This window comes from Rattus norvegicus, chromosome 4 (assembly GCF_021556685.1).
Source record: "Rattus norvegicus strain SHRSP/BbbUtx chromosome 4, alternate assembly SHRSP_T2T, whole genome shotgun sequence".
In the NCBI taxonomy this organism is placed as follows: Eukaryota; Metazoa; Chordata; class Mammalia; order Rodentia; family Muridae; genus Rattus; species Rattus norvegicus.
Genome location: NC_141537.1, coordinates 117,964,996 through 118,037,084, shown reverse-complemented (window position 1 = coordinate 118,037,084; position 72,089 = coordinate 117,964,996). Strand labels below are relative to the sequence as shown.

General features: G+C 47.4%; 1 long non-coding RNA gene across 1 annotated transcript; it reads right to left on the bottom strand.

Annotated features, from left to right (window-relative positions):
- Positions 1-13,232: 13,232 nt before the first annotated feature.
- Positions 13,233-71,859, bottom strand: LOC147994933 (uncharacterized). Its single transcript, XR_015687246.1, has 5 exons — positions 71,651-71,859; positions 47,885-47,972; positions 35,122-35,206; positions 17,122-17,182; positions 13,233-13,883 (listed from the first exon to the last, which is right to left on the bottom strand). It is a non-coding gene; the product is annotated as an uncharacterized LOC147994933 (long non-coding RNA).
- Between the last annotated feature and the right edge of the window lie 230 nt (positions 71,860-72,089).

The following is a 72,089-nucleotide window of genomic DNA, read 5'->3' as shown; positions in this document are numbered from 1 at the left end:
CTACGATCCCCTCTAATCTCATCAAGATTAGATCTCACAGTTTATAAGTGGCATAGCAGATCTGTTCCATTGCTTGTCAGGTCACCAAACCAAGAACTGTGGGAGGATACAGTCACACAATACTGCTCTTGTGCCTAACTCGTTTCTTCTCATTTCAGTGTGGCCACCTGTAAGACCAAAGTCCTATCACTGTGGGGCTAAGTAGAGAATGAATGCTCTGATATGTTGCCTGAGGGGGTGTAAAATGTGACAACTGCTTTGAAAAAGTATTTGAATTTGTTCAAGAGTTCAGTATAGCCATCCTGTGCTACTCCTGTGTAGCAGGACTTGATGAAGACTTGGGCTTGAATGTGAATGGGCAGAAAGGAAGAGGGGATCATGCAAGACCAGGAAGGACTGGAGGAAGAGGACCACAGAAGGCTTCAGCATTTGTCAATATGCCTTCTCTATTAAAACCTGAGGCTCTTGGGGGCTCCAGGCCACAGTCTATAGGAAAGACGCCCTGTGGAGATCTGGATACCCTTACAGGGTCTTCAAGAAACCACACTCCAGTCTAACTTTTCCACTGAGCAAAAGTAGGAAGGACAGAAATAGGAACTGCCCAAGAAGAAGCAGAGTAGCACAGGAGGCAGCTGAGGCAGGCAGTAACTGAGGCTAGCTAAGAACAGGAGAGCAAGAAGCATGCAGTGGGCACCGGGCTAAGGGCTGCAGCGAGGTCACCCCACAAACCTACCCTGCGTACACCAGCTGCTGACTAAGAACTCAAGGGCATTCTAGGGACCAGGATGGTAAGGTTTGCCCTATGCACAGGCAAGATCGAGCTTGTAGGCAAAGGGGCTCGTGAAGCAGCTACTATGTGGAGCCAGGTTCTCTCAGCCGTTGCTAGCACCCGACCAACATTGAGCCTGGCCTGGCCCACTAGGATTCCACTCCAGCTGCCCTTACCCCTCCTTGTAGTTGTCAGTATGCATGGCCAGGCCATTTAGAATCCAAGAAAATAGTGTCCTTTAGTTGACACACAAGCTTGTGCATACTCACACACAAGCACACACACACACACATGCACACACACACATGCACACACACACACACACAGGCACACACACACACAGGCACACACACACACACACACACACACACACACATGCACACAGGGCTTTTTGTTTTGTTTTAACCTTTGTTGGTTTTTTTTCTTATCTGATATATTTTTTCTTCCTATGTCTATCACGACTTCTGACCTAGACACAGATCCTAACCTTGAAGTGAACCCATGTCCCCAGGCCATCCCCAAAGTTCCATTTCTATCTAGGCATCTTGTTACCTATTATGTAGGAGTCATCAGAGTTATGGGCAAAATGAGTTCATTTTGGAGTAGATGTATAAACTAAATCATGCAAGCTGAGCATGGAGACACAGGTCCTCCTTCTAGTACTCAGGAGGCTGAGGCAGGGGGATCTCAAATTCTAGACCAGCCTGGGCTACATAGTAAGATCCTGTTGGGAAAGGGAGCGTGTGCCTCAGAAGTAGGATTGCCTGGTTGCCAAGGCCTTCCAAAGTCAGGTCATTATACTTATCTTACTGGTCAAGATTCTTGTGACCACACTGTCATAAAGATGCCAACAGAAGGCATATGCTGTTCAGCAAACTAGACTTTACAGGTTGACTCAGAGAAGCTCGCCCAGCTGCCTAACCTTGGTTTTTCTCTTCAGGTCTGCACTTTATCCTCAGACCCACAGGTGACCTTCCCCTCCAGGAAGCAGAGCAGATCACTCTCTGGAAACCTTCACCCAGGGCATTCTCCACCCAAACATCCCCCTACAATCATGTTCACGTGCACAGCTGAACTCGATCTTAAAATGCATCAAATGTCTCCAGAAGTTCATCTGCTCTGACTGGGGTCAGGTGTTTCTGACTCAATCACAGATGCTAGGAGACTAAGGTTCTCTCATGGGTTCAAGGTAGGTCATGGACTCCACCTTGGAGCATTGGGTTGAAGAGGCACAAATACTGAAGAACAATGGATGGCCAGGCAGCTGTTGCCTGTGTCTGTGTGGGTGAGAGTGTATCTTCTGTTGTTACCACAGGCTACTGTGGAGAGGGTAGTCTACTGAGGTTTACTTTGTGAGCTCTGGGGTCTGCGAGGTTGGAGAGCATGACAGTGCTGCTTCGTTCGTGGTCTTCATGCCTTGTAACACAGCAGAATGCATCCTACACAGCCTGAGTTCATACAAGTGTGCTGAGACAGCTGCCTCTAAAACCAGTCATCGTTTGAAACTGACCAATCCACTAACCTAGTAATGGATTTATCTACAGATGTAGACAGTTTTGTAACCCAATAATCTCCTGAAGGCTCCCCTCATGGGTACCATGGACATGGGACTTTGGGGACTACATTTTTAATAATGTGAATTCTAGAGGGCACGGCACACTATTTGAGAAGTGCTTCAAACCAACTAGCTGGTCACCTTGTAAGGCTGACTCTGATATCCTCCCATACCACTGGTGGTTGGAAAGAGAAAATCTTAGCTCTCAAAATTGCAAATCTCATGCTCTCCCAACCCTGCCAGTGGGGTTGCACTAACTCCAGCTGGTCCCAAATTCACAGAGCAGTGGAGGATGACTTTGAACTTCTGATCCTCCTGCCTCTCCTTCCTAAGTGTTGGGATTATAGGCATGCACCAGCACACAGTTTATGAAGCACTAGGCCTCAACCCCTGTTCTTTGTGCCTGCTAGAGAAGTACCTACTGACCAAGCTACAGCTCTAGAAAATTCTGCACAACTCGGTTCTAGAGAGATTGTTCAGTGAATAAGAGCGCTTGTTCTTGTGGCGGACTTGTGTTTAGTTTCAGCATCTACGTGGTGGCTTACAACCATCCATCACAGGGGACCCGATGGCCTCTTCTGAACTCTGAGAGCATCAGGCAGACACATGGTGCATATACACACATGCAAGCAAAACACTTATACCCATAAAATGAAAAGTGAAAAATCTCTCAAATTTTCAAAAGAATTTATAGATCTTGTCTCTCTATGGGACAAACTTGCCCGAGGTGGTGAGGCAGCAGAGTGGTAGACACGGGGCATACGTTGTGCTAACTATTGCCAGAGTTCCCTCTGGGAACCTGGGAGAATTTGGAATATGGGAGAATGGTGGGGATGGGGAGGGTACTTAAGAACCAACCTTCTAAACACTAAATAGACATAGCCACTAAGGAAAGACCACATGTAAAAGGAATTGCTGACACAGAAGTCAACTTTGCCTGAGCCAGACACCATCCAGCCTGGCTCTGGGAGGCTGATTGCCACCTACAGTCCCATGGCCAAGGTACACCCAGAAGGAAGTGGAGCTGGGACTTTTGCACCTGTTACACCAAGAAAGATGAAGGGAGAGCCCACAACTTGGCTCTGGCAGTTGAAGGAGCAGAGTGAGGCGGGTGGGGAAGTGTCTGGGCTTCACAAATCATCCGGTTCTAATGTAAAGGCTGCTTTTCCTGAGTCAGCAGCCCGATGACTAAAGCCCAAGATGAATGGCTTTGTTTTGCCTATTTAGAGGTATTCTGTAGCCCTCCCCTTTGTTCTGTGGAATGGACTCACCAGAACCCTCCCCACAGCAGCCCTGGAGCTTTGGATGAAATCTGGTGTCCAGGGCCACCCATGAGGGCTGGGACCACTCTATGTAGCAAGAGTCTGGAGCCTGGCAGACCCGGGAGCTGAAGAGATTCAAACTCTTGAGGCAGAGACTACAGAGGAATCTGGGCTGCATATGTCCTGAGTGATTTTGCCATCTGCTCTTAGCAGAAGACTACAGAGGTATGGAGAGTGAGCTTGGAGCTATCCAGCTAAACCATAGCTGGGGTTGGAAGAAGATGGAGGACCTTAGAGGGGCTTGGGATAAGAAAGAGAAAATGGTAAAATAGGGCCAGGACTTTGTCTACCAACTTGCCTATATGACTATTTCTAAGGTGGCTTTTTGCCAGTGAGGGCAGGCCTTGGCCAAACACATGCACTATGGACTCAGAGACAGTAACCTTTGGCACATATCAGCCGTGCCACTTTAAATGATATATTGAAGACACTGAGGCTAAGAACAACTAAGCAATATATTCAAAGTCACATATTTAGTGATCAGCAGAACTCATACAGAAACAGAAGCATCTCCAAAGCCAGTAAGTATTTGGACCAGGAGAACAAGTCTCTCTAAGTGCCACTAACCTCTGACCACCCACTCCAAATAGCAGAAGCGTGTGCTTGCCAAACTGGCCCACATACCTCAAGTTGTCTATGTCAGGCCTTCTACTGAGCATGTCTTCTGTTCCATGAGACTGTGTCATCTCCAGATGGGAGTGTTTCACTGTCAGTGACAATGACTCCCACCACAGCACCCAACCATGCTCCAAAGAGATTGCTCCATCCACCTGGATCCCATGTAAGGATGATGTTGAGCAGGCCTCCAGCCAGCCAGCATGGACGTGGAGCATAGGGAAGAAAGAAATCTTCATTGGTCTATGCCACAGAGATTTGAGATTTGTTACTGCAGCATAACGTATCCCCATCCTGACTGACTCAACTCCATTGCTGGGAGAAGAAACAAATAAACTCTGAATGTTCACTATGGCATTCGCCCAAGAGAAAGGACTAGAAGTCAGTTTATGCCAATCAGGCCATCTTGTTTCAGAGACGTGGAACTAAGTAGAAAGAACCAGGCTTGAGGGAGATAAGGATTTCCTGGCTCTGGCTGGGCAAGAGAGAGTTGCAGACAGCAGGGGGCTCATTTGGCCCATCTGAGGCTTAGAGAGCAGACTGAGCTGGGAGTGCCCATGCCTCTTGGAGGAGGAGTTAGGGTTTGAGAAAGGCTAGATTTCCCCTCCCCAGTGGCCAAGCATCTGCAGCCCTTCTCCAAGCATTTGCAGATGGGCAACATGGAGGGTAGGCTGGGAGCACTGGAGCTCAGACACTCAGTGTATAGTTAGAATCCTTCCAAACAAACTCTGTGGACAGTGTTTAGGATCCCCAGGAAGCAGGAGGTCTCAGGACAGAGCTCCCTATCATGGTTTGAGCTGCAGGAGGGTGAGAAGAACCTCCTGTAAGTGGCCCTGAGTCTTATGGGAAAGCAGGTAACATAAAACATGTCCTGGGTTGGGGAGATGGTCCTTGAACTTAAAGCCCCAGAGGTCACATAAAGCCATATGCGCTCATACACATCTGTTATACAAGCCCTCCTACAGAGAGATGGAAGGCAGCGGCAGGAGAACCTCTGAAAGTTCAGGGCCAACTAGGCTGTCACGCACAGTAGCCAACAACAAACGGAAGACCCTGCCTCAACCATGGTGGACATCAAACTACACCTAACCTTTCCCCTTTCAGCTTCCCTGCACCCTAGTTCCCCAGAAGCTCAGAATGTTGTGATCAGCCTTTCACCACAGTGTGATGAGCTTCTTCCAGAAGCTTCTGGGTGGGCTGGGTCATTGCTGGAAGAAGCAGTTAGGTCTTCTCAGACACCCTGCCCCTGGCAACATTAGCAAGTTTCAAGTTCAGTCAGGAAGCAAGTGCTTGCCTTTTCTTTGACTTGGGTTGTTATTGGTCAGCGCAAGACTATGAAGAAAAAGTCCAGCCTTCAAGATCAGTTAATGGAACAACGAGATGCTCGAGGGTAATGGCACTTTCTGCCAAGCCTAAGGACCCAAGTTCAATCTCCAGGACCCACAAGGTGGAAGGAGAGTTGTTCTCTGACCATGACAACAAGTCAAGTGACATGCTTCTCCAAATAATTAATTAATTAATGTAATAAAATACTTTTAAAGATCAGATGACTCTAGGTCTGATTTTTAACTCTGGCATATATCTGGTGAGTGAACTTGGCCAAGGGATTTAAATTATGCTTCTCAGATAGTGAAACACTTGCTTTATCCATGTGACGTTTGATTCCCCAGAATCCACGTAGGGTTGTTTTGTTTTGTTGAGACAAGGTACCTCTATTACAATTCCCTGGTTGTCCTGGAACTATGTAGATCATGGTGGTCTTGAACTCTCAGAGATCTGTTTGCCTCTGACTAAAGGCACATGCCATCGTGCCCTGGCAGGAATCCACATTTTTAAGTGAGGATGGGTGTAACAGGGTATACTTGTCATCCCAGCACTAGGGAGAAAGAGACAGGCTGATACCTGGTTCTCCCTGTCCAGCCAGCTCTGTCTACCAGAGAAGCCTCGTGCCAGTGAGAGACACTGTCTGAAAAGACAAGGTGGACAGCTCCTAGGGAGGTTTTCCTCTGGACATGCACACAGGAGCAACAAGCACTCTTACACACAAAGGGAGTGAAGGTCAGAGTCTGTCTGACAAGGGTATGTGTACAAATGCATAGTGTGTGGATTTAATGTACACTTTGTGGGTAAGAGGCAGGAAGACTGTTAGGAGTGGAAACAGTCTGGTTGGCTCAAAAGGTAAGGGAAGGATGGGGAGCCAAGTGGGATGAAGTCTGCAAGACCCCAAGCCCTCACAGCCAGCAGTTCTGAACCAGCACAACAGCACTTCATTAGGACATATCTACTCATTGTCCAGAGCAGAGTGTAAAGCAGCCTGGGGAAGTCTCTCTCTCTCTCTCTCTCTCTCTCTCTCTCTCTCTCTCTCTCTCTCTCTCTCTCTCTCTCCTTGTCTCCATCCATCTCTGTCAGCACCTTTGTTTCTGGAGTTGTACTGTGTGTTGCCTTCACTGACCCTCAAGCATGCTGTGCTTCAGAAGTCATTGGGCCATCCAGGCCCCTGTTCCCAGGAAGCTGGGGGCTGTGGAATAGCCAGGTCCAGGTCAAGAGTCCCAAGGGCTCAGGATGAACTAAAAGGGGACTTAAGAGCTCCTGGAAAGAGGAGGTCCCTCCTCCCCATGGAAGACAGCTGCCTCAAACCTGTCACATCCTGGTTGTTCCAGCTTAGGTCAGCCATTTGGCTCAAGAAAGTTGATATGTGGACAGCATGACTTTCATGTCAAGGAGGCAGCAAGGGCATGTTCCAGAACCTTCTCTCCCCTCCCCCACCAACACCTAGAATTGATATTTTTGTTTATTGACTTAGAATATATGCGTATGACTACGTTAAGAGAATAAATTCAGGACAGTGTCTACAAATGAATATATGGACAGGAAGTCAGTGGGAACTGGAAACCCAGGGTATTTATTGTAGAGAAGGCTGCTATGTCAAGATTGGGTTCCCTGGCCTAGGTTATGGCTCAGAAAAGACCATATTGCCCAAGGCCCTGAGTTTGATTCCCAGAACCAAATTCAAAATGTATGTGTACACACACACACACAGACACACACACACACACACACACACAGACACACACACAGTAGCACACCAGGGAGTTGTGCCCACCACTTAGCCTGCCCACTGGTAGGTGGAGCATGGAAGGCCACTGTACCCACCTACCTAGCCGTGTGTCTGGAATCATGTTCCTTGACCTTGTCCATAAAGAGTATGTATGAGAAGTTCAGAACACCCAACACATAGGCATTTACCTGTCTCACAGCTCTGAACCCCATTATCTGCCTGCCAGGGAAGGCACCTGGGAAGACACTCCAGAATGAGCTGTGCAGTCAGATCATCTACCAAGAGAATGAGAACCAAATGATAACTTCCAAGGGTGGTGAGGAAAGTCAGAGAACAAGAATGCAGGAGGAAAAAAGAGCAAAGAAGGGGTTGGAGGAAGAGCTCAGCTCCGGAGAAATGGCTGTTCTTCCAGGTGAGCTCAGATCCCACTTGGCAGCTCACAATCATATGTGGCTCCATTTCCAATGGCTCTAGCACCCTCTTCTGGCCTTCTTTAGTGCCATGCAAGCACATATTACACATACATACATGTAGACAAAACACTCACACATAAAATAAGGTGAGAGAGAGAGAGAGAGAGAGAGAGAGAGAGAGAGAGAGAGAGTAAAGAAATGAGTTCAACACACCAAAATTCATAGCAAGTGGTGGCTAGGTTATCTTTTATTTAAAGACAGAATTCCACAATGTCTTTCTCCCATTAGCTCACCCATAAGCTATTTATAAAAGGAATATCTGTGAGGGAGAAATAAAGTTCTTTAAAAATGCACATATCAAATGCTATCCAAGGGGATATTGGTGAAATACTTTAGAATGGAGCACAGAACCACCCCCTTCAAGTGGACGCAGCTAACGTGGCAGATGCAATGGTGTCGTGCACCAAGTTTTGGAGAAACTGTCAGAGCTGGTGACTTTCTGGAATAATAGGAGCATGCAGTCAGCCAGAACTGAGACTGCAAAATACCAGAGCAATGAAATTATAGGAGCTTTGATAAACGGAACCAGGTAGTACTTTGTATCTCTAAATACGAAGCACACACTCCTTTCGAGTAGCCATGATCGCTGTTATTTGACATAAATTTCGAGTCACAGAAGTGGGAGTATGATCCAGACCACATGTTCTGGCTTTCCATGGAGTAAACGACTCAAAGTAAATCGTTCCATTACCCTGTGCCCTAAAAATACCGTTTCATGTATTTAGAAAAAAAGGAGAAGAAAAAAATCAGGGCCACCCCTAAACAAGGTAGGGGCTGACAAGGAAATTATAATCAATGCATGGATACTCTAGCGCTGAGAATGGCAAGGGGTGAGCTCAACCATTCCACCTAGACAGACATGTCTAGACCTAAATTTGTTGATTAGAAATCAAGGAATATTTTAAGTCAGTGGACTGAGGATTCGGCTCAGGAAGTTAAAAATAAAACATCCAGAAGGAAGAAGAAAAGGAGAATAATGAGCATGAAAGCCAAAAATAATCAAATAAAAGAAACAAAACTGAAAGGGGAATAATGAAATAAAATGTGGCTGTTTAAAAAACAAAGGCTAATGAAGTGTCTGGATCCAGGCTGGGAAGAAAGCGCCAGTCAGCGCACTGTAACGAAAACATTTTCTTCAGTATTTTCTTAGTCTCAGAAATGGCCAGGCAGACATGACCCTAGATGCAGAGTTATTTGGGGTCTTGTGGGAACTCTTAGAAATCACCATACCTTTCTGTTTTCTGGCTTTAGAGTTTGACACTTGCTTCCTGCTGACCCCGGGCACCCTGTCTCTTCCAGGAACAGCACCTAGAGGGATGAGAGCTTGCTTGCAAGCAAGCCTCCCGTTTGTAAACCAGCCCTTGTGGACCCTGTATCCTAGCCCTCTACCTGTATCCTATCTCAAGGTCTGGGCCACACCCACCCAAATTACCCCAGACCCATTTTCTGGGTAACTGGGAACTCTGTGATTTAAAGCAGCTTGTTTAGTCCTGAGCCTGCCCACCCTGCCTCACCTATTCCTTCCTGCAGAAACCACAAAAAAAGCTCTTGTCTAGGGTCCCCTGCTCCCTCTCCTCTTGACTGGCCCTAGGGATCCCATCGGCTCCCTTTCACAGCTCCCTGGTACAGTATGGTTTCTCCTCTCTGGAATTGTAATAATATGTCCTTCCCAATGACAGCCAGATGGGTAACTGTTGGCTCGCTGCTTCCAGTGCACCCCAATATAAATAAAAGCTACACCTTAAAATTTAAGGTTTTAAGGGGGTTAGGGTTAGGGGTTAGGGTTAGGGTTAGGGTTAGGGTTAAGGTTAGGGTTAGATGTTAACATCTTCCTCATCATCTAACAGAAAAGTAAAAGACCCTCAGGCACAAAACTGGGATCCATTTGTATCAGAAATGGAAAGATATTTTTCAAACATTCAGGCATCCATAGACAGCACAGATTGGCTTCCAGTGGCCAAAGAGCATTGCGTCTGATAGTATCTTAATGCTGCAAAGGAGCCTTACAATCTCATAAGATTGATAAGGGACCTGTGTGTGCACCTGTATGTGCATGTCTATATGTGTCGGTGCGTGTATGTATATATGGGTGCCTATATGTATTTTGTGTCTGTATGACTTTGTGTGACTGTATATGTGTCTATATGTATGCATGCTATGTGTTATGTATGTTTATGTATCTGTGTGTTTATATGTGTGTATTGTGCATATGTGCTTACTTGTATGTTTATGTATATATATATATATATATATATATATATATATATATGTCTTTGTGTCTGTGTGTCTTCCAATTGTATCTATGTATACGTGTGTGCTAATATGTTGGTGGGTATTTTCAAAGGAGCCAGAAGTAGTACTAAAAAGAGAAAATATAGTTACACACACACACACACACACACACACACATTATTGATAGGAAAGGCATGACAGAAAGTCATTCTTCATTGTAGTGGTGGGAGCCTGGGACAGATTGGGACAGCTTGATCACATGTGGGCAGGTCTGGAGGCAAGAGAGAGCAGACAGGAAGCAACGCTGCCTATTACATCTGCTCTGCTCCCAACCTCCACCACCTCCCGAAACAGCAGCACCAGCTGGAGCCCAGTGTGCACCCATGAGCCTATGGGGTCGGTTCACATTGAAATCACGACTTCCTCTACCTGCTTCCCAGTCTTCCTGTAGGAAGACGGTTGGATCCGGGCTGCATGACTGCAGTCAAGCAGAAAGCTGCAAGCTCCAGCATCCTCAATTCCAAACACTAGGGAGGATGCTGTCTCCAATGATTTGCACGGAGAAAACAACACTATGACCACAGTGCCAAGTCTCACAGCAAAGACAGGAGGAGAAGGCTGACCTACACTGGTAAACCACACAAAACTAAATCAGAGAACTGTGAATCTGTGTGCACTGAATATATACTACCCCACCTCACTCCCCACACACATGCATGCACATACAAACACACACTCACACATGCAAACACACACACAAGCACACACATGCACACAGGCACACATGGACACACACACACACGCACACAGGCACACACACACACACACACACACACACACACACAGGCACACACAAAGGGCTAAGGTAAAAGAAATTTATCAGGATCACAGCCTTGAAAGAAGGTTGAAAGTGTTGTCCTATTACTCCTGAAGTACCAGGTGACACATGAAGAACACAGAAGAGTCAAAGACACCTAACAGGGTTTTTTTTATTTAATGGAGTTGTTTCAAAGTGAGATCACTAGAACCAAAGAGCACGGATTGGTTTCCGATGGCCAAAGAGCATTGCATCTGATGATATCTTAGTGCTGCTGTAAGGGAGTCCTCATTAAACTCCACTGAGGAGAACCAGCATGGTGTATGAATTTTAACCACAGAGAACAACAGAAGGAAAACTGAAGAAGAAGCCACTGTAGAGGGGAGATGGTTTTAATCGCCTCAGAGCCAAGGAGGAGATCAAAACTGTAATTGGTGATTGTTTGAGGAACAATGGATCGCTGGGACATGACTGTAAAAGGCTGACTACATATAGTTTGTGTTTTTCATTAAACAGAGAAAAAATTAAATTAACTAAGTGCTCTCCTCAAAAAGCAAGCCGGAGCCCCCAAAGTAAACATTTAAACAGCTAGGGGAAAGATCTGAAGATAATGAATTAGATGGCCATGAATTAAAAACAATAAGCCTGCAGTGTGGACATAAGGAATCCAAGAATCGGGTCTTTGTAAAGAACAGCAACTGCTTGTGGGACATTCCATTTATCCACTGAATATCTAGAGAAGCACAAGAAAATAGGGAGACAGATGGGGAGAAGGAGGGGGACTTGGACAGAGAGAGGGGAGAGGAAAGATGGGGAAAAGGGGAGATAGAAGAGGGAGGGAGGGAGGGAGGGAGGGAGGGAGAGAGAGAGAGAGAGAGAGAGAGAGAGAGAGAGAGAGAGAGAGAGAGAGAGAGAGTTTTCTCACATGATGTTGGAGACTGAAAATCCATGGTACTTCATGAACGTCCGATGTCCTCTGCCCCGTCCTCCTAGCTCGAGAGAGGGCATATCGGCACACAAGGTATGGAGACAGATAGACCTAAAATACACTTAGCTCTCAGGTTTGAATATCAAATGAGTGTCTCACTCAGAAATGTAGGGAAGGGAAGGTGGAAGGGGGTGGGGCTATGGGAATTGGCCGAGGTGAATTAAAACAGGTGCAGCTTAGTAAGCTCTACCCTGTGCTCAGTTCTCACCCATGGGTTTGTTTGCCTGATAGAGTTCAGATCATTGGCTTCTCTATTATTGCCTTCCTACTCTCTTTTTAAGCAGCAATGGTTTCAAATTTAAAGTTTTGTAAGGACAATACAAAGAGCTTTTGCCCTAAACCAATTGAGGGTAATTTGCCAATGGGATGTCCCTTGACCACCCCTAGACTTTAGTGTCTTTCCTTTAAATAGGATGTCACAATAGGATCATGGGGACCAGAAAAACAACACCCACTGCATTACCGCCATTAAATCCAAAGGCAGCTGTTCTATGAGACCAGCTGTTGTGTCCTGTTTAGCTATGTCTCCTTGCTTCTCTTTAAGGGCTTCACCCCTTTCTCTACTCTCTTAACCTGGCAGCTCTTGAAGATGTAGGCCACTAATATTCACATATATCTTCCATTTTGGTTGGTCTGGTGTTCCCTCAACATCAAAGTGAGTCCACACCTTTTGACCACTGGGGAGAAAATACGATTTCAGTTAATTAAGAGAAGGTCTGTCCCGGTCAAAGAACACTTCCTCCTATGTGGTCAGTCAGGATTTTGTAGGAGGCTGGAGACTGGAGACTCTGTCTCTAACTACAGTTCTCACATTAAAGATACTCTGTGGCTAGGTCACTCACTGCTATGATGGTTTGTGATTTTGTTGCTGTTGTTCTTTGATTGGTTAATTAATGTGAAAGAATCTCAAGTTTCTCAGCCTGACCGCTTCAAGTCAAGAAACCTGTGTTTAGTATGTCAACTTGTGATCCATTGTGCAGGTCTTGTTTAGGGGACCATGTTGTTGACACTTCATAGATGTAGTTTCCCTGTCATGTACAGAAGACACTATCTGAAGACAAACACCCTGGCCCTCTGGCTCTTAGAAGCTCTGTGCACCCTTTTCTGAGATGTTGCAGAGGCTTGGGTGTAGAGGTCATGTCATGGATGCATCAGTTAGAGGTAGGCACCCCCATTGTCTCTGCATTTTGAACTGTTGTCTCCATCTGCAATGTCTTTGATGGTCTCCATCTGCGATGGTCTCTGTCTATGATGGTCTGTGATGGTCTCTGTCTATGATGGTCTGTGATGGTCTCTATCAGATGCCCCAATGACACTTGTTAAAATTTCATCTTTCCCCCTTCCTGGCATTCTACTTTTAAAGCTATCTCTTTTCCCATTTAAAAGTCACTTACTTGTTTATACCAGTATGAATACATGGATTCCTGCTTTATTTAACTATTAAAAAAGCATTATGCTCTAGTTTGCTTCCTGTTGCATTAAAAAACACAACACAACACACACACACACACACACACACACACACACACACACAGGAACTTAAGAATGAAAGTATTCCTTTCATCTTATACTTCTAGGTCACAGCCTATGGCTGAAAGAAGTCAAGATAAGAATTGAAGCAGGAACTAATGCAGAAGCCAGGAGCTCCATCACTCAGGCCCATGTTAGCCAGCTTTCTCATACAGCCCAGGTTCTGAGTAGGGATGGTGCCACCCACGGTGTTCTAGCCCTCCCACATCAATCATCAGTCAAGACAATCTCTCACAGACATGACCAGAGGCCAAGCTGATGGAGGCCATTCCTCAGTTGAGGTTCTCTCTTCCTGGAGGTGGTCTACTGTGTTATGTTGTCCCAGGCTCAGCTCCTGGCAGCCACTTACATCTAGCCTTTATTTCCTTCTGAACTGGAAATCTCTGAGCACTTGTTTGTGGCACAAAACATGTTCCAAGTCCATGGTGTGCTTTTTGCACACAAGTCTTGCCGCCTGCCACTTCTTCAAAGGCTGTGATTCTCTTTGCAGTGAAGATCTTCAAGACCAAAACTGGAAGACATAGCTGACAGGATGAATCAGGAAGTCAAAAGCCTGTCAATCATTTAGGCGATCTAAGTATTGTCCCCAGTGTTCCCACTTCCTGAAATTCTAGTTCATAGAGAATCTCCTCTTCACAGCTATGAACCAGATCTTAACAGAACACAACATTGGGGAAGGAAGGTCACTTTCAAGGTTAGATTACAAAAGGACTATGATGTCCAACCTCATGCCACTGATCTTTTCAGATTATAATTGTATCACTTCTCCCTTCCCTATTCCCCCTTCATATATCAATATACCTGAATACCTATCCTTTTCTCTTTCAAATTGATGGCCACTTCTTCACTAATTCTTGTTACATGCATATATATGTAATAATACATATTACATATATGTGAGATATATATATCCCTAATATAAACCACTCAGTCTGTATAATGTTATTTGTATGAATGTTTTCAGAGTTGACCATTTGGTATTGGATAATAAATTCCATCCGTTTATTTACAGCAAAATACATTTTGCAAATTTGGAGATTTAAAAAATTTTAATTCTTGAGATTATAACGTAATTATTTTCAAGAATTATTATTTTAATTTTTATCTATGTGCACAGGAGTGTAGGTGCCCTTAGAGGCCAGGAGTAGTAGAGCTCCCTAGAACTAAAGTTACACGTGGTCACAGTGAGTGGGAATCAAACTCAGGATTTCTGGAAGAACAGCAAGTGTTCTTAACCACGAAGTCTTCTCTGTACCTTGACCCCACTGTTGAGTCTCAAAGAAGCCCAAGACAAAGGACTAAGAGGTGCCTGTTTAATATATCAAACCAGGCCCTTCCAGCAGTTCCCCAGTCATCCTGCTGGCATAGCATACTTCCTACCTGAAACCTGTCCAGCCCCTGGCTTCACATCCCTTTCCCCAGCCATCTTGACTAGAAGCCCTCTTGGCTCTTGGTTCCTTGATTCCCAAGTGTTCTCTTTGTTCCCCCTCTCTCCTCTTCCTCTCTCACTGCCTACCCCCTCATGGCTGGGTTCAGTCTGGACTCCTGCAGATGCCTGCGTCTGTTCTCTCCCTTCTCATGAGGATCAGCCCTATCGGACATTTCTCATTCGCCCACCCGTTTATAAGCAGGGCCACCCATCTTCACTCACTGCTCTGCGGATTGAACACTTAAAAAAAAAAAGCTGGACAAATTAAAACAACCTGGTATTAAAGACGGACTCAGTGGAAGAGCTTAGCAGGAAAAGCACATGTATGTAGCTCACTTTTAAGATGAAAATTAGATTTATTCTTTTCTTATACTTTGTTTCTCCCATGATTTATGGCAAATGGTGTGAGGGCAAATTTTTATTGCTTTTTTTTTCCCAAAGAAAGAGGCTATTGAATGTATTTATCAGCTCCATTGGTTTTTTTGTTTTCTTTTGTTTTGTTTTGTTGGATTCATTGTTTTCTTTATTAGCTTTTTCTTCCTTTTTTTTTCCTTTGGTGCATTTGGTTTTGCAGTTTCTTCAATTGAGTGCTTAATTTTTTTATTTAATAATAAAGTATTTCTTGCCCATTTATTTTTCCAAAAGAACTTGGTATTCTCTTCAAGTTCAGAAAAAAAAATCCTATGGGGACATTTATCAGAATTTTATTAAAGATATAAATTAATTTGTGGTGAAATGACATTTTCACATATTGAATCTTCACCACATCATGTACCCTCATTTATCCAAGTCTTGTTTTATGTCTTTGGGTAAAACTATAAAGGTTTTATTCCTGAGGGTCACACATTGTTCTCAATAGTACAAGCTGAGATTTTCTTTCTAACTGTTGCTGTTTTACAGATACTAAAAACATACTTGATTTTTGTTAACTGGATTCATAGCCTCTTCCTTTATGAGCAGTCTTCCCTGGAAGTTTCCAAGTTAAAAAATTATTACATCCAATCTCACTCATTTCATTTCCTGCTTCTGAGCTCCCTTTGTGTGTTAAATAATGGCATTGTAGGAGCTCTAGTCCTGTTCCTGACTCTAAGTGTTCTTATGAGAATCTATGAAGAGGTTTCGTGTGCTCTTTGCCCAACTTCCCACAAAGCTGCATCACCGCCAGGGAGTGAGAAAACACCGGCTTTCTAATCCTGTGACGATTTCCCCAACCTAGCCATGCTCCTGGTCTGTGTGTATTTTAATTCTACGGCATTTTCCCATCTGTGTAGGTTGTTCCATCCACGACTACAATGGAGCCATGAGCAAAATCCATCCTCTCAAAACACCTCACAGAGGTCTTGTATAGCGACACATTCCCTGTGTCCTGTACCCCCCCAACTGCCCACTCCTAACCACTTGTTCTCCATGGCTATAATTTTGTTGTTTCAAAGAGTTTTTAGATGGGATGATACACTATGTAATACTCCATGGATTGGTTCTTTGTAGTCACTAAGATTCCCTGGCGGTTTGATGCTTGGCATCGACAGAGGTTTGTGGCATGTACCACGGTGTGTGTCGCCATTTATCTTGAAGCACATCTGATTAGAATGTAGATGCTAGTGCTGCTGAGAAGCCTTTCCCTCTGCCTGTGTACGTCACCTGTACACCCACTCTATGTAAAATGCCCTCATAACTTCCTTGTTTTATAATTGGATTTTTTATTGTTGGGCTTCGAGGGTTTTTGCATATTCACAATGGTAATCATTCCCAACTGTGATTTCTAAGTATTTTTTCCTAGTCCTTGGTTTGTCTCTCCCTTCTCTTCACCTGAGCTGCTCGCTTTGAAAAGGTTTGAGTTGATGTATTATTTTTATCTCATCACTCGTGGGTTAGCATCAGACATAAGAGTTCTTTGCCTGGCCACAGATCTCAAGATCTGTCCTTCTAAAAGTCTTGTAGTTCTGTGTTTGCATTCTGGCCAGAAGTGGAGATTTGATAAAGTCCACACCCCACTATTGGCAAAGATTCTCAGAGATTACAGACAGGGGGAGTACCTTAACTTGATAAAGAGTTCTTATTTTTAAAACTATATAGCTAATCTATTCTTTTTAAGACTTATTTTATTAGCATATTAGTATGTTCAGCTATCTCTATGTGGGCCTGTGAATATTTATGTCTACATAAAAATACGTGTTGTGGCCACTGGGGCCAGAAGAGGATGTCAGATCCCTTGAAGCTGAAGTTACATGCAGTTGTGAAAAACCTTATATAAGTGCTAGGAGCTGAACTCAGGGTCTTCTGGAACATCATCAAGTGCTCTTAACCACTGAGCAGTCTCTCCAGCCCCTCACCTCATCCTCAGGTCAACCCAGGAAATGTATCCTTTTGCTTTCACCAGCACCGTGCTCACTCCTGAAATGAAGCAAGAAAAAAAAAAAGAGGTAAAAGGCACACAACTTAGAACAAAACCATCCCTACTCACAGCAACATGGATGTCTATACAGAAAACTGTGCATTCTGTAAAAGCCTTGGAGGTTCATGAAATACAGGAAGGTTACAGGACAAAAGGTCAACTCAAAAAATAATAATAAATAAAGCCATGCCTGTATGTCACCGATGATAACTGTAGCCCTAAGAAAATGAAAGAGTTGGGTTTGTATTTCCTGTTTGTATGGCTAGAAATCATAGATACATAATTAGGAATCTGCATGATAAAATTTTATGATGTTGATTTAATCAAAGAAAACCCAAGAGCACACTGTACTCGTGGACTAGATGGTACTACATAATAGAGAGGCCAGTTACTTCCCAATTCACTCATCAGTCTAGTGCAATTGCTATCAGAATCCTAACAAATTCATTGGTAAACACACAACTCATTCTGAAGTGTGAACAGAAAGTCTAATCCCTAAAGCCAACGTGCACAAAAATTCTTTAAAAAAACAAAATTCAAGCATAATAATCACATTTTTTGTTCTGTTCTAAACTCTTATGTTATTCAGGGTTCTCTAGAGTCACAGAATTTATGGAATTAATCTATCTCTCTATATAGAATATATGTCCTATAATCTATATATAGGACATATATGTGGGATATGTATATGGGATTTATTGGAATGACTTACAAGCTGCAGTGCAACTGATCTAACATTGGCTAGCTATGAACAGAAAGTCCAAGAATGCAGTGGTTGCTCAGTGCACAAGGCTGGATGTCTTAGCTGGTCTTGCGTTAATGCTGGAATCCTGAGGAAGTAGGCTCCATTGCTAGTGAAGGAATGGATATGCAAGCAAGGCAAGTAGGCAAAGAGCAAGAGCTTCCTCCTTCTGTGTCCTTAAATAGAATTCCAGCAGAAGGTGTGGCCTATGCTAAAGGTGTGTCTTCCTTCCTCAAGAAAAGGCCTATATCTTCCAGCCTCAAGATCTGAACTAAAGGTGTGTGTGTGTCTTCCTGCCTCCTTAGAAGTGGATCCCCTCCATTTCTGGATTGTAATTCATTCCAGATATAGTCAGATCAGCACCAAGAATAGCCACCACAACCTTCAAATACTTTCACTCCCACGGCTGGAAAATGGAAATACTGATTTATCTTGGCATTTTTCTATAAACTATCATTATTTCTTGATTTCGATGGAATATTTTTATCTTATTAAATGTAACTAGGCTACGGAGATGACTCAGTTGAGAAGAGTGGTTGCTGCTCAAGTATGAGGATCTGAGTTTAGACTCCAGCACCCACAAACCAATCAGGGCATGACTACACACACAAACACACACACACACACACACACACACACACACACACACACACACACACACTGTAAACCCAGCAGAAGGATTGCTGGTCTAGCACCATAGTCAATGAGAGATGCTGTCTTAGTTACAGTTCTATTGTTATGAGGAGACGCCATGACCAAGGTAACTTACTGGGGGTTTTCTTACAGTTTCAAAGGGCTATTCCATTATTACCATGGAGGGGAGTGTTGTATGCACGCAGGCACGATGTTAGAGAAGTGGCTGAGAGCTTACATCTGATCTGCAAGTTGCAGGCCAAGAGAGAGCAAAAGTGAGCATAGAATGAGGTTTCAATGCCCACTCCCAGTGACACACCTCCTTCATCAAGGCCATACCTCTTAACCCATCCTTAATAGTCCATCAACTGGGAACCAAATACTCAAACATATGATCCTATGGGAGCTACCCTCATTCAAAGCACCACAGACCTGACCTGTGGAGTGTGATAGAGCAACACACCCAATGTCCTCTGCTGACTCTAGGAGTTTGTACACTCAGGTGTGCACAGTACGTTTCCCTACTCCCATTATCCACACATACACACACAGATACACACGCACTCAAATGGAAATATCATGGTCTGTCTAGGTGGAATCGCTTTTATGACCTTGCTTAGAACACAGTAAAAACATATCTGGATACACACTTAGATTCTCCTTTTGAGTAAAAGAGGGATGAGTCATTCTACAGAAACTCAGGGTGTGACAGCCGATGGAGGTCATATGTTGGTCTCCTGGTAGCCTGGGAGAATGGCCTTCTGGCTTGCTCAGATTTCTCTGTGTCAGGCTATTTCTGTCACAACGATGCCTAGCACAAGGAATTCCACAAGCAGAAAGGGGGTTGCATGGGGGCCTTGTTCCTCTGCTTGTACACTCAGTCAATATTTCAACACTATTGGTCCATGTGCATGGAAGGACTGCTTGTACGTACCCATCCTATCGCTCATGTAATCTCCCAGTGCTAACCTCTGTCTCACCTCCTTTGAGTATGAATTTTTAAGTCCCTTCCCCATCTGTCCTTGAACCTTTAGTTTTCAGGTGGGACTCAACACAAAGATGTCTGCCAACCAGTTCTCCTGAAACTACCTGTCATGAGTTTCCTGTCAAGGTGGAGTGGGTCTCCTCCCCTCAACTCAGCTGACTCTGTGACTTGATTGAACCAATAAGACGCAACTAGGCAGATGTCAGTGGACATCACATTCTCGGTCTTCAGAGGTCTGTAGATTCTCCTTGCACACTCAGATTCTAGAGCTCCTGTGCTTGGGATATTAACAACGGATGTTGGCATCTGCATCCCTGGTGTTATAACACTGGGGAGCTCAACCCTGTTGTCATTCGACATAAAAACTTCCCTACAACAACCTGAAATATTTCTAACATCTTCATCCTCACTCTAACTAGAAAGCCTTTCCCACTCCGCCTCTCCCTTAACACTTTGGGCATCCAGATTCCCTACAGAGACCAAACTATAGTAGGGGTGGGTAGTAACTCTCTACCCACCAGGAGCCAGGTGGCAAAGGGGAGCCAACTTCAAAAGAGCTCCTTGGCAGCCATCTTTGCTTGGAACAAAATGTTCCAAGGATAGGAAAGGAACAAGTTAACATCCATGTACGGGGAGGTGAGGAACAGGGGTGGCACTGTGGAAAATCAGAATTCCAGCTCCCAGCTGGGTGCTACCACCTCTTAGAGCAGACCCCATCCAAACTGGAAGAACTGCCCAGTTAAGCCTGCCATAATCCTTTCTATAGAGCTGTGAGCAAAGGGCAGCTCGTGTGTCCTGACGGCCACTGGCACATTCCCCACTCGCCAGCTTCCCTTTCTCTCACTTTGTCCTCTCATCTCTTGCTTCATCTTGATCCTGTTCCTCCATGTCCTATTCAGTTATTCATGAAAACCACATTTTTTAAAGTTTCTGTAAACTGTCAAGGGTTCCAATGAATCTTCTAAAATTGTACTGGTTGCTCTCTGCACCTCTGAGTCATCAGGATGAGGTTTCCTTTCTCACGTTCTGCAGTTTGTCCTTTTTTATATTCCACTTTTATTCATTTTCAAAACAAAAGAAATACACTGAGACACTGTTCTAGAAACAGAAAACAAATGTGTGCATTTTTTTTTTTTTTTTGGCCTCACCACTGTTCGTTTGGAGACAATGTGGTGCCGTCTCTAACTATAGCAATGGGCAGCTATGGGTTCAGCTATATCTTGCAAGGTCATAACCCAAGTCTGAGACTGATTTCCTAAACTTTTGGTTACATGTTATTGCATGTGCTATTGAGCCATGGTGACGTTTTGTTCCACTCCTGAAACTTCCAGAAACGATGAGCCTGTGATTTCTGCTATAAATGGCTAGCAGGCATGTTAATACCTCTGGGCTTACCTGGGAAGGTCTTTCCTACCGTTGGGATCATGCACAACTTTTCTGTTTTCTGGGAGTTTCAGCCTCCTAAAGAATGTGGAAACATCATTGGCCAGGCAGAGTAAGCAGGGGCCATGCCACAATGGGACAGCAGTCTCATTTCTTTAATTAGTCTGTCTCCGTGTGTGTTTGGAGAAAGACTTTGTCTCACTCAACAAAAGTATGTCTATGCCATGCCACCTGACACAGTTGTGTGTGCACAGGTGTATGTGTGTGTGTGTGTGTGTGTGTGTGTGTTTTCCAGGTACACCCTGTGTATGTAAAGGTCAGAGGTCAAAGCCAGGCATCTTATCAATCCTTCTCTATCTTATTTTGGGTGACAGGCACTCTCAAGGAATCCAGAGCTTGCTGGTTTGACTAGAGCTTGCTGGTATCTGGCCAGCAAGCCTGAGGAATCCTCCTGCTTCTGCTCTCTTAGTAATGCGGTCATAGTCACACACATACACACACACACACACACACACACACACACACACACACAGAGAGAGAGAGAGAGAGAGAGAGAGAGAGAGAGAGAAAGAGAGAGAGAGAGAAGATCAAAGCCCAGCTTTTTTGTATTGTCCAGTCAATTCCTTTCATCATCTGACAACATTTCCATTTTCAATGATGTCACATGTCTGTGTCTCTAAGTTGTAGCTTTTTAGAATGTAGGTCACAGAGGCCACAGCAGGGACTGTAGATGGGAAGTCATTGTAATAGAGTCTGTGAATTCTTAACTCAATTCCCTTTAAGCAATCAAGAAAGACTCTGAAAGAGGTTTGTGTCAGATCTACCAGGGGAATCCTGTGACTAAAAAGGATATTTAACACAAAGAATTTTAATTACAGTCCCCCAAAGAAAGGCCAAGAAGCCAACTAGAGATGAGAGAAAGATGATATTCTAGAAAAGGGAGACACTTTGGCCGAGGTCTTTTTCCACTGCCATGAACCTGGATCTGGATGCAAGGGTCAGGATGGGGCCATATTTTATTTTTGAGGTACATAAGGGTGGAGGCCATCGCTTCTATCTGGATACTAAAGTTCACATCAGTTGTTCACTCTAGGCTAATAAACCTCTAATTAGTTTTTGTCAACTTGACACAATCCTAGCTATACCTGGGAAGAAGGAGTTTCAACTGAGGAATTACCTCCAACAGATTGGTCTGTGGTCATGCCTGTAGGGCATTTTCTTGAGTGTTAGTTGATATAAAGGGGCAACTAACTATTGGTGGTTCCAAACCAGGGCAGGTGTCTCTGCTTGCATAAACAAACTAAGCAATCCATAGAGAGTAAGCCACACTCCTCCTGGGTCTCTGCCTCAGTTCCTGCCTCCAGATTCCTGCCTGGATTCCTGCCCTGCCCTACCTCAATGGTCAACTATGACTTGGAAGAATGAGATGACATAAGCCCTCTCCTCCCCCAGTTACTTTTGGTTGCGTTGTTTATCACAGCAGTAGAAAGCAAAATAGGATGGCCCAGAAGTACCAGGATCAAGAACAGAAAGAATGGAAGCTACCTGCGGACTCAACAAGCTGATGCAGCCTATGCACTCCCAGCCAGTGTTTGGTCATTTACTGCTGTGTGGCAGTCACCCCAAGGTTTAATGCCCCAAGACAACAAAGCGTCTTATTGCTTTTGATTCTGTAGGTCAATAGCACCCATCGCACTGCAGAACACTGGCTGGCGCTATAGCTATCTGAGGGTTCTCCTGGGCCAGAACGTTTAAGATGGTCGCCTGGGATGTCTACACCTGGGTTGGCACCCCTGGAAGTAGCTGGGGTTCCAGGATGGTCCACGGCTGTCTCTGTCTCTCCTTCCCCCTGATGTAACACTCCAGCCCACCCCGCCCCCTTACATGACACTCTCCTTCCTTGCACAGATGTGGTCTGTTTTTTCATCTTCACTTGGAAATGGGAACAGACGATTAGCAATTGCCAGACATCTGGGGGCAATTCCCCATGTAAAACTCAGAAGTAAACAAACAAAAGGAGAACTTAGAAGCAACAAAATTCTCAAGGAAAGCAAAAGAAAGCATCAGAAACCCACAATTAACCTTCTCCAAGAAATGAAAGAAAATACTGCATCAATGAAATAAACAGAGGGTCTGTGTGGAGGGGTGACCAGAGAATGGTGCAGAGCCACTTGAGTGCATCGGGGTAGTCAGAGGATTCGTTTTTTTTTTTAAGTAATTTTTGTAATAAAGCAGAAGTAACAATAGTAGTAAAAGAAGACCCCAAAATTAGCAAATTCAGAAAATGCCATTTCCAACATGCAGGCATAGGGTAATGAGGAAAAATGGTAGAAGTGTAACTAATAAAAAAAGAAAGAGGGTGAGGCAAAAAGGAGAGAGAAGGGGAGAAGACAAGAAAAAGTGTGTGTGTGTGTGTGTGTGTGTGTGTGTGTGTGTGTGTGTGTGTGTGTATGTATGTGTGTATAGGAGACAGAAGTAGAGAAAAGAGAGGGAGAACGAAAGGAGAAAGAAAAAGAAGAGACCACATGACCACAAGAAAGTTTTCTATGACTGAAGAAAGTAACTATCCAAATTGAAGTTCAGTTTTAAAACAAACAAACAAACAAAACCCACCCTAGAAGCCACTGCTGTGGTTTAGAATAACACGGATACAGAAAGGATCCTGACTGCTCCTTGAGAGAAAAGGCAGTCCAAAGGATGGGAAAACTCAATCTTATTTACGAGTAGGAGTAGAACATCCCCTGGCATCCTGCACCTCCCCACACTCCCTCGGTGGTTCCATTTCTCACAAAGCTAACAGAGCATACACACTATCAAAGCCAGAGACTCTAAGGAGGAAGAGCCTTGTGTGACTGGGTAAGCAAACAGCATGGGGGGATAACCTTAGGAAGATCAGGGTCTTAGTGAGGGAGGCGGGGTGAGGCTGTACAGAAGCCAGGAAAAGAGTGGGACAAGATGAAACAGAAGTACAGGTCCCAAACAGATACAACTCAAAATGAAAACAACAAATTATCTAGTAGGTTTGGCCAATCGGAAAGCTGTATGAAAGATATTTTACACATCTTGAAAAAATATGAAATATCTTAGATGCCCAAAGAAACCTAAGCAAATGAAAAAAACAAAACAAAACAAAACAAAAAAACCAAGGCAATTACCAACTTCAGGAAAAATGAAAAGTCATAAGAATGGACTATAATCATAGTACACCATTTGTGTCAATTGTAAGCACCATTTATAGCCATAACAAAACTCTAAAAATTATTTTAAGTAAGACCTTTGTATCTTACCTGAGATCTTGTAACCTCAGAATCTGTAGGAATCCTCTCAGGGCAATGATTCCTTCAGATTTGATCACAGACCATCATGTCTCTGTTTCTTCAGTCAGACAGATACAAAGTATGAAGGCTTCTCTACTTGCTTCAGTCACAGTTGAGAGGAGCAGACTATAGCGCCCCCCCCCCAGGACTGGAGCTGAATTTAGCAAATTTCTTGATTCGACTCTCAGCCAATACCTGGAGTCTGTTCATAGATCTCTTGCCATGCAACTGAACTCCACACTGACTACTGAGGCCAGTGTCTGGCTCTTCACGACTGGACTCCTAACCCTGGGCTCTGCAGGGCCACTCAGTGGGCTGAGTAAATGAGTGTATCGGATGGATTACCAGCTTTGAGAATGGTTCTCACCCTTGTTGAGTGGTTTTTGAAGAGGCAAGGCTTTGCTAAATTGCACTAAAATGGCCTGATCCATTTGCCAGCCCCTTAGCATCACAAAGCACTTGATAGAGCTACAGATTCTCAGGACCCCTCTGAGACCCTGGCGGTGGGCTCAGCAATCTATCCCTGAGGAGCCTCCAGGTGCTTCTGACACTTCAAATTTGAGCTTCTCACACTTGTGGCAGTGTCTAGCCCCACATTTTCTCACGTGTGGGCATATGAAAGCAAAGCAGAGGCAACCACAACAAGAGACCACCAGATGCTCCATCTGGTCTTGGCAAAGTAGGGACCCCACTGCCTGATGACTGGATTTAAGGCAGCCTGCTCTAGAGAAATATGTCCTGCTGGTTCTGCAGTGGGCAGCAGTTAATGCAGAGACTCCCCAAAGCCAAAGTCTTGTGAATAAGTGACTGAGCCCTCAGCCCTACATGGGACCTCTCTAGCTACCCCACCAAGATTCAGGGAGCACTATGGAAGAGAGGGCAGAGAGAATATGAGTCCAAGGATGAGGAAGAGTGTTAAGAGTGCTGCTTCTCAACATGGCATAGCCATTGCACTCATGAAGTCAGTAGTGGTTACCTTCACACAGCTGTGGTTACCTTCACACAGCTGTGGTTACTTGTCACACAGCTGTGGCTACCTGTCACACACCTGCAGCTACCTCTCTCACACCTGTGGTTACTTGCACAAGATCAAGTCAGTAGGACCAGTCAACACTCCAGCAGGCAGCACTAATCACACTCAGTTGGTTAAGATAGAAAGAGAGAAAAAGAAAATCAAGGAATGGAGAGACCAGCAAGCCCCGGGGGCACACTGCCGGTGTCTGAGTGTGGCAGGATTGGATAGGATCAAGATACGCTGTATGCATGTACGAAGTTCTCAAAGAATAACTTCAAATATTCAAAAATAAAAGCAAAACCCTCTTTCCAGGGAAAGAGTGTGGCCTGGTGTTTTCAAGTCTGGTAAAGCTCCTGTGGCAGCAGTCCTGGGTTTCAGCAGTTGTAATGACTCTCAGGTTAGAGAGGAAGATCCTATACCAGAGAGGCCAACGTGGGGCTTGGAATCTCCCAGCTCAGACTCTGGGGTAGTACACAAGGTGACAGGGGACCTGAGAAGCAAGGTCAAGTTCTTCTTAAAAGCCTTGGAGCACCTTGCCTATCCAGACGTCCCTCCCGCTCCTGCCTCCTCCTCTCTTCCTCCTCAGCCTCCTAGGCAGAGCCAGCAGCCAGCTCCAGGCAGATTTATGGCTCTGTGCCATGAATAATGCAGGAGCCCAGCTCCCCGGCAGGAGCAGGCTGTAAATCACTGCAGACACTATGCCAGGCTGCTTAATCAGCTGTCCCCGAGGTACCTCTGCATACTGAAGGAGGGCACCCTGGCCATGCTCAGGACTCCATTAATAAGGCCCAAGGCTACACCCACTGACCTTTCCCCAGCTAGATTCACAGCAATGCCCTGAAAAGCAGAAAGCACCTGGAAGGGAGAACGGAAGGGCATGGATACTGGAAGAAGCTGGACCAGTCGCAATCTGCCGTGCGTGTCTGTTCCTAAACTCACAGCCTCTGTGCCAGGTTGCAGAGGTCATTGGTTTCACTGCACAAGGGCTCTAGAGAGAGGGGTGCTGATGAAACGCACCCCAGACATCACCCACTAAACTCTACACCGGCTCAGATCTGTCTTCCCACCACAGGGGAACCTGCTTCTGATTTGTTCAACGATGTAATCTCAATGATAGACAGACACACACTCAAGCATCCTCCCCAGCCGTATTCTTCTCTTGTTCACACTGCTAATCCCATCTCCTTCTAGAACCCCAGCCTTCCTAGCTTGGGGGCTACGCACCACCCACCATCTCTTTAGCGTACAATTGTCCCTAGACCCTGCATCTCTAAGCCACTGGGAACGAAAGCCCAATGCTGCCCAGCACACACAAGCTGCAGACACACGGAACTGTGGGTGGGATTCTGCAGGGGACAGTTTGCCTTAATGTTTCTCTGAGGTCCCTGACTGTCAACACAAGGCATCTTGTCACTCTGGGGACAATAAATGATCAACCTACAGCCAGCAGGCAAGGATGGCCATCTCCTTCTATGTCTCTGCCACCAAGGTACATTTCCCATTAGTCCACTTTGGGCGAGTGTTAACTATGCTCTAGAAGAAAGACCTCAGACAAGAGGGTTAATCAGCCTATTAAAACTCTGACTCATGCGTCTTCCAGTGACCCTTATTCTCCACTGGCAAGGAGCCTGATACCCATAATTAAAGGGTATGCTCAGGCCTAGGAGCAGAATGGGTATGCACAGGGGAGCAGGCTTCTGAAAATAGAGCTAGGAATTTTAGATATGCATGAAGTCCCTGAACCATGTCTCCTGTCACATGACCCAGTCGGTGTCTCCGGAAATCTCACATGGAAAATTGGACTGAAGCGGGGAGACACTGCTTCCCCAGGGAGGCGGGCAGGCTGGAAGATACGGATGAGAGCCTTCAGGAGGAGCTCAGATGGCGGCTCCCTTGGATGTACAATCTCATTCATGGGTGAGGTGGCCAGCTCTGGGAAATATCCGTGAGACCCATTGATGAGAGATTGAAGGGCTGTCTGTCCTGGTCATAATTGGTCACTTCCCACCTTAACCACTCCACCTTCAGACCATGGCTGATTCCAAGAACATCATGGTTCAGCACATGCCCAAAGTCACCAAGCTGAGTTTACCAGCATCTCTGGGATGCCGAGGCAGCAGAAGTCCCCAAGCTCCCTCTTCTTCCTACTTCTATGTGAAACAATCCTTTTGTAAGAAGCACAGGCCCTGTCCTGTCCTTGGTGGGTGCCTGATTTGTGACCTTATTGTTGGACACACAAGACATTCACTGCATAACCCCAGAGGCCAGCATTCATGGGAAGGGGTAAGTCCACAGCCCTTCACTTAGCCATCCAACAAATATCCAGAAGTGTCACAGTTGGCAGTGTGTGGAAGATCAATTATGATGGACACCTTGGAGAAAACATGGCCGCTCCCTTCCAAGTACTCTACACGAGTAAGCCCATGCCAGCCTGAGAGCAACCTGGAATAACATTATTATTATTATTTGAATTATTATATTCATATTATTTTTTATTTTACTGACAAACTGAGACACAGAGAGGTTCAGTCATTTGCCTAAGCTACACAGCAAAGTGGCAGCCAGATTTTAAACCCAGACAGCCTGGTTCCAGACACCACTCATGCTCTGAGCAGACCCAGAGCCTTCTCCCCTGTAAGAGCTCTCCTCTCTCAGGAGTTCTTGGCCTATGAGAGTGATCTACTGAGCTTCTAGCGCTGCTCTGCCAGCCCTGCTGCCATCTCTGCCCAGGCGCTCTCCAAGACAAGGAGTGTTAGAGGATAGAGTGCTTGCTCCCCCGGAGAACACAGGGTCACGTGGGATCGGGTGGGCCATGAGGGCACAGAATGGGCTGAAGGCTGGGTCCGCCCATTCACATCAGGAAAGCGAGTGTAGGTCTGTCTCATGGGCCATGGAGAGCCACTGAGGCCACAAGCAGGAATGCCTTAAAAGCCCACCCAAAGGGAGGTCCTGGACCGGGTTGGCCTGAGCCTGAGGACCCAGTGGTGGCCACTTCCCGGGCCTGGCCTGGCCTTTGCCTGCCCTGGCCTGGGGTGGGGCCAGGGGAGCCGGCCGGCTGTCTCCAGATGATTAAGAGCTGGCAGCCACGGCACGGTCCCGGGAGCAGGAGCCAGCACAGTACAGTCCTCTCTCTTTCTTTTTTGGCACCAGGCAGGCCTATTGATGTTTATCAGCCCATGTTTATTATTCTTAACGCTGTTCAGGATGTTCCTCCCGGCTGGGGAGAGTAAAGCAAGCCAGTGGGAGAACGTGGGGCCATGACCTCGAACCTTGGCCTTGCTGCCACCCAGGCTGTGTCAGAGCCCCCCATGGCCCCAGGAGCCTCATTGTACAGATTAAAAAGTTAAGGCCAGAAAGGGGGAGGTGGTTTGCCCAAGGTCATGAGTGAACTCGGTGTGGAGGGTTGGTTGCACACGGAACTGAGCCTGAATCAGGTAAATCCCTACACACACCTGATCAGTGCTCACTGCCTTCTCTTACAAGTCCCTGATACGTGCTTGGTGCCTTGTCCTGCCAATGTCACATGTTCGCTAGAGGACTGGGTTCTGGAGGATGGAGAAGGAGTTATCCAGGGCATGAAGACTGAGATGCAGGCAGAAAGTTGGTAGGAGGGATGCCATGGACAGGACCACAGAGTGGGTAAGGGTCTGAAGCTGGGAACTATCTGGAAAACAGCGAGAAGACAGCAAGAGACAGGAGATGTGTCTAAAACCCAAGAGTCTTGGTCTGGGGAAGTGGTTTAGTCCACGGGTAAGTACTTGTCCTGCAAGCATGAGTCCCACATTTAATCCTCAGAGGCCACTCAGAGGCTAGGCACTGGCACTAAGGCGGAGACAGGAGTATCCCTGGAGCTCCGGCACAACCTGATGGCTGGAAAGATCTTGTGGAGTAATGTCTTGAGTCTGCCTTCTGTCTACAGAAAAAGAGAGAGAGAGAGAGAGAGAGAGAGAGAGAGAGAGAGAGAGAGAAGAGAAGGAGAGAGAGAGAGAGAGAGAGAGAGAGAGAGAGAGAGAGAGAGAGAAAAGGGGCAGGGAAGGGGGAGAAGGAGAACTGCAGTCCTAACTTCTGTCCAAGCCTGAGGTCTCCGAGTAGTGTCTGCAGCCTTGTCATGAGCAGAGGCCCTGTGATCATGACTCAAGATCCTGTTTACCTTGTCCCTGTTGCCTCCAACTGCATTCAAAGAATTGTACTTTGTCTGACAGGCTGGGAGGAGCAAATGGGATGCTCTCACAGCCCTGTCCATCTCCAAGGTGTGGGCCCAGGAGTTTTGCTCTGGTTTCTGTTATTGACGCAGAGTGTATGAGAATGGATCATTTAGAGAGGACAGAATCTCCTTCTGTCTGGAGGCAGGACAGTCCAAGTTTGAGATGCGGGCCTCCAGCAAGGTTGTGTTCCAGGCTCAGCCCTCCATGTGCCAGGCACTGGAGGTGTATGACATGGGGACATTAACAGCTCTCTCTCTGGCAGAGGAACAGTCCCACAGTTCTGTTAGTAATGACACTACCCCATGACTTGACCCTCGTGCTGTGTCTTAACACTGTTACAATAATAATGAGATGGCAACCTGAACACTCAACCCACAGCATCGTCTGAGGCAACAGTGGGTTGAGAGCCTGTTGATGAAGGCCATTCAAGGAGTAAAGTCCACATGGAGCCTATAGAAAACAGGACTAAAGCCTCCACCCTATCTGCTGAGGCTCAAGAGCCAGCCTGAACATTCTCTGCCCTGTCCACTGGAGGTCCACAGGGGTGAGGAGTTCCACTCCCCAAGTCCACATGGTGGCGCTCCACTCCAGTTCATAGGGCCCCTCCTCTGCCCCCCCAATTTGCTCTCAGCCATCACCATCCTGAGCCTTCCCTTGGTGTGGACCACCTCCTGAAAGTCTTCCTCAAATGGATCCCATTTGGTTCCGAGAATCTGGGAGGCAAAGCTGGTAGGTCCAGCACAGTGCAGTGACTTCTGCTCCAAGTCAGGCTCAAGATAATTCTAAACCTTCTGCAACCCAGAGCTGTCTTCCCTGGACTGGAGGTCATTGGCTCCCTGCCAAGAGCAAGGCAGAACATCACCCATAAAGAAAAGTGGAAGTCTGGTGGGCAACAGGAAGAGAGCTTAGAAGCCATGGGAGCCTCAGCTAAATGAGAGGAAGCTGGACCAGTCTAAGGTGCCAGGGAAACTGACAAGAGAGACAGGGGTAAAGTAACAGCAAGAGAGGGAGGGCTCACTTGTGAGTGCTTGGTTAGTTCCTAGGAATCTAGAATCCTGGGTCTACCTCTTCCACTAGCCCTGAGGGTTGTGGATTCAAGCCTTTGTCTCTGAAGATCTCAGCTTTACGAAGGTGTTGACTCAAAGAATTCCCAGGAGGCTTTGTAAATCTAACTTTGAATAGTCTGTCTCAAGGCTCAGTTCCTGTGATTACAGAGTATAAGAAAACCCAACGGGAAAGTGCACTTATGGCTCCCATACCTACAAACCAGGGCCTTAGGGACCCATGTCACCCGGTGCTCCTACCTTCACTTGGGGCCTGAAACACTCAGGGTGGTGGGGCATAGAAAAAGCACTCCAAAGAGACAAGGCAGTGAAGATTACACATTGACCCACGAATGGAGCTTCTGTTAGTCATCCATATTTGAGGAAAGTGGTTAAGGCCTTTGGCTTTGGAGGCAGAAAAGGAGGCAATGAAAATAGGGCAGAGTTCAAAGTTGGAGAAGCAGTCTCAGCACACATCCCTGTGTGTGCCAAGGACTGTCACCAAGGCAAGACTGATTCATGGCTCCATTCATCCCTCTGGCCATTCAGCCCTCACTTTTTCACCTCTTCCCATCCCTTCACTAGGTCAGCATCTGGACAGCCAGGGTAGCCTCTGCCTTAAGGAGTGTACAGCCATGGGAGAGATATGAGGGGTCACCCAGCCTTCAGGATGAGCTGGGTATTGGCAGGGGCGTGATGGCAGCTCTGAGAAGGAGCATGGTAGAGGGCTAGCCTGGGCTTTGGTGAGTAAACAAGAGAGCGACAGGAGCTTGATGGACAGCAGCTCTATGACCCTGTGGGATCTGGGGCTGCTTTAGAAAGAGACCCTTCATCAGAAGGCAAGAGGAGCTGAAGGAGAGTTAGAAATGAAATGCCAGTGAATGGTGGTAGGGCCCTGAGCCAGCACTGTGGTGGCAGGTTTGGGGATGAAATGAGAGGTAACAGAAGCCTTGTTTCCTGCTGCAGGGTAATAGGAAATGTGGGGTCTATACCTAGATAGCCCTATTTCTAGCCTGAGTCACTGGAGAGATGATGTTGGACACAGGGCAGGCTGGAGGGAAACCATTAGAGATTAGTTCGGACTTTCAATCACACTGGCTCTATTCCCTTCTAGCATGAAAGGGTATCATCGCCAATCTGTGAATGATTTACTGCCCTCTTCTGTATGTTTTATCATTTGGATGCTTTCCTGCACACCCAGAGATGGAGAGAGACCAGGAGAGAGCCAGTCAGGAGGACAATCCTTCTCCCTGCCTTTGCCCCTATGCCATGCCTGTCACCAACATGAGTGGCACCTAATACCCACACCGTGACTTCATCTGCTTCCTCCATACATTTCCCATGGCTGCCCTGGAGGTTTTGAAAATACATGCTTCGTGGGTAGGGGTGGAGAGAGACCTGTTAGAGATTGTACTAGAAGGCACTAAAGGTTTCCTGATGCACACAGCACAGTGGCCACTGAAGCCACTGCTCTACCGATGCCATAAGGACAGGAGCAGCAGCAGTGAGCAGAGGGCCCCTCGGGATCTCAACAGGAACACTTCCTCTAAACCAATAGAACTGGGTGGCCAGGGGTCCCTCAGCTCCCCATGAGACGTTAGGGATCTGGAGACAAATGTCAGTCCTGAATCTCCAAAGAAGGATCTCTTGCCCTTCAGTGAGGAGTGGTTGAGAGTTTCCCGGAAACCAAGCCCCCGGCTAATGGTCCCACTCTCTTTTCTAATAAATACGTGGCCCTGGGCCCGGCTCCCTTCTCTGCTTTGTCATGAGGGACCTGTTATTTATGACTTGGGAGTGAGTCACAGGCCTTGGCAGGGAGCTAACGGTTCTGGGCCCAATGTATTTTTCCACTCAGTAGCAAATGAAGGAGGAGCTTGTAAATTCTGCCGTCAGAACGACTGTGTAGGTATCTTTTCGGACGCTCCTCCTGGCTTGGCTGTAAATCTTTTCCCTGGTAGATGTTCCCGGTGGTCTTTGGCAGCTGCCGGGAGAATGGGTGGGGGCCCTTCCAGACTGAGCTCTGCTCCCTGGCCACACAAGTGACTCTGTGCCCAAGGAACTGCCACAGTCTCTCTGGGGATTTCCCATAGGCGAATGGGGGAGGGGGGCAAAGTGAGCCCGGGAGTCAATGGGATCAGGACAGTGAGGCCGGGAGAAGAAAAGGCTGAAACGTGGGAGCAAAGTAATAAGATAGCAGTGTGCGAATGGCTTCCAGGACCCACAGGATCCAGTCGGTCTCTCTCGACTGCCTGTGTTGGGCCCATCCTTAGACATGGCAGGGCAACCCTGGATGTGACACACTCAATCTCCTTACCCCACTTTTTTCCCTTTGCCTCAGGTCCACCCTCCTTCCTCAAGATCCAGGCACCAGGCAGAATTGCAGGCTGCTTCATATTTCCCACTGAATTTTTTTTTAAGTTGCAGTTCCCAAATAGAGTCTTATGCCTCATTTTACCATTTGCCCAATGACCAGACATTTGACAGGTCAAGGAGAAGTTGAAAACTGCACATTGAAACTCTGCCCTTTGAACTAGCTAGTAAACATAGCCAGTCACAGGCTTTTTGCTTTGTTTTGTTTTTGTTTTTATTTATTTATTTATTTATTTTGGATGTTAAAGGAGACCCAAGACCCTGGGCTTCAGAAACAAAGGATAGATTTGTTTTTTGTACAAGTTCACCATAGATTTTTTTTTCGGAGCTGGGGACCGAACCCAGGGCCTTGTGCTTGCTAGGCAAGCGCTCTACCACTGAGCCAAATCCCCAACCCCCATAGATCTTAATTCCTACAGAGCCAGGGATGCCTGCCTGTACAGACTGAGACTTACACCATGGTAGGATCCTACAACTGTGGGGCCTCTTTTGTATTAATAGGCAAAAGTTTGTCTAAGCTTGGCCTCCAGGGAAGGACATTACCTTCAGTAAACAGAACTATTCTGTCTTCCCCAAGCTCCCAAGCTGTTAACTTCAAAAGTGATGGAAAGGGAGCTGGGCGGGAAGGGTGCTGGCATGAAACACAGAAATGGAAGAGACCCAAGGGGATAGGAGACAGACCTGTGTCCAGACAGGGTCTCGCCTTGCTTTTGTCTCTTTGTGACTAACTCAGGTGCAATGCTCCAGCCCAGGGATTCCCAAATCTTGATTGCATCTCAGAGTCTTGGGGAGATTGAGGCAAAAGCAGGCTATTGCACTAGATGGGCAGTCGCAGCTACAGGTCTGAGACTAGTCAGAGTGCTGGGAATTGAACGCTCCCTAGAATAGTCTTCCGCCAAAGGAAATTGAGGAAGTGCAAGTTAAATACCTTCTTCATTCTCTGTGGTTGAAGCAACATCTCCCACTGTCTATGCTTTCCCTACTGTGATGCTGTGAGTCCCCTTGATAGAGGCTTAGTAAACCCTCCCCTCCCCTGATACCACCCTTTATGGGTCTCTTTCCTCCCTCTCTCACTTCTGTACTCTCCCAGAGTCTTTGTCTCTGTGAAGCTATGCTGGGACACAGCATAAGTGATAGCAGACATAATCTAAGTTAGCATTTGAAAAAGCCATATGTGTTGTGCTCTAAAGGCGAGGTGTGGAAATCGAAGGTTGGCAACACTGCTTCTGGGATTCATAAAATGTAGCAGTCATTCCTTTCCAGAAAACATGGCTCAGAGAGGGCATTGGGGACAGGGGTACCCTAATCTGAACCCTGTGGGGGCTCCCAAGAACATACCGACTGAAGTGAGAGACGACAGAAAGGTAACAAGGTAAGGTCACTGGTCAGTTTGAGTTTGCCCTGGAGGGATGGCTCCACAGTTAAGAACACTCACTGCTCTTGAAAAGGACAATGGTTTAATTCCCAGCCCCCACTGGGAAGCTCACAACTATTTGTAACTCCATGTTCTCTCCTGGCTTCTGTGGGCACTGTATGTACATAATACATAGACATACATGCAGATAATACACCCACATACAATTCTTTTTAAAAATTTGCCCTCAGATTTTCCTCCTGTAGAGTTCACCTCCTAACATTCAACCCAAGGTTAGACCCTTTCTTGATCCAGATCTTCTCTTACAGGAAGCTCCAGTGTCTGAGATCGGGGACTCTTCAAGGCTCTGGTTCAAAGAGAGAGATAATCTGAAGAGTGGGCGTGTGGAAGTGGACAGTGTAAGACTGGGACAGAATGGCTTGGAGAGTCTCTGCAAACATCACCTAATGATCTGGAGATGTCCCAAGTGTGGTTCCACCACATGCCTGCGTAATTCACATTCTTCCAGAGTCCCTCTGCCAGGTTTCCTCTTCAGCCAAACTCTCCCTCTCTTTACGAGCAAATGGGCTCACAGGAAGTGATTAGTGTTAATTTGCAAGACTTTATCTGGATGGCCATGTCTTGCTGAACCTCTACTTGTATATCCCAATCAAGACAAGAAAAATAAACTTAGAGAACAACATTCAGTGGAAATACTGTGGATTCAGATAAGGCAGGAGCCCAGGGCTTCCAGAAAGACACGGAGGTCCATCAAAGTCACAGAGCTTGTTAGCACAGCAAAGACTCAGAGGAGAATCTTGGATTTTCTTGCGCATGCTAGGCAGATACCCCGCTCCTAAGGACTGTCCCCCTCCCCCAACATCTACTTACCTAGTCTAGCATAGGCTGCCCTCAGTCGTGTATCCTCAGAGTGTCAGGTCCTGCCATGAGGTATATTCAGCACCAAGTACACGGTCTGTATTGAGGGAATGGTGTAAGTGTGTGTGCACACGCATATGGACACCAGAAGTCAACCTTAAATGTCATTCCTCAGCAGCCATCCTCTTTGTTTGTTGAGACTGGGGCTCTTGCTAGCCAGGGCTTCCCAGATTCAGCTAAGCTCACTGGTCAGGGAAATCCCGGAACCCTGTCTCTCTGCCTTCCCAGCACTGGGATTATGAGTGTACATCACCCTTTCCCACCTTTAACCTGAGTTCTGGGGATCGAATTCAGATCTTCATCCTTGTGTGGCAAACACCGCACCAACTGAGCCAGCTCTTCAACCTCCATACACTTTGTTAATCCTCCTCGAAGCCTTTCCAGGTAGCTGCTTGCTGCCCCATGGCACTTACAAGGGTGCTGTGACGCTTAGTGTTTTGTACAAGGAAAAGAGCCAGCGTGTGAGGGCTGCTGGCCGGGGCAGACGTGGACATGCATGGAGTTAGTTCCCCTGCAGCACGAGCTCAATCAGACCTGACAGCCAGATGTCTGGACTGATGACGTCAAGGCTTAGGGCAAGGGCTGGGGGACAGCCAAGCTCTGGTTGGTAGCCCCCACCCAGACAGCTTCCCAGGAGCTGGGAGCCACATGGGAGGCAAAAAGAAAGCCTATGGCAGCACCTCCCTGCTGAGGACACCCTGACGACGGGGCCTGGGCTGGGGCGCTGGGTTTTGTACATCAAAAAGAGGCCAGTGTTTATGGGTTGCTGAGCTCAGATTTCATCTATAGCTCAAAGAAAGCAACCATTCCTTCTTGCCTCAGGAGCTCAGCAACTATACCATCCCAAGACACCCTTTTCTCCTGCCCTCCTCTCTCTTCCCTTCCCTCCCCTCTTCTCCTCCCTTCTCCTCTCCTCCATTGCTTCTATCATAGCCCTCTCTGTACAGCCAGCAGCATGGGACAACCCCTTGCTCTGTGAACTGCCTTATGGGATACCTCTCTTCTCCCTAAGACTTCTCCCTCAGAACATACACCACGACTGGCCACCATCCTCCTACCTGCATGGGGGGTGGGGGTGCAGAGGTAACTTCATTCTTGTCCATATTGTTTTGTGAGACCTGGAACTCACAGGTTAGACTGGGTAGGACGTCAAGGGTTCTCCTGTCTTCACTGTCACCTCACCATTCCTGTTTTTTTTTTTTTAATGTGGGTTCTGGGGGAACTGAACTCAGATCTTCCTGCTTGCAAGGCATCATTTTGCCAACTGAACCATTTCCCCAGCCACTTCCCTTTCTGAATATTTTGCTTGGCATGCTGTGCAAAGCTTTGGTCATAAGTTAAGCTAGTCTCCTGTGGTGACCTCGAACACTGATAGGTTCTGTCTAACAGCCTTTGGAGGCCTATGTTTGGTGTCCACTACCTGCTGGCTGCCAGGGACGGAGACTTCTGCTGGGGAACATGAAGCTCAGTCCGCTCAAACTCACTGTAAACAACAGCAGTAACTACCCCATAGGAGGGATGGAAGGGGAAAGAAATAAACCAAGCCCTGCTCCTGAAAATACCTACAGAAAGGTCTCCTCGTTCCGGGAGCTGGCACATTTGTGATAACCCACCATGGCTCCCAGAATATTAATTTGCTGATTGCCGATGAACATGGAAATAAAATTGTGATCAAACAGGACAGCAACTTCCACTGGATAGGTACCAAATTAGCAAGAGTAGGTAGGGATCCTGGGATTATGGGTCTGAGTGGCCTGGACTCTGTTCAACCTGGGGGAGGCTACACCCTTGCCTTTGAGAGGGAGGTGGGAGTGGTGCAGACTCAGCTTCTTTCTTGGCTATAGTGACAGGATTGAGCAGAAGCAGACACATGTGGGCATGAATCAGAACTCTAAGCTCTTGTTTGTAGCTTGCACCATATTGGTGTGGAAGCTGGCTAGCTAGGCTTTCATTTTTGCATGTGCATGTGTGTGTATGTATATAGTGTGCATTTGTATGTACATGTTTGTGTGTGCAGGTATGTAGGGGTGTGTGTGTGTGTGTGTGTGTGTCTGTGTGTGTATGCCCACATGCACATGCATGCATGCACACACACGCACACACACACACACACGCACACACACACACACAGACACACACACATACAGGCTAGCAGATGTCCTCAGCTGTCATCCTCAGGAAGGTTCCTCCTTCTTTGAGATAGGGTCTCTCACTAGACCAGAACTCACCAACTCAGGCCAGTGAGCCCCAGAGATTTGCCTGTCTTCCTTCCCCAGAGCTGATTACAAGTACACTACCACACTTGACTTTTTTTTTTTTTTTTTTGGTTCTTTTTTTTTCGGAGCTGGGGACCGAACCCAGGGCCTTGCGCTTCCTAGGTAAGCGCTCTACCACTGAGCTAAATCCCCAGCCCCCACACTTGACTTTTTAACATGGGTTCTGAGGGTGGAACTGAGGTCTCCCTACTTGTATAGCTAACTGAGCAAGCTGATCATCCCAGAAAGTGGACATTCTTAATTCAGGAAATTCAACCAAGTCACAGGGGTATACTGGGTGTCAAGAAAGTGCTAAGCACTTTCTTGAGGATTTAGCTCAGTGGTAGAGTCCTTGCCTAGCAAGTGCAAGGCCCTGGGTTTGGTCCTTAGCTCTAAAAATAAAAAATAAAATTAAAAAAAGAAAGAAAGAAAGTGCTAAGCACCACCATCAATCTTCCTGTCTCTGTCTCTGTCTCTCTGTCTCTCTCTGTCTCTGTCTCTCTCTCTGTCTCTGTCTCTCTCTCTGTCTCTGTCTCTCTCTCTGTCTCTGTCTCTCTCTGTCTCCTTGTTTCTGTCTCTCTCTCTGTCTGTCTCTGTCTGTCTCTGTCTCCTTGTTTCTGTCTCTCTCTGTGTGTCTCTCTCTGTCTCTCTGTCTCTCTCTCTATCTCTGTCTCTCTGTCTCTCTCTCTGTCTCTCTCTCTCTCTCTCTCTCTCTCTCTCTCTCTCACACACACACACACACACACACACACACACACAGTAGGCCTCCATGAGCTCTCCAGTATTATACTTACTCTATATCTTTCCACATCATTCTCTATCTCTGTTCCTACTTTTAAAATGTATCTGCAGTTGAGAGCACTGGATGCTCTTCCAGAGGACTTGGCACACACATGGAAGTTAACAACCATCCGTAACTCCAGTTTCAGGGGATCTGATGCCCTCTTCTGGCAAACAACCATATGCACAGGCATAAACCTAAAAAAAAAAAAAAAAAAAAAAAAGCAAACAAAAACAGTGAAGGGCGCTGACCAGCCTGGAAAGACAGCTGGGCCTGAGTCAATAAATTAGAACCAGAAAAGTAAGAAACTAAGATGAGCCTACTTTGAGAAGTCCACCAGTGGTGACCAAAAGGGCGAGGTCCTCAAACATCTTCCATCAAAGAGGTATGGGGCAGCAGGAAGGGAGAGGTGAAGGTTGAGGCGCTGGCAGTAACACTGCAGTTAGACATTATACCTGACAGGCAGGAACAAAAAAGACCACGGACTGAAAATCCTGCACTGAGTTGGAGAGTCAGGGACGAGGGCTGAAACTGAGCCTCAAAGGACACATGGGTGCTGAGCAAGTGAATGAGGAGGACATGGCACTCCAGACTGAGAGAAGCGATCGACACAAGGTACAAACTCTCTGAGAGGAAGGAAGTGGGATGAGCCTGAAAAGCCTGAGGCCTGTCACCAGAAATGCTTTAGAAAGAGCTGAGAGTGTCGGACAGTCGAGGCAACACCGTGTAATCGTTCCTTCAACAAACACCTTACAGATGTACAGACACAATTATCTCCAGCCCTTTGCCAGAGCCAGGGACAGGGAAGGCAGCACATGGTCCTCTGAGAGCTCCTGGACAGGCAAAAGATCAACTCACTGTAGCCCTGGTATGGGAGACGCAGAGGCCAGACTATGGAAGCAGAGTCTTAGCCTCCCACAAAGTAGGAAGAAAGGGGTCCCCTGGGGCTGCCATTTAGGTCCTGCAAGTCCTGAGTGCTGAGTACGTGCTAGTCAGTCAGGAGAAGGAGGGGCAGGCTGAGGGGTGGGGACCCCAACAGAGGAAAGTGGTCTGCAGATCTCAGAGCTTGAGAGCCTGAAGCAGCAGAGCAAAGGGAGCAAGACGGAGAAGCAGCTTGCAGGGCAGGACACCTCGTAGGCAGAGGGAGATGGGGGGTTTACTAACAAGGGAAGGGGGCTGGGATTGAACCGTGAACATGAACTCATGCTTTCGCAGATGTGTCCAAGCCAAGCCAGTGACTCCACGTGTAGCTGGGGATAGCAATGATCATGGACCAAAAGATCATAAACTAACACGAAATAGCATGAACATAGCATGAGCTTTTTATGTGATTTTTTTTCTTGTAACTCAATGGCATGGTTCTTGACTGTGAACTTTGCAGATGACATGTTGCAAGGTCAGGAGGTTGAGTCTGTCTGCACCTCCGAGGCAGGAGCCACGGAGAGGTAAGGGGACAGCTGACAAAGTGGCTGTGAGGCAAAGTGAGGAGCAAAGAAGACATAGACTGGGGCAAGGGACGTGGAGAGGAAGAGGCAGCTCTGAGGGAGCTTGGAAAATGATTACTCAAGAAATACTGGAGAGAGACTAGGGGTGTGGCTGCTTCCCACACATGCAAAGGTCACATGAAGAGGTGAGGAAAATATTGAGTTAGGTTGGGGACATGTTGATTTTAATTTTCAGAGGGAATTAAGCTAGTTTCGAGGTAGCATGTGGCCCACCATCAGGAGGAATATGCATGCTAAAGATGAACTCGGTGCCATCTTTTGGAGAGAGGATGACCCCATGGAGTGCTCCACATCCCAGGGGAGAACATGCAGGGATGGAAGGGAACGGGCCAGGACCTCCAGCACTGCCAACACTGGAGCAGCTGACAGAGGAACCAGCAGTAAACCAATGGCCTGGAGCCTCAGACACAGTGGCCTCCCTGTGTGTGCTCTCCTAGCATTACAAAGGACTTAATCGGACACATGGCTGTCTGGCTTCAGATCACAGTTGATTGCCAGGAGCCACCGTGTGCTAATGTCCTACCGAGCTGGTGTGAGCTGCAGTCACGTGACAGAGCTGGCACCCCTTCTTCCTCTCCCCTTCCCTGGGGGCAGCAGAGTCCAAGCAACCACTCCAAACTAAGAAATGGGACTGGTGCCTTAAAAGAACAAAAAGAGGGGTGCTCCGTGGTCCTGCTCCTCCCTATGTGTGCCAAGCATAAGTCCAGAGTCCTACTAGATTGAAGTTGGGGTCTCTACCCTGGTTAAACCATGATTGAGAGTCTTCGTTTTGGACGGGAAGCACAGAGGTCAAGGGAGAGCCAGTCCAGTCAATAGAGTATGACTAGAAGTGTTTGCAAAGATCAGCAAAGTTGCTAGAAAGTTCCAAAGTCACTACACACAGGTGGTTCTGAGGTTTTCCCCACAACTTCCTCTCTGAAGTCACAGCCAATATGGAGTCCTCACCCACACAAAAATGATGTGGGTTGTCTGAGCTGATGTCCACGAGGCAGGACCAAGGAGGCTCAGGGGCAAAGGAGGCCTGGAGAGCGAGGCAGGTGAGTGAAAGAAAATGCAGGATGCATCAGCTTTCCATTCCAGACCAGGAAAAGTGTGGGGACTGAAAAGGTTGGGAAGACATGGTGTGTAGACAGCTTGGGACCGGCGAGGTCAGCAGCTCCCGTGGAGAGTAACTGGAAGACCGGTTCCGGTTCTCATGTCAGCGGGGTTGAGGGGAGCGTGGCTGGAATGCACCACAAGTCAGTGTCCATCCCCTGGGGTGGCCAGTGGGGAACCTCCAGCTCTAAAGTCATCACCACCAGAGGAGCCTAGACCTCTCCATGGAAAAAGGGTCCCCCTGGGGCGCTTGGCGCCAGTGGGGATGAGCTCATAGCTGCTCTCCGTTGCTTCCCTCTTTTTCTAGGCATCTCAGATTTCTGGATGTTTGGAGCATCTGCTGAGGACAAGAAGGGGGCTAGGATCCAGATGCAAGGTGGCTGTGGGATTGCAGGGACTTATTTCACCTCAGCCCTGGGCTTAGATGGGGAAGTTCTATACCCCCACCACACACATCCTCACCTCCCACTAAGGCACCAAAAACTGTACACTATGGGAGGCTGCCACCTAGAACACACTTGTGAAGACTTTGCTTAGCAATTGAGAGATGTAGACACAAAACTAGCAGGAGCTAGAGGGGCTGGTGGGGGTGACAAGAGCTTGGTGGGATCTGGGCACTGCTACAGGAGGGTAGGACTCACAGGATGATGCTGATGGTGCCAGTGCTAAGAAGAGGAAGGTGTGGCCTTGGCTTGCTCTTCTCCGCTGATGCTGTGTGATGCTGAGTATCTCCCTGGAAGAGGTGAGTCCTGCTCCAGGACACTAGTCTAAATGAGTGTGTGCTGCTTTGAAAGAGGAAGCCACAGCGGGAAGCTGGTTTGTGCCAGCCTATTACCATTTCACAGACAATAAAGAGACAGGGACACTCTCCAGATCTGGCACCTGAGTGCCTACCTTAAGACATCCCTGGAGGATTACCCTGAGAAAATATCAATTAGAAAGCCATGGGATCCTAGACTGAGGAGATGGCTCAGTCTCTGATGTGCGTGTTTTCAAACACTAGGGTATGGGAGTTAGACTTGGTAATGTGCTCATACTCTCAGTGCTGGGGAGATGGATATAGGGAGATCCTTGGAGCTCTCTTGATAGGTACACTAGCCGACTGGGTGACAGTGCAAGTCAATTTCTGGGTTTTGGTTTTTTTTTTGTTTTGCCAACTCTCAACACAAGCTAGACCTGTCTAGGCAGAAGGAAACTCTGGAAAAGGGATAAAATGTCCCTATCGGATTAGACTGTGACCATGTCTGCAAGATATTTTCTTGATTAATGATTGATGTGGGAGGTCCCAGCTCACTGTGGGCAGGGCCACCCCTTAGCAGGCAGTCCAGGATTGTATAAGAGAACAGGCTGAACAAGCCATGAAGAGCAAGCCACTAAGAAGCATTCTTCCATGGCCTCTGCGGTTTAGTTCCTGCCTCCAGATTCCTTCCTTGGCTTCCCTTCATGATGGGCTGGAAGTTGTGAGATAAAGTAAATGTTTTCCTTCCCAAGTTGCTTTTGTTCATGGTGTTTACCATTTAATAGAAAGCAGACTAGGACAGTGAGTTCCTGGCTAGTAAGAGTCTCTCTCTCTCTCTCTCTCTCTCTCTCTCTCTCTCTCTCTCTCTCTCTCTCTCTCACACACACACACACACACATACACACACACACACACACACACATACACACACACATACACACACACAAAATGGGTGGCACCAGAGAAACAAAACCTAAGGATGTTGTTCTCTGACCTCTTCACACATACACACGCACATATACACATACTTCACATATGTGTGCATATATATGTATATATATGTATATATATATGTATATATGTATATATATGTATATATATGTATATATGTATATATATGTATATATGTATATATGTGTGTATGTGTATATATATATTAAAAAAGAAAGACAATGCAGAATGCCCTGGCATCACAGAGGTTATTAGATTGTGAATGCCAAGGGTAATTGGCAACCACGAGTCCTTTAGGTCAAAGGTGTCCTTGGATGCTCTTCCTAGAGACAGAGTCCCCTCTGTGGACAGGTAGCTCAGAGGATGAAAACGCTTGCTGCACAAACTTGGTATCCTGAGTCCCGTCCTGGGAACCCACAGTGGCAAGAGAGCATCAGCTCCAGAAAGTAAAGTAATTACTCAACCAGGGAAACAGACAGAGAACAGCTTCTGAAGAGAACCCAGGGCCCAGAAGACAATGCCTGGGAATGAGACAGAGAGGCTGGGGTTGAGCAGTACCCAGCAGAGCTGCTTCATGCAGTCAGTGGGAATGCTGGCCATGTGAGTGCGGTATGCGTCAGCGTTCTCTCTTAAAACTGTCATGAAACTGGATGTTCCGTCTCTGAACCATCTTCTGGCATTGGGAGGGCTTGGAGGCTGAAGGAATCTGAAATGGGTTGGGTGCAGTCATGCCTCATCACTGACAACTGGAAGAGATTTACAATGCCATGGAAACACACCTCTGGGAATGTCACTGAGGAAGTTCTAGATTGGGTTAGACTGTGGGTGGCAAATGGGCTGTAGTCACAAACCAAATAAAAGGGAAAGAAAGAAAGTAGGGTGAGCATCAGTGTTCATCTCTCTATGCTTCCTGATTGTGGACACAATAGAACCAGCTGCTTCAAGGTCTTGCTGCCACACCCTCCCACTGTGACGGACTCTTCCCTCAATCCATGAACCAAAATAAACTGTTCCCACTCAGGTTGCTTTTGTCACCAATACAAGTGGCATTTGAACAAAACCTTAATTTTTTGGTGGGGGCAAATTTAGAGTCTGAGGTGTTTGACAGAGTTATGGACACTGACCTAATGGGTTAAAAACAACTGGTCTTTGTTCATTCCTCACACGAGTTCTTGCGTGAAGTTGCTGGTTAATATTTCTGGCCACTAGAGCTTTCTGGGAAAGCCATGGGAGTGCCTCATGGGTAGGGAGGTACACACAGAGTGTCCTTGGAATCAGAATTCAAATCTCAGAAGAGGTTGGACCTCCAGTCCACTCCCACACCTGAGAGCCCACAGTTCTGTTAAAGTGGCTGAGAAAGTCTCTCATGTCACTGAGCCTGTGTCTAGTTCTGGTGGCTTCTTCCCTCTGAGAAATTCTGGGAACAGCTCAGTCTCTCACTCAAGCTCTTCAAATGCATATATTTGAGAAAGGGCCTCATGATGCTCAGGCTTCTTTGGAGTTAGGGATGACCTTGAACTCCTAATCCTCTTGCCCCCCCCCACCAAGTGCTAAGATTATAGATATGTCTCACCACAGTCAGTCTAAAAGAGCTGGCACAGACTTGGACATTTGCCTGTCCTCCAAATGCCATCTCTCTTGTTTTGGACAAACACCCAGACCACACTCTTCAGCTTCTACTTACAGCGAGGGACTTACACATGACTAAGTTCCTCCCTCCTTTCTGAGTGTTCTCTATGATGCTCTTTACCCTCTCTCCAATTCCACCAGCCAAGACATTGGCAGGCAGGGTGACTCTGGAAGCTGTGTGCAGAAGAAAGCAGTTACCATCATTGATGGCCTTGGGTAAAGAGTTAATATCCAAGAGGCATGCGGTATCCCCCAAGCTTGTTTGACTAAGACCAGTTTCATTTGTGGTTCGTGTTGCAAAATCTCTCGGTGTGGAATTCCAAGCCCTCTGTGCCCTGCTTGATAGCGTTTTCATTCGCATCTCCTGCTGCAAACTAACTTTTCCCAACTCTGTCAGAATTCTGGGAATCCAGAAATTCCAGGAGAGGACCATTGGCAAGCAGGTCCTGCCTCTCGCTTCTGGAATTTCCTCCCTCTCAGTGGTCTTCCCTTGTCCCAGGCCCCTCCATGTGACCAAATGCTGTTTCCCTCACCATTCCTCTGTGTTTCCTGCAGGCTCTGAGCAAATAACACCTAGCAAAGCCTACAAGGACATCATGGATAGCCTTGTTCTCCTCACAGGCAAATAAGACCGCATGCCTCCAGGCCTTTTGAAATTAGTTTTGGGGGTGCCAAATATAGCTTTGTGGTAGACTCCTTGTTTTGTAATCATGGATGGGGTCCTGGAAAAGGAGACCAAGGGAAAAATAAGATAAAGATAGAGGAGGGAGGAGGTGAAGGAGAGGAAGGAGGGGTGGCAGAAGGGATAGGAGGAGGAGAGGGAGAAATAGAAGAATAATTAAGCCTACATTATCCACATTTTCTGGTAAGACGCTGTCACGAATGGCAACTATGAGCAGAAGCTTGAAAAAGCGGCACATGTTTAACCAGTCTCCCTCCCTGCTGCAAACCTGGCAGAGGCACAGATGGAGGGCCCAGCATTAGCCTGGATCCCAGAACGGAAAGGCCACAGAGCAAACCGCAGCCAGCCCATGAAGCTCGGAGTGTATGAGTGAGTTCTGTCATCACACACTATAGAACGTTAATGGCCACCATTGCCACCACCTACCCAACCCAAGCAGAGTAGCTCAGATGCCACACAGAGGCCGTCATGGGACCTTCCAATTGCCCTGGGGATCAGAAATCACATAGACCTGGACCATCCACCTAAATTGCCCTCATGACTGACTATGAGAAGAGGCTCCTTCCAGCCCATTTCAGATCCCAATATAACAAGATGAGTCCTTGAGAGGGTTAACAAGATGGTGGTAAAGACTGTTTGCTGCACAGAACAGGGCCTGAGACCCAGTGAAAAGCAGGGCACAGTGGCATGCACCTGTTACCCAGGGCTGAGGATGCAGCTAAGACAGGATGGTCCCTGAAACTCACTGACCAGCCATCTTAGCTCAGACTCACTGAGACACCATCTCAAAGGTAAGGTGGAGAGTGAAAAGGGAAGACCCCAGATGTGGGCCTCGGGCCTGTGTGTGCACACACTGAACCGTCATCACACACACACACACACACACACACACAGAGAGAGAGAGAGAGAGAGAGAGAGAGAGAGAGAGAGAGAGAGAGAGAGAGAGAGAGAAAGGCAGAGAGAGACAGAGACAGAGACAGAGAGACAGAGAGAGACAGCTATTGCTATGTAAGCTTGTCTGTTACTGCAGCATAAACCTGCCTACCCAGATGAACATCTTCAGATGCCCTTTCATGTGTCCATCTTTTAACCTTGATTAGCCCCCAGATTGACAACATCTCTGTTCCATCCACCCTTTTCCTCCATTTCATCATTCCCACTACTACAGAATCCATCGTCTCTGCCACCTTCCCCCTCCTGCCACTTGCCACATCACAGTGGTGCCTCTTATCCTGCCAGAGTTACGGCTGGGGATGCTTACCTCTGCCCTCACTGCCGTCACTGCAAATATCCTTCCCCTTTCCACACAGCTCTCATTCATAATTCAACTGCTGCTCTTTTACAAATCTTCAGTTCTCTTAGAGTGGCTGCCTTCCTTTCCTTGCCTTTTCCCCATCAGTTGCTTCATTTTCTTTGTATCATATATGGACAAGTCCATCCCTTCAACTCCCTAACAGAAGAAAACATTTCCTATAACTCAGTTACTATCCATTTCATTTCTTTCTTGGGGACCTCAGTCCTAGATAACGACCCTGTGGGGACAATCACATCCTCCTGGTGACGCCGGTCACTGCCATCTCAGCACCAGAGGATCTCTGCTACCATTCTACATGTGCTTTTCTCTCCCACCTCCACTTCCGCCTTTATTCATGCAACCATGTTCATCTCTGCATGGCAATGCACCCTCCGGCCTCCATTACTGTAACCGGTACCAGCATCTCTAATATCCGTTCTCCTTCTATCCCTCAGCATCCCCATCATTACTCCACTGTGATTTGTACTGTATTCTCATTTCACAAAAATGCTATTGTCAGGGCTGCAGAGATGTCTAAGAGCTGAGACTCTTAGAGCACCAGGGCTCAACTCCCAGCACCCTCACGGCAGCTGATAACTTTCTATAGCTCCAGTTCCAATGGGTCTGACACTCCCTTCTGGCCTCCTCAGGCACTAGATACATGTGGTGCCCATATGCTCATGCAAGCATTCACAAATACACACAAAAAAAATGATATTGATGTGGCTCGATGGTTAAGAACACAGACTGTTCTTTCAGAGGACCCACATTCAGTTCACAGCACTCAGGCTAGGCAGTTCACAGCCGCCTGTAATCTCAGCGCCTAAGGATCGGATGTCCTCTTCCGGCCCTCACGGGCACCTGCTCTCACATGGTACACACACACACACACACACACACACACACACACACACACACACCTTAGAAAAGGTGCCATTGTCCCTTTCTCTGGCACTATCCTTGTTGAATACTGAGAATCTTTCACAGCTCTCCCCTCACGAGCTTTTGGAATGGTTACCCAGACCAAGAGTCTCTGCTGGTGCACTGAGGCAGTCTGGCTGGCTCCCGTGGCTACAGGAGAGCTGAGGCCTGCTCCCCTACAGAGAGCCTAATCATTTTTCCTTCTTTTGGTCTTGAGCCTTCCCCTCGGCTCCCCCTCTCCCATGTGGCAGCCACATGGTCTTGGAATGGTCTGAACAGTGGAGCAAAAGCAAGACCTTCCTGTGTTTCTGGAGCTCCTCTTGTGGCTTTCTGGGGAGCATGGACACATCCAAGACTTGGGTTTGGACCTAGAGACGGTAGATGGAGCAGGTCTTTGGAGGATTCTGGTTCTGGGCCATTTGGACTGATTTATTTGGTTAGGACATTTCTCCACGTCATTTAGGCGGCCGGTCTCTGTAGCGTTCTCTTTGTATATTCTATTTAAATCTTAGGGTTTTTTTTTTATCAAAGTAATACATGTATATATTTTGAGAGTAAAATGCTCTACAAGGTTTATAATGAAAAGCACAGTCCCTGGCCCATCCCGCTTGCTTCTGGGTCCTCTCCTGACAAGCACTTTGAAATATTTTAACCTCCTCTTCTCTTTATTTCCATATTTCCAAGTAGCATGGTAAAGTGGGCATTTGTCACAAATTTTGTCACAAGGGTCTGTGGATCTTATTGCATGGAAGGCAAGTCCTAGCCCTCTCATACCACCTCTCTCCAGACAGAGCCTGCCTTACTGTTCCGTTGCTGTGAAGAGACACCATAATCATACAACTCTTGCAAGAGAATGCATTTACCTGGGGGCTTAGTCCATTATCTTCATGGTAGGGCGCTTGACAGCATGCAGGGAGGCATGGTGCTGGAGAAGTGACTGCAAGCTACATCCTGATTCAGAGAGAGAAGAGGAGAGAGATTGGACCTGGCATAGGCTTGAAACCTCAAAACCCACTCCCAGTGACACACATTTCCAACAAGGCCACACCTCTTCCAGCAAGTCCACATCTCCTAATCCTTCTCAAATAGTGCCACTCCCTGGTGACTAAGCACTTGAATATATGGGGGTGATTCTTATTCAAACTGCCACAGCACCCCTCGCACATAAACACATGGGAATGTCAGTATAACCATTTTAGCTCTGATCACATGCACATCATCCATTTTCTTGTTACAGCTTTATGGTTCCCTTAGAGATTGCCTGTGTTCTCCTTACCATGTGCTGTATATGAACAGGTTCACTCATCCCTACACTCTACACAGTGATTTCTTTTGACTATACATTGTTGCCTTGGGGACCTTGTTCCTAGAGACTTCTGTATTTAGGACAATATGGACAAAATTATTCTATACACATCTCAAAGATTCTCCTTCCAAAGCTCTCCTTCACGGAGACTCTTGGATTTCTCTTTGAATTTGCCCGGAGTTCTACATCACTTGTCTGTTTCTGTTCCTTGGTTATTACCTAACTAAAGTGGACAACCTTCTCCCAAGGGCTGATTGGAAAGTAATACTTTTCAATTACAACTTTAAAAATGTCTGAGGGACTGGAGAGATGGCTCAGTAGTTAACAACACTGACTGCTCTCACAGAGGACTTGTGTTTGGTTCTCAGCGCTCACACAGTTGCCTGTAACTCTAGTTCCAGAGGGCCTTTTGCTGACCTCAGAGAACATTGTACACACATGGTATGCAAACTTATATGCAAAAAAATATCCAGATACATAAAAGTTTTAAATCTATTTAAAAAGTAAAAATCATATGTGTGCAAAGTTATATTTGTTTTTATTGCCACTCTTTCTTGGCACAGTGGCTGGGGATGATAATGTATGAGTATGATATAGAGAACGACAATGTATGTAAGTAAGTAAACTATTTTTCTCTTATCTGGAAGGACTTAAAATTTTTCTTCTCTAGTTTTGAAATTTTACTTCACTGTGTCTTGACTGAATTGTTTTAGCTTTTCATTTTAAAATTTAGTTTACTTATAGAAACATTTCAACCTGTAATTTCATGGTCTCTGGTTCTAACAAATAATCTTCCTCCCCTTCTGCCCTTCCTTCTCCCTCTTCCTCCTTCTCCTCCTGTCCTTTTTCCTTCTCCTCCTCTCCTCCTCTTCCTCCTCTTTATCCCATCTCCAACCCCTTCCTTCCCCTCCCCCTTCTTGGAGTTCAGGTCCTTGCTTTTATATCTCTCTAGAAATTCTATGATTAGATGCTATTCACAGCTCAAACATCTAACTTTTGTACTAACTCACATTCCTTTTGAATTTCATTCTTTTTTGGCGAAAATGATCTTGACTTTATCTCCTTTATTTTATTTAGGTTTGATGTTTAAATCAAATATGGATGCTAAATATATATTTTCCAGGAACTTTCTTTTTCTTATTCCTTTTAAGAAAATAGTCTCCAGTTCTCATTTAAAGGAGGCACCACCTTTGATCATCCTGAAAATATTAATCTTCATTTGTGCTGTTTTCCTCTTCGCTGTCTCCTCTGGTTTATGTGATCCCTTGAAGGTTTTCCTTAACTATGAAATGATTCTCAGCTGCCCTTTTATACTTACATGGGAGGTGCTAAAATTCCAGGTGGAAGTGGCAAAGGAGAGAAAAGTGTGGGCTTTGTCATTAAGCGTTGGCGCAGGACATAGTCAGGGACCAAGTGCCTTTTGCTTTGATAAAGTTGGTTTTTCCAGGAAAAACTTTCCCAAGGTCTTCCTATGTGATTTCAGCATCCCAACGCTAGACTGAGAAAGACAAGCTTGGCCTTCAAGAAACACATTCATCGTGGTGCCTCTGTGTCGAGAACCTTCCTGGTTCAATATCTCAGAGAAAACCTTTCTGTTTTCTGAGCACGAGAGGGACTGATTACATAGGTGCCTGATTACACAGGACTGATTATATAGGGTGGAGGAATATTGCTGCTTCCTGTAAGAAATGATTACCACCACTCCGTTTTGCAGCCTCGCTGTCCACTCCTGGCCGCTCTGGGATTCTGAGGCCTCAGGGGTTGTGTTACCTGTCTCTTCCTGGTGTCTGTTCCCACACCTTGTCCATTTGGGTCTCCTCCGAGTTTTGTAGCTCAGGTCTCTCTGTTCCTTGTGGTCTGCTAAGTCTGGCGCCATGCATCCACATACTTTCTAATTCCCAAACTGCCAGCGCCTCTCGCACTGCTGTTTCCTTTCCCATTCTCTTTCCTTGTGGGTTTATGTCTTCTTCTTTTTCTTTTTAACATTCCATTAATGACATTTTAGTGGGACTTCTGGAGTAGCCAAGATAAACATGTGTGTTCAATCAACTGTGATTAAGCAGCCTAATGCTCTCTATTGTAGCTTAGAGCCAAAGTAACAGTTAATCATCTAGCCTTCTTCTACCTTGCTTTGCCTGCCTCCTCCATGCCTTCGTCTACTGAGTGGATGGATGGCTGGGAGCAATCTCATCACGTAGCACCATCTGTCACCATGAGGCCACATAAAGTTTAACCTAATCTGTCATGCTGAACAACCCCAGTACTGTGACCTCCACGTGGCCTGTATCAACATCAGTACCATGGCTTTCATCCCCATCACCGTTACCTCCCCTTCATATCACAAATGTTCCCATCTTAGCCTTCATCGCCATGACGACAGCCACCTCTTCCATCACCCTAACCGCGTTTTCCATCAGCTTCTCCGTTTCTCCCATCACCACCATCTCTTCCACCCCAACGACCACACCCTCCATTGTCGTTACCTCATCATCACAAGTCCTGTCAATCCTGCTGTGCTTCCCGTGTACTCACCAAGATCTCCTCTCCCACAGCCATCTCCCTCCAAAAGATGGTTTTTATGAAATAGTAACACGCCCTCTATTCACAGCGTCCATAATCAACCAGGGGCAGTGCCAGGGGTCTGGTAATCCCTGCTACTCAGACAGCTGAGGCAGGAGGATTGGTCGAGTCTAAGAATGGGAAACTAGCCCCGGAAACCATAGTGAGATTCCATTTTTAAAGAGGAGAGAGAGGGAGAAAGGAAAGAGAGAGAACACGGAGAGCGGGGTGAGGGTGAAGAGGGGTAGGCAACAACATGGAGGAATGACTCTGTCTTTGAACATACACAGTATTCTTCTGGGAAAGGAAAGGCTGAAAATGATGTCTCCATTCAAGCATCCTACATGCGGCATGGGAGAGGCAAAGAAACGGTACGACAAGCCCTTCCTGACATTGAGTACCACAGTAGACACTCCATCTTTTTTTTTTTGTTTGTTTCGGATAAAGAATATTACCCCCCCCCCATTTTAAATGAGGAAACCGAGATTCCCAGATGCAAAATAACACAGTCAAGGCCACACAATTAATAAGCTGTGGAGCCAAGATTCCAACCCTGTGTGACTTCAAAGTCCATATTCTTTCCATTACACTGTGCTGGCGAGAAGTCCCAAGAGCTTGGTTTAAGCACAATGTGATATAACCAGGCAAAGAAAGCCCTTATCTCAGGGAGAGCTGGTCTGATGTGGCACTTAGAAGCCCCTCTCCCAAGAGAAAAGCCACCAAAGTTTTCTAATGAGAAGATACATGTACGCTCTCCCAGAGCTCATACACTGCTGAAGACAACCTCATGCAGCGCCTGAGCCTTACCACCTCTTCCTGACCCCGGTTCCCAGCGGGGAAGGGAGGGAGCATGGACAGCCAGTCCTGGGAATGCCTGGGGTTTGGGAGAACTGGGTTATTTTGGGATTGTTTACATTTGGAATCTTCCTGATCTTTGGTCCCAGAAAAACACCCACATGTTGGAAAGTCTTCCGAGTTATTCACTGTTGGGTTTTTTTTTTTCTTCATCTTCTTCGACTTTTTCTTCTTCTTGGATGGAAAAAAAATGTGCTAGTGATTAGTCACAACCTGTGAGGCTGGGCTTTTGACAGCCCCGCTGAGAAGGCAGAGACAAAGAGGCTCAGAGGCCCCCTGGCAGATGCTTCTGGGAAGGAAATGTTCACAGCGCTGACCCCCCTGGGCTATGGAGTGGTCTGCTCACCTCCAGCTCCCAGAGGTCCATCACTGCCCAGATGTGGGGCCTTTGGCCATTCCATTCCATGCCGGCATCCCAGCATTACTAGGGAGATCCAGCATGTATGCTTCAAGGAAGCCAGAGGGTCAGGACCTGGGCAAGTGTGTGTGAAGAGAGTAGAGGAGGAGGCAGTTGGTGAAAGGGGTGCTCAGCCTGTGAGGCCCCATGCTGAAGGCCATCCCTTGGCCATCCCTGACTTCTACACAGCTTAAGGCCTCTGGCAGTGCGATCGCCTCTTTGTTCTTGTGGATGCCCTGGCATGTCAGCTGTCCCCCAGAGTCCCCTGGACTCTTTTTCAAGAAGGCTGCGGGTTGAGAGGGACAAGACTGTGTCCACTGGGCCAGCACAAAAGGAGATTGCTTCAGCTAAAGGACTCGGCTTGGGAGGCAGGTCTGGATCCAATTTTAAAATCTAAGGATTGTGAAACATGGCAGGAAGGAGTAGTAAAGGGAATCTGGGAGCTCTCCCTTGGTGTAGGTCTTTTAAAGGAGATTTTTAAGGAAACTAAGAAAAGAATCAATTAATACAATAAGGAGTAAGATGGCTTAATGTCAGGGATGACAGAAGAGGGTGCCCCAGAGGGTGAACCCTAGGGTGACTGGAAGCTGAGCAAAGAGAATTTCCTTGCCAGACTCCTGCTGATATAAACAATTTGAGTCATTCCAAACTAGGATGTCAGCACCATTCTGAAAGCCCAGTCTCGTGTGATTACCCCCACACAAAACACTCCACCCCACCAGGGGAGCCATCTACACACCAGACTCCCGGCTAGGACCAAGTGTAGCTATGGGCCCCACGAGGACTGCACAGGCCTGAGGCCCACCCTCCATGGCATATGGCTGACCCCACACATGGGGCTTGAAGATCAGTAGAAGAAACAAGAACAGGGCCCACCCAGGTTTCACTCTAACCTCTAGAGGCCCCAGCTAAGAACTGCTGTCCCTGGTCAGCCCCAGTTACATAGGGGGAGCTACAGCAGTTAGAGGAAGATGTCCCATAGCGGGGGCCCTTGTTGCCCTGTCTTGGGGAAGTGCCAAGACCCCTCAACAAACATCTTTATCTCTGCAAAGGAAGGCACAAAGGAGTGGACACTGTGCTCAGGCCTGGCTCTAACTTGTGCAGATATATAGGGTTTTTATTTTCATGGTAGCAAAATATCTATCATAAGAATCAAGAGAAGGGATGGTTTCTCTGGGCTCACAGAGCATCATGGTGGAAGCAGCCAGGGTATGAAGTATTATGTCACAAAACATCCACAGTCAGAAAGCAAAGAGAGAGGAGTGGCAGTGCTCAGTTCCTGCCTTGAAATTCAGTCCAGGGCCCCAGCCCACAGGATGGTCCCCCCCATGGTGAAGACATGCTTTCCCAGCTCAGTCAACCTCATCTAGATGATCCCTTACAGGCAGAGCTAAGCCTCCATGGCAGTTTGGATTAGAAATGTCCCCCAAAGGCTCATGTATTTGAACACTTGGTCTCCAGCTGGTGGCACTGGGGAGTTAGGGAGTGTTCATAAGGCGGGACCTTGCTGCAGGAAGTACATAACTGGGGCAGCTATGGTCTTAGCCATTTCCAGTCACACCTCTATTTTGTGTTTGTGGCTGGCAATGTGGTATCTCAGCCCCCTGCTCTGATCGACTGCCTGCTGTCATGCCTTACTAACATGGACTCTTCCTCTCCAACTGTACATCCAAATAACCCCTTCCTTGGCTACACACACACACACACACACACACACACACACACACACACACATTTGTGTGTGTGTGTGTGTGTGTACATAAATAAATACATTGCCTTGGTTATAGTATTTTGTCACAGCAACAGAAAATAACCAATACAGGCTTCTGGTGATTCTAGACCCAGTCAAGGTGATGTTGGCCATTTTCCGTGACCTTTAGCCACTTCATCTCACCCTGAAGAGGAGGGGCAGCTAAATGTCTCTGTGGTTCAGGGATGAGGATGGAGCAACTCCATGACCATGTTCTAGAACAACTAGTCATCTGTGCCAGAGACTTCTCAATGGTGAGAGGAAGGTAAGAGAGGGCAGAGATGGAGCAGGAGACCAGAAGAAACTTGGGTCCCTGGGACAGACCTACATGCAGAATGTGGGGATAGAGGCCACTGCACTGGTGGGCTTGTCTAGATTTGGTGGCATCAGGAGGCTGGCAATAGGTCAAGTGACAATTCGACTCTATGCAGAAAGTCACCATTATTGGCTCCAACAACATTTCTTTAGATTAAGGATCTCTGATCTTTGACGTCATAGAAAGGTGCTACCATCTGCAAATGTGTTGGCTGCCTTCATAGCTATACTGGGATGCATGACCCAATCTCACACTTGACAACCCACAGAGGAAAGCTAGTCATGGTTCCTGCCACTACATAGAGAATTTGATGTGAGAAATGTGTGGTGCCCCAAAACCTAGTTTCAGCTATGTTGGAGTAGAAGACTGTCCTTTTCCTCCATTCCCCAGGTGGAGTGAAGGGAACCAGAGGCAGCCATGGCCCAGGCCTTGAGAAGGTGGTTCTAGGCAGAAAGAGTACCAGGAGGAGCTCGACCTGCTGCCCAGGAACCTCTGCCTCTCCATCTGTCACTCTGCCTGGCCTGAGCCTGAGCTTAGATCTTCTTCAGGACCTGGAACCCCAGGGCGCATTCTCTCACTCTTCCGGGGAAGCCTCCAGCCTCATTCTGAACATCCGGCCTCAACTCTGCCCTCTTGGTGCTGAGGTGAGCTTCCAATACCAGGCTGAAGTTCTCTGGGGCAAATTCCACTCTAATCCTCTTTCTCCCAACCTCTTTTCCTCCTGTTCCTTTCTTTTAAATACTTGGTGATTCCTTCCCAGAAGGAACTCGCATTTGACAGTGGGCAGGCTCTCCTCCCAGACAGCCATTCATCCAACTTGGATTTTCCCTCATGGACATAGGCCCACCACCTGTTTGCCATGGAGCTACTGGTTCTGAGTGTCCCTCTTGACCAGAGAGAAATCTGGTCTTAGAGAGTTTCCTGCAGGAGATGTTCTCTGGGTGGAACCCCTGGTCTTCCACCCTGGGTGCTTTCCCCTAGACAACCTTGGGCCTGCCCATCTCACCCCAGCCTTATGGTGGCCACCCCACATAAAATCCCAGAGCTGGGACAGGAACTGGGACAAAGAGGAGGACACTGGGGCCCCAGCCTTGACCCCAAGTTCCTATTTATAATCCTTATTCCAGAGACGGCCACTTAAACACACATTCCTGATAACTGAATAATCTTTGGCACCAAGCAAAAAATAGCCTGTGGCCCAGACCACAATTGCACAGCTGGTGCAGGGTGAGCAGGGACAGCAGGGACCCGATGATGCAGGACAGGCTGGAGGTAGGAGGAGCTGGGTTGGGACAAGTGAGTTGGGACAGCAAATATAGACAGTTAAATATAGCCCTGTCAACCTGGGCATCATGCGGACCTAATGCTGTGCCAGGCCCCTCTGCCACAAGCCCTCCCCAGATGGGCTCATATCTCTTATTCCCAATGGAAGTGAGAACAGAGACCAGGTCTGGAGGAACCAGAGGGACCATGGTGACCGTGAGCCCTGGGGCTTTGGAGAAGGCGTCAAACAAATCAATATCCAAGAACAGAGACTCAAATGGCACTCTCTAGAACTGTTAGTATGAAGAAGGGAGTGTGGCTGTGTGCTGGGGGAGGAAATAGAAAGCCTTTTGTGCATGAAGCCAGCTGACAGGGTCCCAGTACACACCTCCCTCAATCTGTAGGAACACTGAGGTCTCTTCCACAGAAGCCTTAGCAAGAGGTGGAAGTCAGCCAGTGTCTGCTATTGCTCCCTGGGGTCCCCTGGAGAATCCTGTCCTCAGTACTGAACATGGCCCACAACATTGCTGTCCATGCTCCTCAGCGCCACAGAACCCAGCATCTCCTCTCGCAGCTGCCATTCGCACTTTGTTTTATTTCCCTTGCCTTCAACCTCCTTCCAACTGGGGGAAGAAGCCCTTTCCAGGGGACCTCGTGCTTTCCATTTCAATAAGGCCACCAGTCACACCGACTTTGGACATATCCTAAGACCCCTCTTAACTAAGATCCTCCCTGCCAAAGAGTCCATATTCCGAATACTAGAAGCTAAGACCCCTCCAACGGCTGAGTTTGAAATGGGGGGACGAGCTCCATCTCATGATTGCAGAACATAATTTGATGCAAAGAATCTCAGAGAATTCCCCTCCTGGGCCTGGGAACACTTGTGGTGGGGGTGCTTTTTATTGGTAACAAACAGGAAGGGCAGTTGAGTTCAGCTTTGATTTTTAAGGAATGCCCAGCAGGTACCAGGGTTCACACCAGGAAGGCCCAGGAGAGGGTGTTGTTGACAAAGAAGCTTGAAGTGTCCCAGGCAGTGATAGAAGTCAAGAAAACAGCTTCCTGGAATGCAGGGAGGAAGAGGAAAACCAAGAGAGGGCCTGTGTCTCAGTAGCATGGATGTCTGAGGACATCTTAGGCCTAGGCCAGGGTGACTGTGAAGTGGATGGGAAAGAAGCACCAGAGGGCTGTAGGTAGGAATGCCTCATGAGCCTAGGGAGGCCAAGTTCAAAAGAGTAAGCTGTGCGTCCCCCGCCTGGGAAAGTGAGCAGAGTATTGAACAGAGATAGTGAGTCTACAGAAGTGAGCCATGCTGTTTGGATCAGTTACACTGAGGATAGCAAAAACAATATGGGTCGTGTTTAAGAACAGAATCTGTGACTGGAGGGTTGATTCACAAACGCCCATGACTCCAGCTGCACGGGTTCCCGGCCTCCCTGTGTCCACAATACCTGAACTTGTTGGTGCGCAGGCACACACAGACCCATACGATGTTTACAAAGGACGTAATCTGAAGAGCTCAGGCTAGCTCACAAGACAGTAAGGAATAGTGAGTGAAATCCAGAAGATGTCCCATGGATGGGGACATGAGGAGTTCCCAAACCTGGAGAAGACCTGTCAGTCTGGGGAAAGCTCAGAAACCAAGCTGTGATTTTCACATATCTCAAACACATGGTGAGGAGGAAAATCCAGGACCTTCCTCACATCTGGCAGGCCTTTCACAGGTTACGCTGGAGTTCAGAAGATACAGCAGAGGGCTCAGGAGATGCTCAGTGGGCAAAGCACTTGACATCCAAGTATGGAGACCTAGGCTCAGCGTCCCAGAACCCATGCAAACTCAAACACATCTGTAGTAAGCCCAGATTTCCTATGGTGAGATGGGAGGTGACTGTCTGGAAATTTGCAGGCCACCTACACAGCTAGAAAAACAAGAGTCTGTCACAAGCAAGGTTGAAGGCAAAGACAAACATGAAGAGTTGTCATCTAACAACACATATGCCTTGATGTGCATATGCCTACACATGTGCATACATGCACACTCACATGAGCACACACACACACACACACACTTGAAAGCTAAAAGTTTAGAAGTTAGAGCACAAAATAATGAAACAGGAAGCAAACACAGTTGATGTGATGGAGCCGAGCATGGACTCTTCTTTTTTAAAACTAATAAAACCGACATCCATTGGTGGGAATGACAGCAGGGAAAGGAAATGAGAGGAGACCTAAAGCGCCTGCGTCAGGGTGAGAAATGACTGTCTCTGCAGGTGCTGAGTCGGTTTTAGAAGATAAGGAAAAGTCAGGAGAAAGACTACACAGGCCAAGTCGTGTCCCAGTGAGCGGCAAATGAACGGAGGGCTCCTGAGATCATAAAGTGACAACCAGCAGCCTGTCCTCCCAGCACCAAACCCCTACAACCAGCAAGTCCTTAAGGGCTCATCTCCCTCAGGGATGATCTGTCGTTACAGGCCTAGCTCAGGGAAGAAGAGTCGCAGGACAAATTAGGCACAGATTTTGAATGAACTCAGTTCAAACTAGCCAGAGTGCCAGTCTGGGGCTACTGGTCTTCTGCAGTGCTGCCATGACTGCCTGTCATTCATAGTGCCTGGGATGTGTCCTCACGTGGGGCATGCTCTCCTGGGGGACAGAAAAGCAGAGTCTATTAAGTCTGTGGGGTCATGAGCCAGGCTGCCTGGGCTCATAACCTTAACAGTTCTGTATTAAGTTTATCATAACTGATACACAAAGCACAAAATTGTACATATTTATGGGGTACGATGTGGTTTGGGGGATATGTATGTATTGTGCTTCATTTTAATTCTTTTTAATGGTACTAAGGATTGAACCTAAAGTCTTATGTACTCAAGGATCATTCTCCACCACTGAGCCACAGCCCAGTCCTCATTTTACTTTTTGAGAGACAAGCTCACAAAGTTATCCAGGCTGGCCTTGAACTGTGATCCTCTTGCCTCAGTCTCCCAAGGCTCCAGGTCTAGCTCATTGCATCATATTTAAATCAGGTCAAACATGTCCATCCCTTTGTACACTGGTCATTTCTTTGTGGTGAAAACATTGCACGTTTTGTTTTATAAAGTGCACAGTGTAGAACTGTTTCCTATTTTCACTCTGCAACCACACCCCATCGTTTGCTTGCTTGTGATTTAGCGTGTTGGTCAGTCCTTCCTCCTCTTCCCTCCCAGCTCTTCTGCACACTCTGACAGCCACCACCCTTCTACCAGCTTGTGAGAGATCAAGGTTTGGAGTTTCTGCACCTCAGAGAGGTCAAGCCTTTCTGGCCTTTCTGGGTCTGGCTTATTTCACTTAACATGGTATCTCTAATTCCAGCCCTGTTGTTGCAGACTTCCCCTTGTGGAAAAAGCCTATTATTCTATTGTGTACATGTACCACCTTTCTTTACACACTCGACAGTTGACAGACACATAGGCTGCTTCAGTGCTTGGCTATTGTGAGTAGTCAATGAACCATGAATGACAGACCTGATACATGCAGCCAGCAGTAGAATTGCTGGGCCATGAGAAAGGACCAGTTTTTGTCTTTTTGAGGGAGCTCTGTCATGGTCGTGCTAATCTACATTCTGGCCCACAGCGTTTGAATGTTGTGCCCTTGTTGCTACTTCCTTGACAGTGCTTGGTTTCTCTGTCTGTCTGTCTGTCTGTCTGTCTGTGTTGGTAGTAGTAACTCATTATGGTTCTGATTTGCATTTCTCATCAGATCATCATGGTTAATCTTGTTTAACTGGCAAGTTTCGGATCACCACAGAAACAGATCTCTGGGCATGGCTGGGAAGAATGTGAACTAGCTTAGGCTAATTGAGGTAGAAAGACAAGACCCTAAGTATGAGTGGCTCCATCCCATTCGATGAGGTCTTGAACAAAGTAGAAAGGAGAAAGCCAGGACATGGAGGCACAGACCTTTAATCCCAGCATTCAAGAGGCAAACGCGGGCAGATTTCTATGAATTTGAAACTAACCTGGTCTACAAAGCAACTTCTAGGCCCTCCTAACCTATATAATGAGACCTTGTCTCGAAAAATAATAATAATAATTAATAAATAAATAAAAAGAGGTAGTGGGTTGAACATAGAATTTCTTTCTTTTTTTTTTTTTTGTTCCTCCTCTGCCTTCTGACTGCAGCCACAATGTGACCTGCTGCCACCATGAATTTCCTTCCATGGTAGACTATACCTTCAAGTCAATAGCTGGAATCAATTGTTCCTTCCTTCAGTTGTTTCTGTCAGCAATGAAATAAATAACATAGCACTGATTAGTGCAATTGGGGGACATGCTGGCCACCCCTCTGTCTTCTCTTGAGAAGTAACTGGGGATGTCTATTTGGCCTTTTTAACTAGCTGTTTGGGATCTTAATCTTAATTATCATGTAAGGACTACCTCACCTTGCCGGTTGACCACCTGCAAACCTTCCTGCCTTCTCAGAGCTGCTTCTTCAGACACTCCTCATGCAATGGCACCCCATCTGTCTCTTCTGGAGTTTGTTTCTTCTGAGGACTCATCTGAAAACCCCTGTACTCCTCAACATTGTCCCTATGGTTTCTCCTCATGGTTTTAAAATTTCACATCTTACATTCATGTTACTAGTTTAGATCTTTTTGTAAAAAATCCTTTACAAGTGCACAGAGTTTACTTTTATGGTCTCTTATTCTTTGGCCTCTGATTATCTTTCCTCTCAGTGTTTCAGTGTCTGGTTTGGTTATTATAATGTGTTGTAGTATTTTTTAGGTAACATGATGTAATATTTCTGCTTAGTTCTTTTGCTTACAATTGTGTTGCTGATGGTTGCCTTTCGTAGTTCCATAGAATTTTTCCAATTCTATGAAGAATGTCATAGGCAGGCATTTTGATAAGAATTGCATTGACATTGAGTCTGTATTTTGGAAGTGTAGACATTTGAACAGTATTGATTCTTCTAGTCCATGAACAGGGAGTGTCTTTCTTCTCTTTGTGTCCTCTTCATTTTTTTCCATCAATATTTTATAGTTTTCATTACAGAGTCTCTCTCAAAACTTTGATTACATTTCTTCCAGAATCTTCTTCACACCCATCACAGAACTGATTGCCTCCTTGATTTCGTGCAAGGATACCAATTTTTTTTATATTTATTTATGAGTTCAGGTGCCTGCAAAGGCCAGAGACATCAGATTCTTCTGGGAGGAGGAGTTGCAAGTGGTTGTGAGTAGCCCAGTGTGTGTGCTGAGAAATTAATTCTGACCAGCACACACACTGGGCTGCTCACAGTGAACTATCCAGGGCTGCTGACTTGTTAATGATGCTTTTTGTATCTTAGATTTTTTTCTGGGTCCATTTATTAGGTTCCCAAAGTTAATTTATGGCCTCTAGATTTCAATTTCCTCACTTACAAATTTGTAGTAATAAATTATCAGGAGGAGTTTTAGAGCCCATACACACAAAGATTCTAGGATAGCTCATGACCTGCACTAACCATTGACAGAAGCAACTGCTGCTTTCCAGGGAGACAGATTGTGATTCTGAACACTGCTTAGGAAATCTGGAGCTGGGAAGGGAGGCAGGGTAGTTTGAAGAGAGATTTTACTTTACTCTAAAGAAACTCAGTAAAATAGCCCAAACCCATATCCAAAACTCCTTCATCAGCTCCCACATATCAAATCTCTTGTCCTTGACCATGTCTGGAAAGTACTAAACATCTCTTGTTTCTCTGATCTTTCCCATTCTAACTCAGTCCAGCTCGCCTCACCTGTGCCTTTCACAGATGAGCATGGCAGCTATAAACTCAAAAGGCTTTCTTAATGCCCTATACATCAGCTTCAACCATCTCCACGATGGACTATTGGTCCAGGTCCCTCCAGGTGCAACTGACCTTCCTAATCAGAATGGCTTAGAGCAGAGGTCGGCAAACCATAGCCCTGCCTGGTTTGTGTAAAACACGTGAGTTAGGCATGATTTAAATTTTCAATAGGAAAAACATCACAAGAAGAATAACATTGTGTGACATATAAAATTATATTGAATTGAAATGTTGATGTACAGGAGGAAAGCTCTATTGGAGCCAGGCCACACCCACTCATTCTCATTCACCTGTGGCACTTCCACCAAGCATGAAGCAGCTACTGGTTACAAAGGTGTTTGCCAACCCCAGGCTTAAAACACCCACTGTCTTTTTGGTTAAAAACTTTCAGCATGGGTTGCCGTTGCTCTTTCTGGTGTCTTCTAAGCTGGATCAAGGCAGAAACTGCCTCATTGTCTAGGGAAGACATTGTCTACCTAGTTTTGGTTAGTGCAATTCCTTGACAGAACACCTATAAGTTCCTCCCTGTGTGACTTTATGCCTCCCTCACAGCATAGCCTCTGAATCCCAAGGACAAACATTCTCAGACTAAAATAAGCAGGAGCTGCCACTCTAAAAAGATGCCCTTGAGACCAACACAAGTGGAGGTGTTACTTTTCTATTATTCTAGTTTCATTTCCATTACTAGGATAAATAATCTGACAAAATCTTATGGGAAAAGGGGTTTAATTGGCTCACAATACAGCTTTGGGGAAAGTGAAGGCAGAAACTTTAAAGCAGCTAGTCACATCATATCCACAGTCAAGAACCAAGAGAAACAGATTTATAACTCTTCATATTGATCTAGCTTTCTCCATATTTATATACTTCAGTATCCCTTGCCTAGGGAATGAGGCTGCCCACAGTGGACTGAGTCTTCCCATATCAATTAATACTAGTAATCAAGACAATCCCTCATAGACATGCCCACAGGCCAACCAGATATGGAAAATGCCTCACTGAGATCCTTTCTTGATTCTAGTTTTTGTCTAGTCGACAATTAAATTAACTATCACAACCATATTCAACTTAATTTTTACAGAGCACAGGCAAGGGGGGATTCAGGAAACATGTTTTCTACACAACCACAATTGTAAGGAACTTGGGGCACATGGCAGGAACCCTTTAAAGAGTGGTCATTTTAGTATGTCCACTGTTGCTCACCAGCATCCTGTCTGATGACAGAGCTGCAGAGACATCCTCCCTCCTCCATAGTCAGTTTACAACAGGTGCTATTACAAACTAGTCAAGAATAGAGTTCAGATGTCCTTGTTTTTTGTTGTTGTTTTGAGACAAGGGCTCACTGTGTGTCCCTGGCTGGCCTGGAATTTGCTTTGTAGATCAGGCTGGCCTTGAACTCACAGAGACCAGCTTGCCTCTGCCTCCCAAGTGCTGGGATTAAAGGTGTGCACCACCACATCCGATGTTACTTAGGTAGGTGTGTGTGTGTGTGTGTGTGTGTGTGTGTGTGTGTGTCTATGTCTGTGTGTGTGTTGTATATGTGTGTGCAGGTGTGTGTATTTTTGTATTCAAGTATAGATTGATTGTACATGTGTTGATTGGTATGCTTGCATATGTGTATGCCTGTTCATGTCATATGTGTGGCATTGTGTGGATTTATGTTAGGAAGCAAGAGGCCATTCTCAACTGTCATTCCTCAGATGCTGTCTATCTTGGCTTTTGAGACAGAGTCTCTCAATGGCCTGGAACTCACTAAGTAAGCTAGTCTGGCTGTCCTCAGGAATCCCCATGTCTTCACCTTCCTATGACTGGTGACTTAAGATCAAGCCACAATATCCTGATTTCCTAGATTTGTTTGTTTGTTTATGTTTGTTTGTTTTTAATCTCTGATGGAAAAGATAACATGCCATCTGGGTCAAGGACTACAGGGCACTACAGCATTTCCAGCATCTTCAGAGCCCTGCCCACTGCTCACTGACATCCCATGCAGGGATTGTAGCATTCTATCTCTGAACATGGAGCCCAATCCCCTTCCTGTCCCCACTTCTGCCAGAACTAGCAGCTTCCAAGGCAACATATTGACAGACATGTACTTAGGACAAAGACATAGATTATGTGCTCCCTGCCTTGGGCCTAAGTGGACCTCTTAGTTGCCTTAAGGAATGAGGAGAGTTCTAGCTTAGATGCAGTACATCACTCAGCCCACAGCCATCAGAAGAGCTCTGGCCACGGACAATGCTAAGCTGAAGCCTGGTCTCCAGACACCGAGTCTAAAGTCTGGGGTGCCATCTTCCATGGTACCAGGGAAGCCCCTCCCTCAGATTGTGGCCAAATGCAGGAGTCCTGTCCTTTGGGAGCTGTGGCCCTCTGTCTATTGAGACATGAGCCTCGGTGACCCTCCTGTGCCCTCCCTAAGCTTCAGAAAGGTATGAGAGCTTGGAACTATTGATGTTGACCCATGGAAGAGTGTCCAAGGAGACCTTTCATTGTCTGGACATGGGTGGTGGGTACCAACCTTGCTGCCAATCTCTTTTGCCCCAGTCACAGTGAGAATGAATGGCTCTCAGCCACACTCAGCCTCCTCTGTCACATACTGTAACCTCAGACTGACCTCAGCCAAGGCCACAGACGCATGTCTGCCACTGGTCCCAGAACTGACCCCATCCACTCCACCCTGATTCTGGTTTCTGACCAGGGGTTGTGGAAGGCACTAAAACCTCATGTGCCCACAGTGCCAGTCTTAATTGGCAGCCGTGTTCAGTGAGGAAAAGACTGTCCTGCAAATACAAGGCCCCAGAACTGACACTGTTTTTATTCAGTTTGGAGCCTCAGCCTATGGGATGGCACCACCATGTTTAGGATGGGTCTATTCACCTGGACTAATGCATACCCAGTGGCTGGTCTACAGGGTGACCACACATCCCATCAGGTTGACAATCAGTGTTACCTATCCCAGAAGCAAGCAGCTGCCAACCATGCCTTATTGGCCTCTCTACCTCCACACTGGAGCTCCTGTCAGGCACACTATCACCTCCCACTTGCCCTAACTCTGTTACCTCTAGTAATTCCTGTAAGATTGCTTTGCTTCAGTGTCCAAAGAGAAAAGCATCAGGGCTTGTTGGGTCTGATAGAACAAAGTCCCACATCCTATTAACAGAGCCAGAAGCCTGTCAGTAGTCCCAAGCTCATGGGTAGCTTAGAAGAACAAGGATACCTGGGGCCTCTATGGTACCCTTATGCTTCAAAAATCATTACTTTAATACCAAGTTCACACTCAAGAAGTTCCTATGAGAACACACAACCAGCTGTTAACGCTGTTCTAGCTCCAGTTAAAAGCCCTGCTTTTCAGTGTTGCCAAGCCTTGCCCCTACTAACTCTTAGACCACTAGCTCACTCCTCCCTCTACACAGACCCTCACAGGGACCAAGACAATGGAGCTTGTGTCTCCCACCCTCACAAAGTTCAAGCTTTCTATAGCTAGAGGTCCAAGCAAGCCTTCACAGGACAAAACCAAAGACCACCCTGGGAAAGGGCCCATACCCCTGGACAGTACCCGTCCCTGAGGAGGGAACTATATCCCTGGGCAGTACCCCACCCTCAGCTCAGTCCTGCCCATCATGCAGAAATGACCTTGAGAGGAGAAAGTCAAGGTTTCAGACACTGGGCTCCTGCTGCACCCAGCAGGCTGGAAGGGACTGAAGAGAGTCAACCAACTCCCAGGAGCTATGCAGAGGTGAGCACAGCTTTCATTACAAGCCCTTCTTAGATTGTAGGAATGAACTCCAACCATTCCAGGCTAAGGCAGCTGTAGGATAACCCAGCTGAGTGTCATCCATGGAGGTGAGCCATGGTGGCGTCGGTGGCCACACAATAATAGGAAAGGGCTGCTTTTCAGGTGTAGCACTTGATCTGGGTCAGAGGCTGAGAATGAAAGCAAGAACAGTTCCCAGCAGGACTGACGGCCTCCCCTCCAGCTCCTGCCAGGCCTCTGGCCCTCTCCCTTACCTTCCTGACCGCAGCCATGCTAATGCCTTTAGCAGCCTCCAGGTCTGTCTCCAGGGCAGCCCTAGGTTCAGAGATCAAATATACTCTCTGGCAGACGAGAGTTGATGGCAGCAGGGGGAATGGCTGAGCCAGTGTAGCCGGAGCAAGGTTCTTTTGAGTCCTTGGTGTGAAGGGACCTTAGGCAGAAAACTCCACAGTATGCCCAGAAAGAACCCCAATCCCTGATGAGCTGGCCTTGGCTCTACCTTCCAGCCTAGGAGGAAACCAGGGGAGAGGTGGGGCCCAGGGGAATCAGAATGAAGGGCAGAGGAGAAACAAGTCAGAGAGGAATCAAAATGTCACTCTCAGGTTCTGGCTTTCCCCAGAAACCACAGGATGTAGTGACGGGGTACGTGTGGTCAGGGATGGGAAACCCAGGGTGGCTGAAGAGGAACCAGTGGAGAGGGCAGGCAGAAGTCTCCACAGCCAGTTCCTGTCACACCATCCTTGATGGTGGCCCAGAGGCCAGTGTCTTCATGCTTTTTGGATCAGGCATCACAACTCAGAATACATAAAGTCCCCTTCAAGACACCACAAAACTTGAAAGCCCTCACGAGGTGAGTGTCTGACTTCTGGAAACCAATTGTGGAAGACAACAAGTGAAAAGTCACTGAGGAAAGCGAAGGGTGACCCTGCTGTGAGCTTTCTTCTCACTGGGCTCCCAGGCAAGGCTGAAGCAGCACGCTGTGAAGACCTGCCATATCTCCTAGATGCTTGTTCCCTGGGTAGTAGTGTTGGTAAAAACTCTGAGGAGAGCTGTGCTATGGGAAGTCCTCAGGTCATTAGAAGATGATAACCCCAGCCACTCCCCCACATATGTGTACTTGTGTCTCTCTTTCTGTCTTGTCTCTTTCTGTATTGTCCCTCTGTCTCTCTGTCTCTGTGTCTCTGTCTCTCTTTCTCTCTTTCTTTCTCTCTTTCTTTCTCTCTTTCTTTCTCTCTCTTCCTCTCTCTCTTTCTCTCTCTTTCTCTTCCTCTCTCTCTTTCTCTTCCTCTCTCTCTTTCTCTTCCTCTCTCTCTTTCTCTCTCCCTTTCTCTCTCTTCCTCTCTCTCTCTCCCTCTGTGTGTGTGTGTGTGTGTGTGTGTGTGTGTGTGTGTGTGTGTGTGTGTGTGTATGCTCCCTGGATCATGGCTTGAGTAACTTTGTTTCACCACAGGCTCAAAGTCACAGAACAAACCTGTCATAGATTGGAACTCCAACCTTATGAACTAAGACAAACTTGTCTTTATGCTGAACGTTTTGTCCAGCAAGAAAAATCTGGCTGACAGAGAATGTTTACTGAGAAATGGGGCTGCTGTCTCCAGCAATGCCTGAAAGGATGGGTCAGGACTTTAAAATTGGTTCTCAGAGGAAATCAGGAACATTCGGAGGAGGGGGCTTGAGAAACTCTAGATAGCTACAAATAGAGCCCAAGGGGTCATCTGCTGAGGGCGCAGAAACTAGAGTGCTGTGGGAAGTCTGAGTTGTAAAGACTTGGATGGACATAAACACCAACTAACATGGAGACATCAACAGGCAAAGCTGCTCTCCAGACCATGGGACCCCTGCTGCAACCAGGAGGGCCAAGTGAGGGCACAGCTGCCAGTCAGCGTTGGGACCCTCCCAAGAAAGAAAATGAAGAAAGGAGAGGGGGAGAGGAAGAGAGGGAGGGGCGAGAGCGGAGTGGGGAGGAGGGCAGATGCTGTCAGCTGCTCAGCACTCTAGCAGACAGGATGACAGTGCCCGGCTGAAGCTGACAGTGACATGAACTGGCCAGGCAGAGCTCTTTCCAGCCGCTGCCCATCCCCATGCACAGTGGTGATTGGAGGACTTGTCAGCCAGAGCTGTGCAGCTGTCGGTCAGGACAGCAGTCCCACAGACAGAGAAGAAATCTGCACAGAGGCTCAGCAGCAGCTCAGGGGCCAAGCCCTGCTCATAGCTTCCTGCAGGTCACCCTGGTTCCCAGGGCAATCAGGAGCCCTGTCTAATCAAAGTTACTCATCGTTCCCAAACTTGCCGACTGTGGAACTAGTCCCTCCCTCCCTTCTCTCCTCCCCTCTCTTCCTTTTTTCTTCCCTCTTCTCTCCTTCCTTCCTTTTCTTTTTATTTTTTTGTTTTTATTGTTTTGATGGAGGCTCTCATGTATCTCAAGCTGGCCCCCAGTACCTACGTAGCCCATGCTGGCCTCGAACTCCGGATGCTCTTTTTACCACATCTTACATCTCAAAAGCAGGGACTGCAGGCTGAGCCCCCACACCCATCTTTTTGTCAGCTGCTATAGACTGAATCAAGTTCCCCACAAATCCATCTGCTAGGATTCCAGCGTGACTGGGTCTATATACAGGGTCCCTTTAGGAAGAAGCTAAGGTTCAAGGAACCTTGAGCCCCAATCCAACAGCACCAGAGTTAAGGGAGATAGGAAGATGGCCAGGAAGGGCCTTGGATCTGGGAGGGCTGGGGACCATCTATCAGGAGAGCCACTGTGCAGGAGGTGGACCCCAGCTCCACAATCCTCCCACCTCAGGGACTAGCTGGCTTCTCCAGGTCTTTAAGTATGGGGGACCTGGCCACTCCTAGCCTCTGCTGGGGGCGCCTAACCTGCAGGGGAGGCAGCATGGAATGGTGCTTAGCCCACTTCCCCCACGTGGCTTGCACAGGTGGCTGGTGGATCGGCCTCTCCTCGGCATCTGCTCCCCATTTCTAGGTGAACGCCAGCCAATGCTCAGAGCCATGTGTTCACCCAAACCGACTCAGCCCAGAATCAATCACCACGTGACAGGAGAGGGCACAGGGTCAGCATCTCCTCCCCATGCCCCCACTCACTGCTCCCACCTGAGCTACCATACTAGGGCCCCACACTTCTCAGCAACTAGCCACCTTGGGCTGTCAGCCGAGGAGCAGAAGCACGAGGCGGCCATGGGCACTCACGTCTCTTTAGGGCCAGGAAAGATCAGAAGGATAAGGTCACATGTGGGCAGACCCTGCCCTTACCTGCTCAGAGCAGTGTGTGTGTGTGTGTGTGTGTGTGTGTGTGTGTGTGTGTGTGTGTGTGTGTGTGTGCATTCCTAAGCTCTAAGTACGACCATTCGTTACTTTGAAAACTGGGAAAGATGAATGTCTTGCCTAGTTCTGGCCACACCATCAGAATCTCTCCTCTTCCCCAGGGTGGGTAGCAGCAATCCCCAGACCGTCAGCACTGCCTACTCCAAAGAGCGGCAGGGCAAGGGACAGACTGATGGCAGGGGTGGGATCCCGTTACAGCTAGCCACTGCCTGCCTGAATGGACTTGAGCAAGTTGCTAGGTATCTGCTGCCCTGCTGAAGTAGCGGCGTCTGTGACCTCAACCCTTTGCAGGGTCAGCCCGATGGTTGGAAGAGTTTGTATTCACGCCATCCTTCAGAAGCACTGAGAACAAAATACTGGATATATTCATTACTTCCATGTGACTGGAAACCTTGGAGTTGGTTGTTACAACTTGACAGACAACAGGAGAATCATGGTCAAATAAATGGAACCTAAGTTCAGGCCTGGGCCAACACCTTAAACTTGACTCTCTTAGGCACTCACAGAGCCCTGCTGAGATCAAAGCTGCTTGTCTCCCCCACCCAACAGATGGGCAGTGGGGAGCCTCTCAGGGGACCCTGCTGGGAGAGCCAGACACATGGGAGAAAGAAACCAAGGACCCTAACTGGTCTCCTGGACCAGGCTGAAGCAGGCAGGGTACCTGAGACCTCTTTCTTCTTGGCTGTGGCCAAGCCGAACTTCTCAGCCCTATGACAGTCCTAAGGAAGCCAGCTCTAAAGCTCCCTACCCTTCCTCAGCAAATCTCTGCTTCTCTCTGGTGGCAGCCACAGGAGGGTCCAGCATCAGAAGGTCCTGGCTGGAGACTCAATGGCTTCCAGGTGTGGGGGAGGCCCAGCTGGCAGGGCAGGTGTGGGGAGGGCCCAGCAGCTGTGGGGTATCTGGAAGGCATTTGAGCGTCTAATGAGCGCGGGATCTAATTAAAATGTTGGAGGAGGAATAAGTGTCCACACCATGTGGCACAGGAAGTGTAGCCGGGGCTGCCTGAACAGCAGGGTTCTGTGGGAGGGGCACCTGGCTAAAGATCTGGGGTCAACCCCTAGTCCTTCCCCTCCAGCCATGCCTCCAGTAGGTGCTAAAGGGCAGAGACTTCCAGGCCAGACACCGGCCTTCCTGGCTGTCCTGCTAGCCACTTCCTGGACAGATGTGTAGGCAAGTGGGTCCCACACTCTGCTGAACCCTTGAGAGCAACAGCAGGGGCTGGGGTACCCTTATTGGACTGTGACCCAGAATTCAACAGCTTCTAAACAAGGTCTCCAATGTAAACTCTTCCCCAAAGCCAGGGTGTTTCTGAGGGCGGGAGATGAGCCATCGTGGATCTTCTTCAACTTGACACCCCCCTGGACTCTGTAAAAGTGAGTTTGGCAAGACATCCTCCAACACTGCTGTCACATGAGGTCACTGGGAGCTTGATCACCCCTCCAGCAACTTGCGACCAGCAAGGCTGTAAGAATGCCCCTCTGTCTTGGTACTCTCTTCTGTTCCCATCACACGCTGTGTCAACTCTGGCTCAGCAGACACTGGCCTCCGCATGTCTGATCTAGGCTCAAATGTGCCTCCCACACTTGGCTCCCCCTGCAGTGTCCTTGGCAGTACCCTCAGGCCCAGAGCTTTTCTGTGAATGGATCAGGATGCCAGAGGATGGGAAGAGGGTCTGCTAGCCCTCTAGTGCCCTACCCACCAGACCCGCTGCCCTGCCACCCCACAACCCCCCAGCTCTGTCTCTCTGCCCTGCCCCCTCCCATCTGCTCCCAATAACAAAGCTTTGTCTCCCAGCATGCCCTGCCCCTCCCAGTCCCTGTGGGAGGACAGGGAGGCGAGACACCCCCATGCTGGTCCCTGACTAGGGTGTTAATGAGAACCAGCTTTCCACCCAGCTGTGGGCTCAGTCCTGTGAAGGCAGTTTCCTTTCTCTTGCCTTAACCTTGTTCCTACAAGTGTCTCCCCACATGCTGGGACTGGGGTGAGTAGCAGGTGAGGGGAAGAGGGAAGAGAAGGGAAAGGAGAAGGAAGCTGGACTGGAAGCCTGTGTGAACAGAGGATAACAAAGGAAGCCTCTGTGGGGGTCCTTAACCTGGGGGAGCCCTTCAAGGTCAACAGAAGTCAGACCCACAGCCCTAGGAGCAGTTCAAGGAGAGCTGGGCACTGGTTACCCTTACTCACACAAGCATACACAGGCCTCTTCATGTTAGCCTCAGTGGCTGGCTGTCTCACATTCATTCCCCTGGGCCTGAGCAGTTCAAGAGCTCCCCATCACTCCACATGATGAGCCTTCCTAGGGACTGCATCCTCCAGCAGGACTGACCACCCTCCTCTGAAGGTCACAAGGACACCTGCTGGCTCAGCCCCATCCTCTCTGCTTCCTGCTGCCCACACTTAACTCACCTTCTGCTGACCCAATGAGTAACCTCATGTCCTCACAAGCAGGGCAGTCCAGAGAGGCAAGTGTCAGGTCTGTTACCTGCCTGCCCCACTTAACCATGCAGGCCTAGGCCATTTTCTTGGAGTCTCTGGCCTCAGGGCTCCCAGTAGATGAGGTATGGTGCCACTCTCCCCACATGCAAGGTGCACCCAAGAACTGCTTCTCACAGGATAAGAACGATGAATACATTAGTGAGGCTGCAGAGGTTGGACCCCTAAAGCCAGAAGCCAGGGTGAAGGAGAGGACTCTGCCTTGCCCTGAGGGGATGGCACCGAGACCATAAAGCTTTAAACATGGCCAGGGATTGCCCCATTCTCACTACCCAGGAATGAGAGAGTTGACACAGGCCTACATTTCTTGGGCAGGATTTTTTATCGGTGGTACTGTTCAGTTTTTGCTACTGGGATGTATTCCCTATCTCTGCCTGACCCCAAAGTTGCAGCTCAGGGCATCAGCCAAGGACAATTATAGGCCCTGGTGCATGCCTTTGTCCACCCCTACTTTATTAATGTTGGACACATGACCCACCACTCCAGCAGACACAGGGATGTGCACAACACAGGTCCCGCCCTGGGTTCTGGCTGAAGGATACTATCTGCTTAGAGCAGGAGGCCTAAGTGGAAAGCATGCCTGAGACCATTAGTTCTACTTCCTTGGACAGAAACTGACACTCCGCTAACATATACGCGTTGTTTTAAGCACCACACTGAGCCCTGGCTTCTCTCGACCGACATCCCTCCAGCCCTCCTCCTTAGCAGCCAGACTGGTGAAAAAATACCATAGGTTCACCCCACTGGTGTCCAGTCCGCACTCTAAGCCCTGTGCCCTAAATAAAGCTCTCCCCACACACTTACGAGCTCCACCATTCCATCCTGTGGCCTCTCACTGACTTCGAGGGGGTAGAAGGTTGTGGGCTGGCTGAGGAAAGCAGCGAGCTGCTTGCAGCCCTGTCCAACACAGATGTGGATGGCCTCTCACCATAACGCAGTATGTTCTTTCCAGACCACCTGGAAAAAGGGTGCTCCCTCAAGATTCTGGCCAGCATTCTCACGGTGAAAGGATTGTGGGAAGCTTCCCCAATGCCTGGTTGTCTCTGGCATGAGCACTAGCCAGCTGAGTGCCTCAGCCAGCCAAAGAGAAGGAGAGTCAGGAGGCATCCACACAGCCCATCCTCCAGTTCCATGCAGAGGCCTCCAGAGTGGGACACACACACCCACGCAGGAAGACTGGCTTCAGAACACCTGACTCCACCACCTCTTGTGGTCAGCTTATCAGTAGGTGGGGCAGCCCCTC